We start from the raw sequence: 72,089 nt of genomic DNA, 5'->3' as shown, positions 1-72,089 counted from the left end.
AGAGAGAGCCAGAGTGCAAGTGGGGGAGGGGGAGAGAGAGAGGGAGACACAGAATATGAAGCAGGCTCCAGGCTCTGAGCTGTCAGCACAGAGCCCAACACGGGACCTGAACTCACAAACCATGAGATCATGACAGCCAAAGTCGTATGCTTAACTGACTGAGCCACCCCAGCGTCCCTATATTTTCAAATATTTTAAACTTACATTTTGAAATTATTAGCACATTTAGGTTGCATATAAAAATGTCCCTGTCCATTAAATTTACAATTTTACCTTCTGCCCCCAAATATCTTATGGGTGCTGGTCCTAATATTTATAAATTCTTTAAGGTAAAGTACCCACATCCACACACCCACATGTATTTTAAGACATATTTAATCTAAAACAGTAACCAGCTTGAATTTAAACATCATTTAGCATACTTTCTTTTTGGAATAATATTTTCTGTTAACTGAAAATGTGAATATTTAAACTCCCTGTAATATTTCACTGAGGGTCGTTTTCTTATTTCTCCTTGACAATTCCCATATCTTACATGCACCTGTATCAGAATAAGGAAAAAGAGAGAAAAAAAGAAGAAAGAAAGAAAGAGAGAAAGAAGAAATGATGGAAAGAAGCAGAAAAGGGGGAAAAGAGAAAGAAAGAAAGAAAAGAAATGCTTTATAATGAAGATTGAATCAAAACAGAACAGTTTTTCTACATTGATTCAGTTTGGATAAAAATAGCTTATGGTAAAATGTAGCTTTAAAGTAGCAAGAACTTTTATATTCTTCACTGAATACAATAAATGCCTTTGGGAAGAAGCATTCAACCACATACATTTATTAACCATTAAGTCCCTGATGAATTTGAGAAAAAAATCACTTTGTAGATGACAAACTAATGAAGCTAAGTCAGGTCAAGGGTTCTGGCCAGTGTTTCACAGCTAGTGAGTGGCAAGGTTTGGGGCTCAAGTCTTCTGTCTACCAGCCTCGGGTTTCCACACTCTAACATGCCACCTTGCACAAAGGAATAATAGTATCAAAGAGAGGAGCTTGACGTAGCACTTACAGTTCATCTCACTTGCTAAGTTCAGTCATTACTTTGATATTGTTGAGCACATTCATTCTCCCGGCTCTTATCTAATTGTAATCAAGACCCTTTCAGATTTTCTTTAGGAGCTTATTAGAATCATAGATCAATAAAGGAATTCATGCTCTTGGATTTTATATAAGGTAACCTTTCATGATTCCCTAATAAAAATTAAAGTAGTTGTGTTATTTAATTATGAAATATGTAACCTCATTTCAGCTTTCCTATCAGGGAAGTATTGAAGCTGACACTTCAATTGAGTTTACCCAAGGGTCCCTAAGCTTGGGGAGTTAAACACATGCAGCTATCAAAGCGCAGGCATCATCACGGACTCCCCATACCTAATTACTACAAGTGAAAAGTTTCCTCCTGAGAGAGACCACTTTCATTCCAAATCTGACAGGTAGAAATTAGTTGCCTAATGGAATGGAATAGTTCTGCAAATTGAAGGAATTAAGTGTGCTTTTTTAATTTAAGCTCCCTCTAAATTAGATTTTAATTTGGATCCAAATGTGAAGAGGTTGATGGCATGAAGCAGCTGAGGTTGGCCCGGAGCCAATTATTTTATACTGCCCTTCTCCAGATATATTGTGTCTCTTTTATAGTCAACAGACATTATGGGGCAGAAAAGCTGTCATGCCTTCATCAAGCAGAGTTTTCTGGAGAGCACTATGTCACTTTGGAATACTGCTAAGTGATGTGCTTCTCTCTTGGAGTCATTTCACTGTCATAAAGACATCAAAGGTTGAACAGAAGGTGTGTGTGTGTGTGTGTGTGTGTGTGTGTGTGTGTATTATTTTTAATAATTATTGTTAAAGGGAAGAGTAATAAAGAAAGTATTAGCCTATCAGAAGTGGAATGTGATAAAGAGAGACAATTTATATAGCCTTGGTTCAATTTTAGAATGATTCCTTCCTCAAGCAATAAAACAGCAAAACCAAAGAGATCTATAAGGAGATTATTTCTTATAATGGGAAATATACTGGTAGATCAAAGTGACTAGCGAAAGACTCTGCAGAACGTCTATTTCATTCTATAAACATAAATATACTAGGAGGGTGTCGATACTCAAGGGTATCTGTGGATGTTAGCAGCATGTGCATGAATTGAGAACAACAGCTTTTTACACCAAATGAATATGTAGATTAATTATATTTGAAAACATGTCACAGTTAACTCTATAAGAACAAACTTTTTCTTAATATTCTTTAAACTTTCAGATGAAAACTCCAGATAACCTTAAAAAAATAAAACCAAACACTGAATTATTCTCTAGTAAGTACAGTAAGAGTATACTAGGAATGCTATTATGATTCCAGTAATGGCGTATGGAGTCCAACTGATGACATGGCATGGTAGCTTGTGTTAGGTATAGGAGAACAGGTGAAGATATTGCTTAAGTAATGATAATAAAATAAGTGCTTTCTGGGCAATAGGGTTGCAAAAATATCATTTGGCATCCAAACTGGAAAATACTCCTCATTTCTCACCAAAAGCCAAGTCAGCCTAGTCCCTCTCTATCATCGATGGCCAAAGACTGTTTTGTTCCTAAGTAACAGATCATTTCCAGAGAACACAATTTAGAGGCAAGAATATTTTCCATAAGCTGGCATGAGCACTGGCTTGCTAAGGAGGTGGGTAAGAGGGACAGGCTGAGTGAAACTGAGATTTCAGCAAAAGGGCTCTACATAAGGTAGACTTCCAATAAAACCAGACAGATGAGGTGTGGCTCTAGTATTTCTCTGCAAGTAGTATTTGCTGGCACGAAGAAAAATAATACTGGAGGATACAGGTCTCCAGCTATGAAATGAATAAGTCACGAGAATAAAGGCACAACATAAGTAATAGAGTTAACAACAACAAAAATACTATATTTCAAATATAAATGAAATGGCAAGAGCTGAGGAAAAATAAGTTAAAAAAAAGATATATAAATAGATATCCTCTATTCATTTGAATCACAACTTTGTGTATAAAGATCTATTCAATTTTCTATTTTTGTAGGCAAACTTAATATAGAAACAAATGACAGAATTATTATAGTAGGCTGAGTCGATTAATCTAACTCTTCCCCCAAAAACAACTAAAAATGCTGAGAAAAATATTTTTCTTTAGATATCAAATTAATCGTGTTGAAGAGCTGACAAGCTATTAGGGAATTTCCGGGCCTGGGCTGGCCTAAATCCATCAACGTTAGTAAAATGTCAGGCACCTCCGTCACCTTTGCCCTGACAGTGTTCACTGGTAAAGGGCAAGTGTGTGTATACTTCACTAACTGAAAAGATAAAAATCAAGGCCCAGTGTTCATACAGAAGAGAAGTTTAACAGAAATTGTGGGCGTGTGATTCGAGAATCCTGAAGCTAGGATGTGCCATGAAGCTAGATTCACTTAGGGTAAGTATGAAGCTGATGTACACCTGCCACCATGCACTTTGGCTGCAACAGGAAGAATTTTTTGTCAATGCTGCTTTGCCTGCTGGTTTTCATGGGCATTAAGTGAACCAGAAAAACTAGAGTAAAGATAAAAAACAAAGTCCCTGAGCAGTTGTGACGACATCTGGCCCACCAGCCATCCAACAGATATCTATAGCCTGGATAATCCAGGTGTCTTAAAGCCATACTTGGGTTGAGGTGGCTCTCAATTGATTTTGTGCACAGTCACACAGAAGAATCAAACTCAAATCTTCTCTCGATGAAGATTCTTTATCTTAGTCCCAAAGATTTTCTACAAATAAGTTTGTACGGCAGTGACCATACCAGCACTCACCAAAAATATCATTAGTGAGATCCAGCAGGAGCAGGAGGTGTATACAGCAGATGTAAACGGTCTGTCATCATTTCTTCTAGCAGAAATTCACTAACACAATCTTAAAACAGTTCCAACAGGCAAGGAGAGAAATTATAAGGAAAAAAGATATTTGAGAGAGAAAATCTGATTCTAACACATATGTGAGATTCTATTTAAAGATACCTAACGGTTTACTGAAATAAATAAAATCAAACTTTAGATAGGAGTAGTGAAGCACAAGAAAACAAAGACAAGGCTGTTAAAAGAGAGAGAAAAAAAAAAAACAAAGGACTAAATCTAAAACATGCACAGAATTCCTAAAGCTCAATAACAAAATAAACTAGTAAAAGAATGGCCAATGTCAATTATATCTCAATAAAACTGGAAAAAGACAAAAGGAGAATGGTCAAAAGACTTGCATAGACATGCCATAAGAGAGAAAGTCTTCATGGTCAACCACATGGGGAATAAGAGAGAGAATTAAAGCCTTGATGATATACTACAAAATAGACAAAATTAAAATGTTAATAGAAATACTGTTGGCAAGCAACATTGCAATCGGAATGCTCAGAGCTGGTGAGAATGTAAATTGGTACACTATTTTAATAAATAGTTTGTCATTATCTAGTAAAGTTGGATATAAAGATACCGTAGCCCCATCAATTTCAATCTTAGATATATACGATAAAGATGTGTGTGCATAAGAATGCTGGGATAGATATAAAAGAATGTTCATAGCAATGTTGTTCTCAATACTCAAAACCAGACACCAGCCAAGTGTCCATCAACTGTGAAAGGGATAATGAACTGTAGTACATTCATATAATGGAAAATTAAAAATACTACAAATACAAATGCATTATAGTTAAACAAAATAAGAATAGGTGATTTTACAAACAACATTGAATGAAAAAAAGCAAGATGCAAAAATTATATCAAGTGTAATTCAATTTGTATAAAGTTAATTCAACTAACTTGCAGATGAATGGATGCCCATTTAGTAAAGAATAAAAAAAGAAAGGAAATTATTATTACGAATATTAGGATTACGATTATCTTTTGTGCCCTTTGTATTCACAACCATTATTTTTCTCTTCTTTTGTCTCTTCAGGAAAAGATAGCCAGGACTTCAAGTTTTGAGCCCTAAGATTCCTTGTCACAGGAGAGTAGACAATACTTTGTAGGTTTTACTGCTCAAAAATTGGGTCATCAAGAAACCTACAAATAGTTCTTGGGTGAGGAAGTAGTTTTTGTGTTTAAAGATGTGACAGTTAATTTTATGTGTCAACATGACTGGGCCAGGGGTGTTCAGTCAAACATTCTTCTGGGTTTTTCTGCTGGGGTGTTTTTAGATGTGGTTAACATTTGAATTGGAAGACCTTACTCTTAGATTAAATTTACATTTTAATCAGTAAGGTAGAATGCTTTCCATAATATGGTTGGACTTCGTCCAACCAATTGAAGGTCTGAATAAAATATAAAGACCAACTCTTACCTGAATAAGAGAGAGTTCTCCAGCCTTCTGATTTCATCTGCAGCACTAGCTGTTCATGCCTGGTAGCCTTTGACCTGGAACACTGGCTCTCAGTGGGTATCCCTGACCACCAGCACACTCTGCAGATTTCGAACTTACCAACCTCTATAAGTTTTAAGCCAATTCCTTATACTATCTTTCTCTCTCATCCATTATCTATCATCTCCTATTGGTTCTCTTACTCTGGAGAACTAATACATAACATATATTACATAATGCATAAGAGTAACAAAAGGACGACTATGTTCCATGGGTAAGGAATATGCCTGTTATCGGAAGGGATGAAAGAGAATGGATATTGGTATCTAATTTATATGTAGGTCCCTAGAGATAGCTCGGGCACTGAAGATGGTGATTGCACTGATGGCCATAAGTTTTTATAAGATTTTTTTAATGTTCATTTATTTTTGAGAGAGAAAGGAAGAGAGTGTGAATGGGGGAGGGGCAGAGAGATAAGGAGACACGGAATCTGAAGCAGGCTCCAGGCTCTGAGCTGTCAGCACGGAGCCTGACGTGGGCCTCGAATTCATGAACCGAGATCATGACTTGAGCCAAAGTCGGACGCTTGACTGACTGAGCCACCTAGGCATCCCTGATGGTCATAATTAATCTGTTAAATAACACTTCTTTAGAAATGGTAGTCAAGGTCTGGTAGCCTAGTTTGGGGAAGAGAGTAAAAACATGCTATCACCATGCTTCTAATAATAGAGCAAAAAGAGCATCCTAATGGAAATTATAATTGACAGATCCACAAAATGTGCCCGAGTACTACTTTCCCTCCCTCCTTCCTCACACCTCTATCCCACAATAAACAGACACCTTCTCACATGACTATAATGTTCAGTTACCTAGACAAATGAGGACTAATTCAGATTTAATTAAATTTAAGTAAAAAAAATAGAAAATAATCTTAACGGTTTATCCAACTGAAAGGGGGTACTTTATCTTAATACACAAAATAAGGAGGAAGATAAGCCACATTCTTTAACTTTTAGCTGTAAACCCTCTCTAAAAAGAAGACTTTCCTTTTTTTCCATTTATTCAACTCATGCAAAAGTATGTATTTTTAGTCATAAAAAGATAATTGTCAATGCAAATTATATGCAAGGCTAATAGAAGGGGTTACCTAGTCCTATTTACATATGAAACCATTTATATTACGTACATATAATATAGTCAATGAAATGGATAAGGTAAATAAAAAAATATATAGTTTCCTTACCAGTAAAACAGACACATCCAGTTGGATTACTCATGGCCAAACTGTAAACTATTAGTTGTACTAAAAATGCAGAGCTTTTAAGATAAGTAGATATCTAGAGGTTTCTTGCCCTGATTCTAGCTAGACTAGGAAATTTGGAAGTTTCATTAAAACTTACTATTCTTCTAGAATGCTATTGTCTCTTGTTCCCAAATGTCCCCTTTTCTTCCAGAGAAACCTTTGATTCAGCATTTAAGACTACAAACCAAATATCAAAGGAAAATGTTTAAATTTTAACCAGTCTTCCTAGCACACTTTCAAATTTTTAGGGATTCTTTCCTGTCTTTATTTATTTGTTAAAAGCATATTGACTAACTCAATGCAAACAAAAACAAAAACAAAATAAAAAAAACAAAACAAAACAAAACAAAAACAACAAAAACCCCCAAAATCCTATTCAAGAATGGGCAAAGGGCATGAATAGACATTTCTCCAAAGAAAATATAAACATGGCTAAGCACATTAAAAGATGCTCAATAATGCTAATCATTATGGAAATGCAAATCAAAACTATAATAAAATGCTACCTCACATCAATAGGATGGTTACCATTTTCCAAAGTTCATAAATAACAGAAGTAAAACCAATAAATTACTAAAGTAGTAATTGTTAAACATTTGTTATGCACACACCAAAAAGACACTTTTCATACTGGGAGCATTCAAACAAAACATGGAATGAGACTCAAGGATATATTGCTATAAAGCAGCTTATGCAGTGAAAGAGCTGTGACTGCTTATTCTTAACAGTGATTGGTTATAATATTAGGGTTTTCTTAAATGATAGGGAAATAGTTCATGGTTGCCTCATATCAATTTTGGAAAACAGCTTAAGTTTTGCTTATGATTTTCAGAGGCATAAGCAGGAAATGACCCAGGTCAAGTTAACCTTGCAAAATAAGGTAAATTAAGCTTTATTTGTATGACCAAACTAGTTTTGTCTGCTCAGGATATTTTCAAGATTGGCTTCCATTTATTTTCTTATTTTAACATTATCAAAAAACAGAAAATATCAAGGGTTGGTGAGAACCCTGATATACTGTTGGTGGGAACGTAAAGTGGTACAGCTACTGTGGAAGCCAGTCTGGCAGCTCCTCCAAAATTAAAAAATAAAATTACCATCTTATCCGGCAATTCTACTTCTGGGTATATACTCAAAAGAATTGAAAACAGAATCAGAAAGAGCTATACCTGGGTTCATAGCAGCAATAGTAGCATTATTTACAATTGGTAAAATGTGAAAGCTTTACAAGAACCGATGATTGAAGAAGTAAAATGTGTTACATACAGACAATGAAATATGATTCAGTCTTAGAAAGGAAGGGAATTCTGGGGCGCCTGGGTGGCTCAGCCAAATGAGTGTCTGACTCTTGATTTCTGCTCAATTTATGATCTCACGGTTGGTCAGATCGAGCCCCACATGGGGCTCGGCACTGACAGTGTGGAGCCTGCTTGGGATTTTCTCTCTCTCTCTCTCTCTGCTCCTCCCCAACTCATGCTCTTTGTCTCTTTCTTTCTTTCTTTCTTTCTTTCTTTCTTTCTTTCTTTCTCTCAAATAAATATTTTTTTTTTAAATAGGAAGGAACTTCTGATATATACTACCACAAGACTGAACCTTGAGGATATTATGCTAAGTGAATAAGGCAGTCACAAAAAGGTAAATATTGTATTACTCTACTTATATAAAGTACATGGTCAAAATCATATAGATAGAAAACAGAATTGTGGTTGCAAGGAGCTGTGAGAAAGTGGTAAAGAAAGAGTTACTGTTTAACAAATACAGTTTCATTTTTACAAGATATAAAACGTTCTGGAGATGGATGGCAGAGATGATCACACAACGTTATGAATGTATTTAATGCCACTGGACCATACACTTAAAAATGATTATGTTGGTAAATTTCCTGTTATGTATATTCAACCACAAGTTAAAAATTGGGGAAAAATGCATTCAGTAATTATGTTATATAGATATCCTCTTAGGCTTACAAAGATAAACAACAAAAAAATCCCTCAGAGTTTTACTGTCTAATGGAGGAGACGTTATAGACCAAAGTACTGGCGGGGGAACTACAGAGGTACTTCTCTCAGCTTTATAATGTGTTATGACCTGAGAACAGCATCTTCTCCAAGACAGAACTTTTGCCATCCTGTGCTGCCTGTTGCATAATATCTGAAGATAGTTCTTTCCTACATTTTGTTGGGTTTCCTTGTTCTTTAAGATGGGAAGTCACTCCCAGACACTGGTACTCATCTATGGCTGGGAATGGACACCCCTATCTTTCATTTTAACTTTCCCAGGTTGCTAAATCCAGTATCACCCAACTTTGGCTTTTCATTTTCCACATTATTTATACTTCTCATCTGCCATCTGCTCCCTTATTCATTTTGTCCTTTTGGTTTTATACTAATCCTTTTTCTTATTCCTTTACTATCATTTTACTTAGGTTTCAGAATTCAAAGATAAGGGCACAGGATGTATTTCCCATGGAAGCCACACTTCTCTGTATCCTCTAACTTGTATTCTTAGGACCTTCACAAACGAACCAACCTCTCCCTTTGCCACTGTCAAATGATATTTTACTTTTGAAATTGTTATAATATGCCGTGTCAGTTTCGTTTTGTTGCTGTAACAAATTACAACAAACTAAGTAGCTTAAAACAATATAAACGTATTCTTTTACTGTCATACAGTGAGAAGGTCTGAAATCATTTTCCCTAGGCTAATGTCAATGATTTTTCATGGCTGTTTCCATGTAGAGGCTTTGATAAAAGAATTTGTTTCCTTGCTTTCTATTGGCTACCTATATTCCTTGTCTTGTGACCCCTTCGTTCATATGAAAAACGCATCAGTCCAACCTCTGCTCCAATCATTACATCATCTTTGCCTCTTCTGTAAGAGGAAGAGTACTAAAAGGACCCTGTGATTACATCACTGGGCCCACTTAGATCATCCAGCATAATCTTTCCATCTCAAAATCCTTAACACATTCACATCTACAAAGTTCCTTTTGCCAAATAAATGAACACAGTCATAGGGTCCAAGGATTAGGATGTTGGCATCTTGGGAGGGTAATTTAGTCAAACTACCACATGTAAAACCAACTTCACTTTTTATGATATTTTAATGTATTTTTCAATAATTGTCAAAACATGCTTGGAAGATAGAAAGCGAGACTTCGGGTTTTATCTTGTTTTGTAATCCTTGGACGATAGTGGTTTACATATGAAAACTATAAGACAAATTCAGGGATCAGTATTGCAACATTTTTATTTTGTCATCTCTACGTTGAAGCAAATGTTCACAATCATACTTTCATAATTATGATGAAGTATTGGTAAGGAGGCAAATGAATCATTCTGTAAAGAGCATGAGAAGATGAGGGTCTGAGATGTGCTTAACCATGTGACTTTAGTCAGTTACTCAACATTATGTCCAAATTTCTCATTTTTGTATAATTATATCTCAAGATAACTCTGAACTTGCTCTGTGGATTTGTTTTTTATTCGCAACAGAAACAAAATAAATTTTAAGACTGATGCACTTGGAAATAAATCCCAGTCACTGAAATTGTAAGGCTATTTTGCTATCATATATCCATTACTGAGCTGTCAATGCAGATACGTGTTATGCCTCTTTCATAGCAATTACCCTTCTCTGATAATGTTTATCAGCATGAATTTGAATAAAGTCCGAAAGTGTCCTTAAGGAAGTAAAAATCAAGATCTTTTTAAACAGCAAATTCAAGACTGGAGATAATCCAGCATCTCTCCTGACATGTCTTTCCAAACTTTGCAAGAAATTACATGCCTTTACAAACTAAAGAGCTGAGTCAGCATTAGCTTTGTAACTCTGAGGATGTTCTTTAAAGCACAAATCTAAGACCCCAAATAAACTGTAACTTTGATGACTTCAAAACTCATTTTAAAAAAGGAAAAATCAAAATTCTTCAACACAGCGCATTCTAAATGAAGATCGCATCAAAATGTGAATCAATAGAACAACGAAAAACAAATCGAGAATTATCTCACATCATGAGGTCAAGACACTAAAATTGGCCCTAGGACAAATGTTTAAAAGACACATTTAGAAATAAGGAGACTCAATTAAAAGAAGTAACATCTAAGGAATAGTTTTTTGAAAGTTCCAAAACTCACTGAAAAGAAATATCGACTGACTACTCCTACCAAAATAATTCTAAAATTACTCACAAGGACAAATGCGCTCAGCCATGTGAAACTGTAAGGACAAGCTTTCCACTTCTGTTGCAAATCTTCAAAGGGTTCCCAGGTTTGGTCACCAGGGAAACTGATGCCTCTGTCCTTCTCAGTCTCCAGTGATGTCCCCCTCAAAGTGTTCACATTCTTTTATGCTAAATATGTGCTTCTGTCCCTCCTTTGAGAAAGCTTGATTTATTGCCCTCAAGGAGCTCAGATCTTTGAAAACAATGACCTGGTTAAGATAAAGATGTCTTTAAGCAAGATGTCTAGCATATACAACCCTCCTTATGTGGGTAGAAACTATTCACTTTTTATTCGTTCCTGTCCAACCTATGTCTGTAAAATAAAGCATATGTAGGGATTAAATAAATTAACAAGTGATGAGTTCTTAGACTGATGTTAGCTGCTAATACTCTTATTGTTGTTTTTAATGTTTTTAAATGAAATGGGAAAATAAAGATATCCAAAAATATAAAACAAATAAACAAAAATAATTCTGCAGCTGTGATTTCTTCATTGTTTTGGAAGCCCTCAATTCTAGTATTTCGTATCCCACTCCTTCAAGCCTTTATAGTAAAACATAGATAAAGTCAATTATAGATTAAGCTGTATTATCATTTATGTTTCAGTAACAATGAACAAGAATGAATTGCATATAGTCATTTATTTTATTTTATTTTATTAGTTTTTAATTTATTTTTTTTAATTTACATTCAAAGTACCATATAGTGCAACAATGATTTCAGGAGTAGATTCCTTAATGCCCTTTACCCATTTAGCTCATCACCACCCCTCCCAACCACTCCAGTAACCCTCAGTTTGTTCTCCATATTAAAGAGTCTCTTATGTTTCATCCCCCTCCATGTTTTTATATTATTTTTGTTTCCCTTTCCTTACGTTCATCTGTTTTGTATCTTAAAGTCCTCTTATGTGTGAAGTCATATGATATTTATCTTTCTCTAACTGTATATAGTCATTTTTTAAATTATACCATATATTCACAGAAAAAAATACTATATAAATGTTTTTTGACTCATTTTTCTGTTTTTATTATGAATAATATTGATGACTGAATTTTCAACAGTCCAGGAATTCAAAACTTACTAACTTCCAAACATACAAAAATTACAAATTAGTCTTTTAAAAATAGTTTAATATTATAGAAACTCAGGAAAAACGAAGCATCCAAAGAAAACAAACAACACATAGGCACAAAATTATGACTACTAATACACTTATTTCATCCATCAGATATATTGTGCGGTCTATTTTCAGAATTTCATTGTAAAATGATTAAAATGATTAATAGAAAATGGTAATTCTGAATTTAGGGTTGACTTCTTAGGGTTATGTTTCTAAATGATTATCAAAGCTGTTTCTTTCCTCTCTGCTTCTTTTCCAATTAAATGAGGTATATTAAAATATATAGTCTACGTTGTTGATATGTAAACATAATAAGATGAAGACTATTGAGTCCACCAAATGTTTGGGAGATCATTGGATTGCTTCAAAAGCAGTAGCTTGATTAAAGGCTTGAAATGAAAGTAAGATTCCCAGAACAGAAGCCCAAAATGGAATACCTGTGATATAATGTATTTTTCCTGCACTGTGTTTTAAAGTTTTTGAAAGGATTACAAACATTTAAAAATAGTTTTCTCTATAGAATCTTCACAAGGCTTCCTTGAGATATCACTTCCTTCTGGTTTAAAACTAAAAAATGCTTTTTTCTGATCTATCATCAGAAATATCACTTTATTCCAGCTCCTTATTCTGTAACACAATCTTCTACTTTATTTTTCTTTCTAGCACTTATCATTACCTGCCATCATATACGACATTTATCTGCTTATTATGTATTCCCCACTAGTATGTAATCTCTGTTGTTTTTCTTGCTCTGAATCCCCGTGCATACAACACTGATTCAGAGCACAGATTTTTAGAAACAAATATCTTAAGTTTGAAACCATCTCCACTACTAAAGTCATACAAATTAACACTATGCCCCAGTTTTCTAATGTTTGAAATGATGATTGTAATGGAACCTATCTAACAGGCTTATGCTGATGACTGATTTTATGATATCCTAGAATAACGCTTGGCACCTGTTTCACACTATATACATGATTTGAAGTTATTTTCCTTCCTTGCTCCCTTCCTGTGTATTTCTTTCTTCCTTATTTCCTTCCCTCCATGAGGTAGGTGGACACAAGATGTACCCATCATGCCCATGTTTCCTGTGTGTAACAGTTTCTAAGCCTTCCCTTTTCTTTCATGAAGTAAGGGCCAGTGCTCATGAAATTTATGCCCATGTTCTTCTAAAATTTTTGAAAAGTTATCCTTTTCTTCATATTTTTTAAACTTGATGTCAAAGTAATACATAATATTAGTAAATTTGAAATTAATTTATCTTTTAACTCTATCATACTTTTTTATAACAGTATGTTGAACATTGAAATAATCTCTATGCCTCTATGTTATTTTGGTTTGAATTTTCATTATAAAGTATATTAGTATACAACTGATCAAAACAATACAATATATTACAAAGTTTGATAAATGGTTATTAAACATAAGCAATAAATATTTCTGGGATTTGACCTTCTAATAAGATGTAAGAGGCTTTCTTCCTATTAGTTTAATTATATGAGAATGAACATTTTTCAATGCATAAATGAGAAATGGTTTTGCAACAATTCTAGTCCTTTTTCCCAAATGTGTAAGCTCTGAGAAAATCTGTTCACATAAACAAATAGATGGGAATGGAAGAAATTTTATTATAGAAATGTAACTTAATTATTTGAACTCCATCCAAAAATCATATAATGACCTACATGCCAAAAATCATATAATGATCTAACATAAAAAATTAATTTTAATAATTTATCAGCTGACAGCTAGATTAGATTTTTCTTCAATACCTTTGTTTCCAGAGAATTTTTAATTGCTTGTTGAAACATTTTAATGATGGGTGCTTTAAAATCCTTGTCAGTTAATTTCAACATCTGATTCATACTGATGTTAGCCTCTGTTGACCATCTTTTCTCATTCGTGTTGTGATTTTCCTGGTTCTTGGGTTGAAGAGTGATTTTTCCATTGTTTCCAGGGGGGTTTTGACATTATATTATGAGGCTAGATTCTACTCAATCCTTTTTTTCACAATGTGGTCCCACTTTAAAGTGTAGCATAATATCTGGATGGGCATGTATGTTCAGCTCACTGACTCATGCTGCCTTGTTGCAGAAGGGTGGCTTGGAAATTTAGGTCCTCTCTCTGACCTGTACCATCTCATTGTTTCCTGGGAGTGGCTCAAGATCAACTGATCCTCGAAGTGACAGGTAAGGATAAGCAAACAGGAAACTCTTATTGCTTTGTTGCTATGGGATGAACAGGAAGGGCTGGGGTCTGTTGACATCAGGTGAGAGGGAAGGTAGAAGCACGGTGCCACTCAGTCTCATCTCCTGCTTCCTCCACCTAGGTAATGCCAGGGGGATATGGAGGCCCATTGCCCTCATGGCCCTCACTGACATCAGGGTGGCAGGACAGGGAGTGCATACTAGCACCAGCTTGTAGCACCTTGCTCAGTCTCATGAACGCCAGGTAGAGTTGGAGGCTCCACCAAACCTGCTGACACTGGGGACATGGTGAAGCATATTGGTGACTAGCAGCCTTACTTGTGCCATCTTAGCAAGTTTTGTTTCTTCTGCTGATGGATGCCACTGATATACCCTGGGATGAAACTCTGAGCACTGCCTGTTTCTGTCAGAGAGAAGATGGAAGATCAGCTTTGTGCTCTGCCTCTCCCAATCTGTGGGAGAGGTGGGGTAAGGAGTCAGAGATGGGGGTGGAAAATCAACTCCCTGCATTGCCCAACTGAAAGCATGATTGTGGTGGTGGGGTTTTCCATTAATGGGGTAAGGTGAGTATTGCTAGAAATGTTTTGCTGTAAGTCTACCCTTTTCCTATTCCTCTGACAGGGGGAAATAGGAATAGGTTTTCCTTGGAGCTTTTTTGGTCTGGGCCTGGTGGTAGTGCTAGGCTGGAAGCTTCTGCGGTGCCCTAACACATACAGGAAGCAATGAGGAAACCCCAGGGACTCACAGGTGTCAGCTCAGGTTCCGAGGACCTTATGCAGTCCATCTACTTTTCACCTTCCAGGGGCTTCCTATGCTTGTTTGATGTATGATTTCCAGAGTTTTTTATTTTTCAGTAAGAGAACCTGGAAGAAATAGAAGTGCTCTATCTTGGTAGAACCATAAGTCTCCTACCTTCAATTTTTGGGAAGCAAAGAATTTGAAACCATTTGGTTTGCAAGAATATGTGTTATCTGGTCCTTAGATTCAGCCCCTTTCTCAATTTTATAAAAGTGTATTTGAAAGAATTTAATGAGCTCATTAAATAAGTTTTGATTTTATCTGCTATTCTTTCACCTAAAGCCACCTTCTTTAACCCAATAAAATAATTTTTGATATTTTTTATCTTATGCATTTTCTACAAATTGTCTCCAAAGTCTTGGGCTAAAGATAGAGTTTATGGATCCTTGATTAGGAATTCTCACTACTGTCAATTATTACAATGACTACTTGACACCCTAGGGGATCTTAAGCCCCAGGACAAAGCACTGCAATAAGATTTGTGATAATTTTTTGTTGCTGGGGTGAAGCTGAAGAGGAAAAGAAAACTAACCCGATGTCTAGACTATAAGCTATTCTAAGGCAGAGCCATTTTATGAAAGAGTGCTTGAGGAATTTGAGAATCTGATACTACTTGTGTCTATATGTCTGTTGGAAATTTGGGAAGCATGGGGTTAGGGATGTATAGACTGGTTCAAAGATCACAGGTTCAGGTGAATGCTCCTTGACTTTTGTTTGTTTAGTTTAGTTTAGTTTAGTTTAGTTTAGTTTAGTTGGCATTTATGAATTGTTTTGTTTCCCTGAGTACATTTGTTTGTGATGGTGGAAGAAAGGTATCAAGAGCTCAAATAGGGTCTTGGTTGGATGACCTGGCCTCTTTAATTGTGTGTCAAATGAAGTGGGCTCAACTTTACTTCTTTTGGGTGTATTGCGTGTTAATGTGGAAGATCCTTGGGCTTAAAAAAAGCCATCCCCAAGATGGCCTTCAATCCTGGAAACCATAATGTTTTTCTTTTTTCTTTATTGTTTCAAGTTTTATTTAAATTCTAGTTAGTTGGGGCGCCTGGGTGGCGCAGTCGGTTAAGCGTCCGACTTCAGCCAGGTCACGATCTCGTGGTCCGGGAGTACGAGCCCCGTGTCGGGCTCTGGGCTGATGGCTCAGAGCCTGGAGCCTGTTTCCGATTCTGTGTCTCCCTCTCTCTCTGACCCTCCCCCATTCATGCTCTGTCTCTCTCTGTCCCAAAAATAAATAAACGTTGAAAAAAAAAATTAAAAATAAATTCTAGTTAGTTAATATATAGTCTAATATTGGTTTTTGGAGTAGAATTTAGTGATTATGCTGAATCCAGTCTTCATCGCAAGTGCCCTCCTTGATACCCATCATCCATTTAGTTCATCCTCCACCCACCTCCCTCCAGCAACCCTTGGTTTGTCCTCTATAATTAAGGGTCTTTTATGGTTTCCCTTCCTCTCTTTTACCCCTCGTTCCCTATGTTCATCTGACTTGTTTCTTAAATTCCACATATGGGTGAAATCATATGATATTTGTCTTTCTCTGACTGATTGGTTTTGCTTAGCATGATACACTCTAGTTCCATCCATGTCATTGCAAATGGCAAGATGTCATTCTTTGTGATGACTAATATTCCATTATATTAGTCATTATTATTATTATTAATTCATTCATCCCCATGAATGGGAGCCATGGGAGAATTTTGAGCAATGGTGTAATGTGATCTGATATATGTTTTATCAAATTAAAACAAATCTAAACTTAGGTAGCAGACTTTATTTGAAAGAATTAGTGTAATAAGAAGAAGGGGATCATTGCAATGAGGGGAGGGGAACTCAAAGTTTGGGTAGAAAGGAATGTTCTTTTATAGAGGGGAATAAACAAGTCTGGAAAGAGTCAGCTATAAAAGAGTGGGACAGATGATCAGGAAATGTTTCTCCTGGAGCCAATCAATTCTCAGGAGGCTACCTAAAGGAGGGGCTTTATCTTGGCACAGGTTGAGGGTGGTAGAATGATCAGGGGCCAGGTGGAAGAGAGGTAAGACTAAATTTTGTAAAGCCTGATATTTTGTCCAGATTGGTCAGCATGTGTAAATAGTTCTGCTAGTCGTTTCTGAGGCAAAGAATGGGAATCTGGCAGATCCGTGTCTGATTTTGTCACAACATAAGCAAGGAGGGCAACTGGGAGTCTTATCTCAGTCATATAAGGAATATTTTCAAATATCTTCCTCCATTCTCTCGTCTGTATAGGAATGTGGTTTTGGTATACGTTTTACAATAGAAGTCCCTAATTTTGATGGAAACTAAACAAAAAACATTTTCTTTAACAAAGTGCTCCTAAATTCCAGAGCACGGAGGGCTTCAATGAGATGGTTATTTTATATATGCAGAGACTGATGTGAAAATTTAAGATCTGTCTATTGGATCTATGGTTTTACTGCTTTACTATGTTGAAAAACTGCGGGTCAATCATTCTGTCAGTATTGTTACGTCCTAAGACCACATATAACGCTAAGTGGTTTGCAGACAGTTTAGGGTTGAGTTCTAGATTTAGGGCTCAGAATGCAAACCCTGACGTTGATTTAAGCCATATCCATATTCTTCTGAAAGCACTTGAGTGGGTGGCAAGATCTGCAATTTTGAAGAAATGAAGGATTTAATTAATACTGAGGTATCATAGAATTGATTTCGTGAGGGTCTGTTTCTGAGGTAATGTTCATCAGAGCCGTTTAATAAATCCCCAAAGCACTATACAAACTACAATTTACTGAGCCAGAGACACTCGGTGAGAGAAATTATGAGGGAGGATGAGAAGTAGATCCTTCAGTGTTGAACTGGCAGTTTGTTATGTGTCTGAGCTTTGTGTTGTTTGACTTTTGTTTGACTTTTTTCTCCACTCTTTCTACTTTTCTGTCATATGCAATGACAGAATCACATCTGATTGGGGCAAATGTCTCATTGCTGACTTGAGAAAACCTTGGCTGCTCTAATCTCCAGCAGTGGCTTGAAGAAATGAAAGAATTTTTCCTTGTCTCCTTAGTTCCATAGTTCCATAGTTAGCTACCCTAGCTACCAAAAAATAGAGGATCCCCCTACTACCTCCGGGCAAAACCATGTTTTATCCTCTGCTAATAATGAAACAGATCACAATACAATAAATTTCATTTATCATATATTAAATTTTCCAATGTACTTTTACCTACGCTGTCCCCTGTCCTTCTGCCTAAAGTAGGGAGTTTTCAAATATTTTGGCAACTCGATTCCTGAGATGCTGTGAAGTCATCACATTTGGCAAAACATGAAAATGGAAGAGGGTGTCACCCATATCATGCAATACAACTTCTATAGATACATTCTCACATTCACCCTGTGATCCCAGGGCCACTCTGACATCTAGTCAGAACTCTTCCTCTACCGTATTTGGAACGCTGGGGAAAAAATACTTCTTAATTTAGTAAATTAATCTCATACCTTAGTAACCCATTAATTAATGATGAATTTATAATCATGTATTAAGAGATTTATTGCATAGAATCTTTAAGCACAGCATAGCTGCATCAGAGAACTTCAACAAAGTCGCCCGAGCCGTTGTATGATATATTTTCCACACTGATGATAGAAAAAATACATCTTGGGGTGCCTGGGTGGCTCAGTCAGTTAAGCATCCAAATTTGGCTCACATCATGATCTCACGATTCGTGGGTTCGAGCCCCACGTCGGGCTCTGTGCTGACAGCTCAGAGCCTGCAGCCTGCTTCAGATTCTGTGTCTCCCTCTCTCTCTCTGTACCCACCCCCCCTTAGTGTGCTGTATCTTTCTGTCTCTCAAAAATGAATCAAAAAAACATTTTAAAAAATTAAAAAAGGGAAAGAAAAAAGACATCTTGCAAAGGGTCATGGTTCATGGCATAATTTGCCCAAGTATAATCCCTGCCTGTAGACTCCATCACTCTCCAAAGAGAGAAAAAAATCTGACATGCTGATGCCAGTGAGTTCTCATGCACCATTCCAGAAAATCTCCCTATGCTTTCAGAAATTTGGCACACCTTGGATATTTGTGATGCAAGGGATTTTATTATTAAGATTATTAAGAAGTCAAACCTTTCGTTAGCATATTTGAATGCTCCATTTTAGTTTTCACGACATAGTTAAGTATAAGGAATTATAATATCTTGAAAGATGAATAAAAATGTTCCTTTTTTATAGACACTTAAGTTACATCATTGTAAATGCACAGGATGCTTTGCAATGTACTATGATGGATTGGCTGTGCAGAATATCAAGAAGTAACTATGGAGACTGTATTTTTATAAAAGAGGGTAAATGTATGGGGAAGAAGAAAATGGGACTTTCTATTATATGTTTTGATTAAAAACATTGCTATGTTAGGGGCTTACTAAGAGGGAATTTTTGAATTATAATTTCATCATATCTATTCTTTATTTACATGTTAATTGCCCAAATTCATCCTTCTTTCAGCATAAATAAAGCCCAGGTTTAGTCCCCTCTGTTATCTTATTTTATATCTTTTTTAAAAAGTGGTATTGAAAATCTGAAAAGTGGGAGTTGCTGATATAGTTTTCATTTGGGGGAATGATTAAGTTTGACAATATGTGATAATATTAGAGTTCTAAGCATAATCTTTTAAAGATATTTCCGTGTTATAGGGGCACCTGGGTAGCTCAATCAGTCATGCAACCAACTTCAACTCAGGTCATGATCTCATGGTTCGTGAGTTCAAGCCCCCCATCAGGGTATGTGCTGAAAACTCCGAGCCTGGAGCCTACTTTGGATTCTGTGTCTCCCTCTCTCTCTGCCCCTCCCCCTCTCGTGCTCTGTCTCTGTATCTGTCTCTCTCTCTCTCACAAAAATAAATAAATATTAAAATTAAAAAAAATTTTTCCATGTTCTAGAAACTGTGGGGTATATCTAATAAAAACAAGAAGTTGCAAGTTATTTGGATTTTACTCAATGACTATCTTTGAATCTATTTAAGTCATTGGACATTTTATTGTAAAATGTAGCATTTTGTAATAGACAATTGTGATTCTATTAACATTTTAACACAATTTAACTTTGCCTATCTTGAGAAAAATTTAATACTTTGAGAAAATAGCTATTTATCATAAATATGTATGTGAAATGAAATATATGCAGTTTTATGTATGAAGTTTTATTTATAATTTTATGTTCCTCAAATTTTATTCCTTTTCTATTATCATTATTGCCACCATGAAATTATTATTTAAATGTAACAGGAAGAAAATCTAATGAAAATTCATAGATATGAAACTTAGCAGTGTCTTAATATACACTGTCTCAGAGGACTGACTATTTTTTCAACTGTCAAATACAATTAATGACAATATTGAATTTTTCTAAATAGACAGAATGTTAAATGAGACATTATATCTGCAGAATTCTAATTTGTTGTTTTATAAAAAATAAATATCACTGAGAAAATTTTATCATCTTATTTTTTTCACTTTTTTTGAGTAAGTATTCGTATGGAACAAGGAAGCCATTCATTCACTTAACTTGCAGAGAATTCTTAGATTTAATTAAGACTGCTTTAAAAAAGATATAAAGTACTGAGGTTAAATGCAAAGAGAAGGAATTTTATTCTATTCTGTTTAATAACAGAGGATAACACCTGATAAATGAAATGTCAACCACTGCCCCCCTTTCACTTGGGGTGTGTGGGGTACAGAACATGTTATCCAATTACATATTGGGAAATTTAAGTGATAAATATAATAACTCTGTAATTTTCCAGAACATACTGGCCACTTCAGTAACAAGTGGTTCTTTTAAGATGTGTAGAATAAACAAGCATACTTTTTTAAATCACATAGAAATGATTAAAAAATGTAATTATGTCCAAATAAAGATTTGAAAAAGTCAGTAATTATGCTGCAGAAAGCAAAGACATAACAAAAAGGCCAGGGAACAGTGGGTTAACCTGTGCAAAATTCAGTCATCAGAGAAAAGGTTAGGGACGGATAGTACCAAAATTTGATTAGACTCAGGATCCATATACAAGGACTCTGTTTTCTTGGTTTGTGCATTTGTCCTCTGGAGTATATCATTCTCCTGTAACCTCTCTTGTAATAGGAGGGTATAGCAGTGTTACATCCTCTCCTGAGCACAAAGCCAGCAAAAAATTAGAAAGGATTTGCAGGTCGAAACAGACACGGATTGTAATTCCTACAGCTGAGGGACTTGGGAGGCAGAAAGGGGAAAAAATAGGTGTGACTGAAGCTTAAGAATTGTCATGTTGGCCAATGCCCACAGGAGGGATAAAACTCGTTCTGGGATCTCGCAGCATTTTGCAGTCTTCCCAGTATAATCTGGTCAAATTAGAATAAATCCACACAGGACCTTGCACATAAAATTGCTGCAAAGTGGTTGTAGAACAGGCGATTACAAAAATAATCGGATGTAAAAAAGTAAAAAGAGAAAAAACAAGGAACACCAAAATAAGTAAATAAACATAAATCCCTTTCACAGATTCTCTATGACCACATATTTTCACTGATTCTCTTTGGTTCCTGCCCTATTCCATCCCAGTCTGTCATCTCTTTTGATTTCTTTCTTTCTTTCTTTGGTAGTTGCTCTTTATTTTCTGCTCTAACATCCTCTGCTCATTTACACCTCTCCTCCCAACAGACACACACACCTTATGCTACCTGGTCTCCTTCTTTGCATTTCTGATCGTGAAGATTTTTGCACCTAGGCTTCTCTTCATCATTCAAATTTCAGCTCAAATGTCACTTTCTCAAGGGACTTTCCTTTCCTTTTTTTTTTTTTTTTGTTTGTTTGTTTGTTTTAATTTTGAGAGGGGTAAACAAGGAGAAAGGGAGAAAGAGAATCCCAAGCAGGCTCCACACTGTCAGTGCAGAGCCCAATATGTGGCTCGATCTCATGAACCGGGAGATCATGACCTGAGCTGAAATAAAGAGTTGGACGCTTGACTGACTGAGCCACCCAGGCACCCATAGGAGACTTTCTTTGACCATCCAATCTACATTAGTTCTCTAGGTCTCCGCTACATCATCATGTTTTATTTTCTTCACAGGATTACTAATACCTTATGCTGTTTGTTTTTATCTGCTTACTAGAATGTAAGATCTATGAGATTATTTTATCCCCAAAAAGAACAGTTCATGTGGCAAACTAACAAATATTTTGGGATAAACACATGGTCTGTTCAAAGCTTGTAGGTGAGCTTGTAGGTGAAGCAAGGTAAATAACATTTTTTTTCAAAATTGAAATAAATAAATAAGTCAGTATGTAAACTCATACATCATCTTTAGGCTACTGGAAGATTTTGGTCCCTATCTCTGTGGGTACTTATTTTTGTTCTGTTTTCTTTCTAGATGGTATTTGAGTGAGTTTTCTTACACTGTAAGTGCAAGAACTTCTAACTCTCAGGAGAAAATATTTGGACGTTCAAGGCAGTTTTTACACCAGTAGGGAAAAATAACTGAAGTTAAGCAGGATATGAAGTGGAAACTTTGTGGGTTTCCCTTCAGTTCGTTTCACTGGAATCCAATTCTTAATAGCCCTAAAGTGTTTGTACATTTTAGAACTGCAGGCAACCATGCTTTCCTGTGGACATTCTTTTGAAGGTTGCAACCTTACATGCATAGAAATGTAATACCAGGAAAAAAATGTCGTATTATGGAATGATCTTATTTACTCACCTCCTCTGAAAATGATGCTGGTCGTGCATTCTTCTAAGTATTCTACTTATGCTATAGGCATGTTGTGTGTATTTATGCCCAGGACATTGCATGTGGTGTTGAAGTCATTACGAAAATGAACAGCATCACCTTCATCTTTCATGGAATTCACATCCCATTGGCTTGTCTGGGGAGCACTTAATGCCATTTCTCAAGTCCTTAATGCATTTCTTGCAAGGCAGAGAAACTTGTTTTAGGTAGTGATTACCTTACATGTCCTGCATGCAGGTAATTATGTGTGAAAATGGAATGTCTTGGGGTCAACATCCAAAATGGCAAAGAAAACCTGGCACTTAATCCAAGTGGTAAGAAAAACCTAGGATATTGAAGGTAGCAGAAGCTTGTGGAAGAATAGGGCAATAAAAGCGAACTCAGTTTGCTCCAGAGATGTGAATGACGTCTCATGAAGCTGACATCACAGGTACCCGTGAAGGAGAGGGACAGCAGGGGCTGATAAATGGTGGACTGGTTAAAAACTTTACGGTGGATGTCAAGATGCCTCTCGCTATTTAAATCTTGCTTACTCGTGCTCTTTCATCCAAACGGAAATTGGGAGGTTTATTTGGAAAGATTAAAGCGCTACTATGTCAGGGGAGCCTGGGTGGCTTAGTAGGTTGAGCGTCCAATTCTTGCTCTTGGTTCAGGTCATGGTCTTGAGGTTGTGATATTGAGCCCCAAGTTGTGCTCCATGCTGAATGTGGAGACTCTTTGGGATTCTCTCTCTGCCTCTCCCCATTTTCTTTCACACACATGCTCTCTCTCTCTCTCTCAAAATAAATAAACTTTAAAAAAATAAAAATAAATAACACACAATGTCAGTACTGGAAGACACCGGGCCCAGTTGAGAGGCTGGAACCCAGCACCTGTGAGTTCATGAGTGGAACCTAAGTGAGTGGCTCAACTGACTGAGCCACCCAGGTGCCCCAGAAAATGTTTCTGAGTAGAAAATAAAGCAGGCGATAACTGAAGTTTAAAAATAAAATTTCAACTTTGCCAGAGAGTTTGGAAAATAATTGGCAAGTGATCTATGGAAACAAAAAATGATGCAATTAGGCATACATAAACTCCAGAGAATATTAAAAACTATTTTAAAGAAGAAATACATCTTTATGTACTTCATGGGGCTCCATTGTGAATAAAAGTTACATTGAAAACACTAAATATTCGTTTATCAAAAATGATGGTAAGAAATGTGCTGAAGGGAGATTTCTTAGTTTCCCTTCTAGGAAGTCAATTGATTTCTAGTAAGAAAAAAAAAAAAAAGAGAGAAAGAGAGAGTGAGAGAGACAGAGTGAGTATGAGAAGGAAAAATTATTTAGAATATGGTACCAATAGGTATAAACATAATTGCCAATGGTTTTAAGAACTAAGAACTGAGAACAGCAGAAATAAGACATAAGCTTGTTATTTTATAATAAAAATATTACTTATATTTCTATTATTAGTAATTTTTAGTAACAACATAAGCCTGCAATAACATATGTCTTTTAAAGCTGTGTGTATAACTTCTTTTTTAAATTAAAAAAATCTTGGAGTGCCCAGGTGGCTTAGTCCCTTAAGCATCTGACTTCGGCCCACGTCATGATCTTAAGGTTCATGAGTTCAAGCCCCCATTGGGCTCTCTGCTGTTGGCATGGAGCCAGCTTTGGATGCTCTGTCCCCTTCTCTCTCTGCTCCTCCTCTGCTGATTCTCTCTCTCTCTCTCTCTCAAAATAAATAATTTTTTAAAAATCTGAAACTATAAGCAAATAAGCTTCATGTATGCAAATATGTATCTATTAGGGTGTTCTTCGAAGCAAGGATTTAATAGTGAAAAGGACAATCTAAATGCCCAAGAAAATAGGATGGGTGAAAATACAATCATATATAATGGAATATGCTGAAGCTATTAAAATAACCTTGTAGAATAATATTTAATGGCACAAAAGTGTTTATTATATATTGTTAAGTGAATATGAAATAGATTATAAAACAGTAGGATTTCAATAGTAGTTAACATTTGTTGATTTCTTTTTATGTGCTAGGCACCGTATTAAGTGCCATACATGCATTTTTCTCATTTCCTCCCCATAATAACCCCATGAAATGGGTAATGTTGATGAGGTTAAGCAACTTTAAGTAAGGTTATAAAATATGTGCAATAATGGTTCTGTGTTTTTAAAAATAAATAAAACTAAAATACACTTGTTGGGGCGCCTGGGTGGCGCAGTCGGTTAAGCGTCCGACTTCAGCCAGGTCACGATCTCGCGGTCCGTGAGTTCGAGCCCCGCGTCGGGCTCTGGGCTGATGGCTCAGAGCCTGGAGCCTGCTTCCGATTCTGTGTCTCCCTCTCTCTCTGCCCCTCCCCCGTTCATGCTCTGTCTCTCTCTGTCCCAAAAATAAATAAACGTTGAAAAAAAAATTAAAAAAAAAATACACTTGCATGTGTATGTGTATTGTATGTGTAAGCATATATGTAAACATAGATACACAAGTATTAGCAGTTATCTCTGGCTGTAAAGTGATACTTGTTTTACTCTTTTTGTTAATTTGTATTTTTAATCCTCTGCAATAGACATATATGATATGTTCGATAAGAAAACAAGTAAGTAAGGGGCGCCTGGGTGGCTCAGTCGGTTGGGCGTCCGACTTCAGCTCAAGTCACAATCTCAAGGTCGGTGAGTTCGAGCCCCGCGTCGGGCTCTGGGCTGATGGCTCAGAGCCTGGAGCCTTTTTCCATTCTGTGTCTCCCCCTCTCTCTGCCCCTCCCCCATTCGTGCTCTGTCTCTCTCAGTCTCAAATATAAACATTAAAAAAAAATTTTTTTTAAAAAGAAAAAAGAAAAAAAAAAAGAAAACAAGTAAGTAAAAGATTAGTCTTGCATATTTGAAGTATTTATTTAGTCCTTATTGTGTGACAGTCACATTGCTGGGTTCGGAGGATAGTAAAATAAATAAGATAATGTTTTTGCCTCTTTATAAATATATTTTATTTTTCTCAAGACAATCCCTTGATTATCCTGTATGATCACATGTGGAGTCTCTGAGGTTGATTATGTCATCACAAAAGAGCTTGTATTTTTCAAATATCATATTGTCATCACAGTTGGTAATGAATTCTGCTTTTATTTAGTAGAATGAAATCAATATGTTATAAAGTTTTTCATAGAAGAACACATAAAACAGAAAAAAAACATATAAAACACTTTGACTTGATGAATGTAAAGAGAGTTTTTAGGCTGATTTTTGCTATTTTAATATTTTAGTTATCTTACTTGGTTGTTTTGTTCATTCAACAAATATTATTTCTGCGCTAACTATATACCTGATAGCTTTGTCGTGATTGGAGACACAGCAGTGAACAAGAATCATAAAGTCTCTACCTCAGTGAAACTTATATTCTGACGACAGAGACACATGGGAGAAACAGACAAATAGACACACGCGCGTGCACTCACACACACACACACACACAAGCAAATCCATTTATTTCTATTAACTATCTTTGGTGTTTTAGACGTTAATATCTTCCCTAATGTTTATATTTTCTCTTGTATTTCATGATTTCCCTCGTAACATTAAAGTGCACCACAATCTAATTCAGGTCTTTATTATTCCATAGCTAATCTTCCTAGGTTAGCTTCTCTTCAAGTTAATCTTTCCTATATATCAACAATAGTTGCTATTGCTACGGCAATATTTTTCAAACTCCAGAGACACATTATGAAATAGATGTAATGAAGGCAGACTAACATTTATGCAGTGTAAGTGAACAGAATAGAAAATATCAGAGTGCTTTGTAGATAGGATAGGTAGCATTTCGTAAAATAACTTTTTCAGAAATAAGGGGATTATTTATGAAAAGGGCTTATATAAGGGATTTAAAGTAAAATACTTTTATTAATAAATATCATGATCAAATTTATGGAGAGCCACACTACACTCCTAGGTTATAATACCCCCCATATTATCATTCTGCTCCAAAGCATACTATAACAATCTATTTTCTACCTAAATATATGTGAAATTATCAACTCTTGTCAATGTCATGGAATATTCCCTATAGTTCCCTCTAATATCAGATTTATTTCTCTCTTTAACTCAATAGAAGGATAGATAGAGCTACATGCATATGTAGATTTATAGATATACAGATAAATAGATAAAATCAAACGACATGCTGCTTCGTGTGCAGTCTACCCGGAAAGCTCTCATCCTCTCCTCCACATTGCCCTTCAAAATGTTCTCCATTTTACATGACATCATTCAAAACTGCTTCAAAGCATTTATTTATGAAAGAGGATCTTTACTTGAATTAAGAGCTCTCATTTATCTTAACTATATGATGCTTTATTAATAATTTCTCAAAATGTAGAGAAATAGGGAAGAGATCATTTTTTATCATATTCCTTTCAACAGCATAATTATTTCCTTATAGCCCTTGCTCAAAAAACTAAGTTCATTGAAATTGAATTTAGTAGAGATGCTAGATTTGAATCCATAAAATAATCATAAAAATATCCAAGACTTTTTCAAGTACTAGAATGCAAATATGTAGAGATTTTAATTTTATAGCAAAAGAACATGAGTTTCATTACTTTTGTTGGTCGGTGTCTAGCATGTCATAGGTATTCAGTAAATAGCTTTTCTCAAAATAAGTTGTAATGCTTAAGAAATTTAATACTCTGATCTACTTAAAAATTTCTAACTGCTTAAATGGAAAATGCCTATGGAAAAAAGAAATAAGGCAGGAGGCTTTCAACTCTCAGCTTGTTCTGGTTTATAGTGTATTTTTTTGCACTTTTGCTACTCCAGTATGTCAGAAAGCTATCCGAAGAGCTTGGCTTTCCTATGACTATTTATAATAAATTATCTTAAGTAATTGTTGGTTTCCTGACTGCAATATACATTTTGATAAACACAAAGAAAAAGAAAGTAAACTTGAGTGGAATGATTGTATTCAGCATTTGTTTATTACACTTGAGTTTCATTTAGTCTGCCTTTGATTGCTCTTTCCCTCTGCTCTCTACTTACCCAAAATAGTCTTTATTCATTTTAGAATAAATCCTCACTAAATATTATAGAAACCACGAAGGAATTACAACCGAAATTTGTAATATTGATTTTCAGCACAGTATTAGCTCTGTGCAGATTCTGTATCAAGTGGGATTTCTAATTGTGGTGTACTCAAAACCAAACCCCATCAGATGGTCTTACATTTAATGATGGTAACATAACGTCAAAAAGCATGAACAGAAGATAGTATTTAGCATATTAACAGTAAATAATAACTTATTTGGCATCTTTGAGCCACATTAAATATACAGCAAAATACACAGAACTAGCTCTCACCAATTCATCTTAATACCAAGAGATTGGCTGCTTGTTTGATCACACGACTCTAACACACAAATAATAAAGCATGCCAAACAGAGCCATATTTTCTCATCCTGAGCTGGAAATCATTAGAAATTAGAAATCTCCTCTCCCTGTCAAATACCTTCATTTAGTTACATTACTAGCCATCATGTGAGAACTATAGGACAATTTTTCAATTTAACAGTGGGGAAGTTTGATATTCTAAGTGTTTAAGTTAATTAAAAATCAAAAGGAATGCTCCGTAAGTTATAATATGATTCTAACGATTTAATTTGTGAAATATGGCTGAAAATAGAAGGGCACACATTATTAATTGATGCAAAGGTAGATTATGTGTAACCATATAATGAACATTAGTAGACACGGGGAAAGGCTCAGAATACCTAAACAAATGTCCTCACTACCAATTGCTCTACCCATGCTACAATCCCATTGACTCAAGTAACTCTGCAGATTTTCGTAAGTTTAGAGCATCTGAGGAGTCAAGATGTCTATGCCATAGGGAGGAAGAGTAGACACAGAATGTTTTAATACAATTTGGGGAAGATTCATTTTGAGTCAAGTGTGGTAGCACAGAGAGAACTGCCCATTGACACGTGGATTAAAAAATTATCAAGTTTACAGTTGAATAGGAGATGAGAAGTGAGTAGAAAGAGGATGGTTGGTAAGCAAGATAAAGGGAATATAAATTTACAATGTTGACCTACACAAATTTTTGCAATTTAATATTTTCTCAACTTTTTTTGGTTCATGAATATTTGGGAAAAAATAAATTTATAGAAATAAGGGTATGTATTTTGCCAGACAGATAATGCCCTCACTGAATATAACAGCCATAGAATGGAATATTACGTCCAATTTATGAGAGTATATAAATAAATCCTGCTACATGCAAAGAACATATTGTTATGCATTTAAAAAAGGTTATTGCATAATTTTAATAATGGTTAATTTTAAGATTATAAAAATAATCTATAAGTATGTATGCAATATGATCCTAAATATATATTGGAAACTACTATAAAGCGATGCAAAAATGTGTTTATGATGATTATATCTGTGTTGGTATTATGGATACGTTTAATTCCATTTTTACTACTGTCTCAATTTTCCAAATTTTTAAACTATAATTATGAATTCCTTTTAGAATATGAAAACATATATATGAAAGAAAAAATTGGAAAAATTGTTCAGTAATCACAGGCATTTTATTTATTCATTTTGTTTGATACCAGTGTTGTGGGAAATGTTCTGGTTTTGTTTATTCTGTTTTGTTTTGCTTTTTTCTGGAATGTCAGCACTTTGTAAAGATACTTCTGGTTATCTTCTTTATTTCTTCATAACCCAGTTAACCTGGAAACACATATTTTTACAAGTCTTTCTCTATTCTGTATAGAATGATAGCATATATCAAATAAATTTCAGGTTTAAAGGGAGAAGGTAGGAGTCCAACTGTAATGTTCAGATATGGACAGTACTATAGTAGCTTTATATTATGAAAAATTTTCTGGTCTTCCTCATTAGCTCCTACCTGTTTGATAGTGGAAAAAAATTCAATTATTTCTGATAACTTCAACTTAATTTAATCAGGTATGTTTTCTTTAGGACACTCAGGTTTTGCCAGGATGAACCAAGTAAGTGAGTTGGTGCCCTCCCCTTTCCTTCCACATCTACCCCTGCTGTGTCCTCTGAACAGGGACAGGAGCCACTATGAGATCACACAGCCTCCTCCGCCCCTTTCAACCCCATTTCTTTCCTCTGGGCACTGCTTGCTTTCCTACATGTAAGACTAAAGCTACCTGGATGGTAGAACTTACTATCTAGTCTGGCTGAGAGACTTCCCTAGCTGGCTAATAGAAGCATCTATAACTTAGGGCTTCTTTTTCCCCTGCCATACATCTCCACCAGGTTCAATTGGGCATGACTGCTTGACTGAGTTCCAGGTTTATGGAATGGCAACCCCCAAATTAGATTCCTTTACAGAGTCTTCTGTCCAGGATTGCCTAAAGAGACACAGATACATTTAAAGATCACCTTAATTAATATACCAAGAACAGATTAATATTTTCAAATCATTGCCATTTCACATGGAGTGATGACATTACTGTTAAGCATATATATATACCATGAAATGCCTAGGGGATTAAAATGAAAAACACCACTTGGGTTTGAAAGATACAAACACAATTACTATGCTGCTTGATTTTAATGGAAAACATACCTGGATTCCACGTTTACTTGGCTATATAAATACTTCCTGTAATAGCTGCTCTACAAGAAGTATTCAACTTAACTCTCTAAAAATGTTATTTAAAACATACGAGTACAAAGGTGAAGATAACAAAGTCCTCTAACGGTGTAATTTCAGAGGTACCTAGTGGGATTTCTTTTCTTCTAGCTGTAATTATTGCTTTGAAATCTGTGATAACAGATCATGAGTTTTCTACTTTATATTCCTGAATTCGCACTTAACATCACATTAAGTCAGTCTGTTACTTCCTGAATAGCTGTGCAGCAACACTTTTACCAGGTGTACAAATCTTATTCTGTCACTGCCATCCTTTGACTAGTCTCTTGATGTTCATTGCAACACACATGATTGTTTCAGCTTTGCGGATTTTTCCTGAGTCTAATTTAGCTATTCTTCATGACTCATTATCTAGCAGTCACCACGACAATAAGTTATTGACCATTCACTCTGTGCAAAATCCTGTCCTATATAGTGAAAGACAGGGGGTTACAAGGGGAATAAAATACCTGTTCCCTCCTGTCAATGACATTACAATCTAATGGATTTTAAAAATCTCTGCTGTCTTAGTGTTTAGCCTGGTGCCATATCAGTTTCTGTTTCAGTACTGAGCACATCAGAAGCTCACTATAATACCTTTTACTACACAGCAGAATTCGCTTTAAAGAAAATTAATTTTGACATTCTTCTCAGCTAATGATAATTCCAAAAGACTATTTAAGATTTCATGGATATAATTAGGACAATGCTTTGTGTCACTTTAGCATAATTTACCTGATAATATTTTACATTTACACTATTAAATATATAGTATATGTATTATCTATACTGTATAAAATACGTATAAGATATATTTAATATATAAATATTTGTTTACATTTATATTTTATTTATTTTTACATAAGTATATATAAACTTGGTTTATATAGTTGATATGATTTTAATTTTTTAATTTTTTAATTTTTATTTTTTAACATTTATTTATTTTTGAGAGACAGAGATAGATAGAGTGTGAGCGGGGGAAGGGCAGAGAGAGAGGGAGACACAGAATCTGAAGCAGGCTCCAGGCTCTGAGCTGTCAGCACAGAGCCTGATGCGGGGTTCAAATCCACAAACTGTGAGATCATGACCTGAGCTGAAGTCCTACCCCCAACCGACTGAGCCACCCAGCCACTCCATGTTTGTTTTTAATTTTTTAAATGTTCATTTATTTTTGAGGGAGAGAGAGAGAGAGAGAGAGGCAGAGAGAGAGAGAGGGTGACACAGAATCTGAGGCAGGCTCCAGGCTCTGAGCTGTCAGCACAGAGTCCAACGCAGGGCTTGAATTCATGAACCATGAGGTCATGACCTGAGCCAAAGTCAGATGCTCAACTGACTAAGCCACCCAAGAGCCCTAATTTTTATTTTTTTATGATGCTTTTAAAATTGAGGAAATCTAGGCTCACAGTAGATTCTTTGTTACTGTGTAATAAAAATTATTTTGGATGTATAGTAAGAATTTAGAGCTAGCCCCTTTTATTTTCCGTTTTTTTAAAGAATTGACTTTATTAATGATAGTCTAATCTAGTGAAGAAAATTAAGTAAAGAGTAAAGCACCGTGGACCAGTCAAATAGGGATGCATGTCCCTTGTTGGGGAGTTTTCCATGTAGGATATTATAGCTGTCACATTTCTAGATACCATGACTTTTAGAAGACTTATGGCTTAGTTTAAAAATATGTATTGCATGCCTACTATGTTCCAGGCACTATTCTTTGCCTGAGATATCAGAGATGGATGTTTTCTAATTGGATAGCAAAGAAAGACAAATAAGCACGTATATATGAAATTCCAAGCATGTTGGTAGCTACAAAGAAGACATGCCTGGTGTTATGAGTGAAATCTTTCAGTTAAAGGATACTGAATTGATATCTGAGCATTGAATAGAAGTTAACAAGACAAAGGAGGAGCAAGAATACACCAGGCAGGGGCACCTGGGTGGCTCAGTTTGTTATGCCTCCCACTTCAGCTCAGGTCCTAATTTCAAGGTTTGAGAGTTGGAGCCCCACATAGGGCTCTGTACTAATAGCTCAGAGCCTGGAGCCTGCTTTGGATTCCTTCCCCTGCTCACACTCTGTCTCTCTCTCTCTAAAAAATAAATGAACATTAAAAAATAATAATAAAAAAAGAAGAACACATGAGGCCGAAGTGACAGCATATGTACAAACCTTGATGGGGATGGAAAACGGTGTGAGAAAGGGTCCCTTGGGCTGGTGTCTACAGGGTGAGGGTGGTATGGTGAGTGGCGAGACAGAAGTGTTCAGGTGCTGGACTGTAAGACATTGCAGGATTCTGCCCTAAGCCTTTATCCCAATAAATAGCCCTAAGCCTTTATCCCACATGGTCCTGAAGCTAAAAACCTGTATCCTAAATTCAAGGATCAAATTCAAATATGAAGATGCTTGTTATAAGGGTCTTCAGGCCCTAAATGTGTCAATTAGGATATTAGAGCTATAAATAGACAACATATAGGGATGGGTAACTAATAATATATGACTTGATGTTCTATAAAAGTTTAGAGATTAGCATTTGGTACACTTCATCTGAAACTGCAGAAATGGCTTAATGCAACAGGTGGGGTTTGAGGTAGATCCATTTGTAGATAAGTGATTGTTGGCTACAGAAGGGTAAGGTGGGGACTCACAGTCTGAAAACGGATAGTTAGCATGCCTTTTCTAAAAGATGCTTTCTGCAGAGACATTGATGCAGAAGAGGGACCTATACAGACTAGTGAAAAAACTAAAACCTTTAATTAAGTGGAGAAACAACAATATAGTCTCCTCAGTATTAGGGAGCTATGGTATGGTATTTTGTAAAGTTTTTCTATACATTTTTCTGAATGAAATGAAGTGGAAAGAATCAGAGACAGAAGACTTAAAAGAATATTAATAAAACACAGACATGAAGTAATGCAGATTTGCACTGTGCTGACAGCAGTGGTGAAGAAAATTCAGAGTAATTTCAAAAATTATGACAAAGAACGGCTATATAAAATTTCACAAATCTCTATACATTATTAATATTTACCAATTGTTTTTTTCATTGGTATCTTCATTTATAAATCTTCTCAGGAATGCTTAAAAGCCACCAGGCCTAAATGACTGTGTGTAAAATCAATCACAAATAATATTTATATTATGTTTACTGTGAAGAGTTTCATTAGTGTGAAAATAAATAAAATGTAATAATGTGACCAGAAATGTCATAAATATCTAGTAATAAAATGTTAAAATGTGAATTTTAAAATGTAATTAGTATGGTGTAACTTTAGCTCAAATATATTATAAAAACGTAAAAATATAAATACACTTCAGACTGTAGTAAATCTTTTTTTTTTAAGACAATAATAAAATAGAGCTTCAAACATCTTAGCATGAGATCTGGAACATGTGACATGCTCTATTAATTCTGAGAATAAAATAATGATGATGATGAAGATGATGATAATTCCATAGTTTCTAAAATGCCAAACACTTTTCAAGTTATTTTAGGGTTACCTATTATTTAACAGTTCCGATTTTTTTCTTTGTCTAGGTTGTTTCTGATTGTCCACATTTTTGATATACAGAAATGTATGTAGAATTCAAAACTGGGATATACTTATTTTTTCAGCTAGAGGATAAATATGTACTGAAGAGAATAGTAAGTGTATTTGAATTTATTACATTGCACTTTAGAGACTAAATGGATTTTAGAAATCATCTAGCTAGCTCAGTGTCCTTTTTCCCCGATGAGGAAAATGAGGCAAAAAAACAAAACAAAACAATGAGAGTTTTTGCCTTTTTTTTTTTTTTTTCAAGAGCACATAGCTCACAGCATGTGAGTAGAATCAATGTCTTGTTTTTAAGACAAGTGTTTAGGATGATCCTCTGCTTTAAGCAAAGCAAAATGATGGTGCTCCTGGGTGGCTTAGTCAGTTGAGCATCCAATTCTTGATTTCATCTCAGGTCCTGATCTCAGTTTGTGGGATCGAGCCCTGTGTTGGGCTCCATGCTGACAATGCAGAGCCTGCTTGGCATTCTCTCTTCCTCCCTCCCTCTCTGCTCCTGCCCTGTTTGCACACATGTGTAGGCTCTCTCTCTCTCAAAATAAAGAAATAAACTTTAAAAAAAAATAAAAGTGATAAAAATTTGCAAAGAACATACTTAGTTAAAGGGTCAATGAATATTTCCAGTACTTGCTGTCTACCTTGGTTAAAACACTGTCAATGTATTCCTGCCATTTCGACTTTTATTCTCATGTGACAAAGTTCCAATCACTTTTGAGGAAAGGTAGATATAAATGGTAATGCTAACTAACCAACTATACTGGAAATGTAGGGGGTCAACTTAGATAATGGCTATTCAAAGCAATTATTTGTAACAAAAAGGTAACATCACAAAGACTTTATTGATAAGTACATACCAAATCCTTAAACAGGAAAATAAAATTTATTCTAACTATTAAAATATATCTCTTATATATGGGTTTATCCAGAATTTTCGTATGTGAAGAAAAGTAATGGACTTTTGCAAGTAATGGACTTGCAAAATATGTGGCAAATATATGTGGATAACAAAGTTTTCTGAACCCTTCAATGTAGAGTGCACTATCTATATTTTTTTTAATTGCAAACATTCTCTTTGTAAGATGTTATTCTGTCTTTTACATTTAAAAAGTTAAATGGTGCATAATACATTATTTGTTTCTCATGCAAAAATGATCGTAAAAATCCAACAAATTAGCATACATATTTGCAATAATATTTAGAGCTCTTTGTTTTACTTAGAAAATAGACCATACTGTCTTTCAGAACTATAGCTTTTATTTAATATGGAACTATAGACCTTATTCAATTGAGACACATTTGATATTTTCTAATTATATCATATGAAGGTACAGCTGTCTATAGGCACGGGTTGTGTGTTAAACCTTGAAGAATGTACAATAGCTTAACACTATGCTGAAAGAACATCCAGTTACTTAATATCTCATCTTTATACTTCGAATACTATTATTGCTGTGGCTTGCTCACTAGCATTCAATCTTAAAAAGATAAAGGGTGTCCAGGCTGAGTTATTCCTTGGTTTAACCATTTTTGAAGCATTTTAGAATGCCCTCTGATCATTATAGTTCATATCCTTGCAGAGATCAAAATCGGTTCAGAGAACACCTTTGCAGTTCTTTTTTTTTCCCCACAAGGTAATTTCAAACAGTATGTCTTTAGGCTGTGAAGTATTGAGGGTTTTTTCTTTTTTTGGCCCCACATTGAAAAATAATTTTTAGAAGCAAGAAAAATAAGTTAACTTCGAGGTAGCAATATTTTACTCTGTAACAAACTGACAACTTATGACCATTGTTAGTTTTTCAGGAGTAGATATTCTTGAAGATTGTTGTTACTATTCCTATTTTTGTTTTCAAATGCTCGATCGACATTTTAATTTGTCAATGCAACAATTCTGGGTAACTTAAAATCACACTAGTTATTCTTTTCCTGATGTTATCAGAAACTCAACTCTTTCTTTATACTTTATAATTACTTTTATGACATTTTCTATATTCTCAAAACCAAAACAATGCCTTTTAAAAATAGAACATTTTACATTACTTTATTATGAAAATGCCAAGAGGGTATAGATTGCTTAACAAAGGGCAAAATAAGTGGAATGTGTAAAATTATTTATTATAAGAATCTTAGAGAAAATTGAGTCTTTCAAACTCATATTAAAGTGTGGTCAGGATATTATGTAATCTAGCTATTTCATTACCTGTGTGTTCTACTTATAAATAAGTGAATCTACTTAAAATAGATTGATATTATTCCCAGGGATCAAATTTGTCATAACTTTAAGAAGTTGTTACTACATTTGTAACTGATGCATCAGTACATTTTAATGCCAATTTGCATTTCTTCACTAAGCCTCTATTATCTACATGATTTATTTCAAGGTTTATTGTCCTATCATTAACTATAAGTATACTTCAACGTTAGTCAGCATGAATCACATCTATACAGTTTATGTTAGACTTGATCAGATTCAGTAGAAGTCTTCTCAGTGACATTAGACTAGAGACAAATCATTGACGTCAACATTTTCCAGAAATGCAGAATATATTGGTTTTGGCTTCTGGTGGGAGAATGTATGTCACACTCTTAATTTCAATTACCATCCAGATAAGAGTGCCTTACACCAGCCTGAATTAAAGAGCAAGATAAGCCAGATTTCTAGGTTGATAGAAGAAAATTATTTATATAAAATCTGGAAATAATTAGTGTGTTCCAACATCATGAGTATGACCAGGTAATACTGGGATGACAGTTACATCAGTGTGTATGTCTGAATTCAGCAGTAGTGGGAGGGTCCACCTACCATCTTTGGATTCATGCTCTTCACTGAACAATCATTCAAATCAATAAAATGATTGATTTGATGGCATGGAAAGGGATGAAAAAATAGCCAGTAGCTTTCTATATATTCCCAACATTGAGGGTGTGTGTGTGTGTGTGTGTGTGTGTGTGGTCTAAAGGGAAAAAAAGTAGTTGGGAACAAGGAGAGGATAGAGAAAACATGTTGGGTCAGTGATCCTACCATGTCATATACAAGATTTCAGTGATATTTTCTAATACCTTAATGTCAGTGAGACTCTAAATGGCACAGTGATAGAAAATGGAATTGCTCATCTACTAAAAACAAACTTCAATATTATATTCTGTTTAAAAGAAAAGTATCCATTTCAGTTACCAAAAGACGAGTTTAGTGTCAATAAGAATCCTCTTCTGTAAGAGAGAATGGAGTACCTTCTGTGCTTGAATGCACATTCAAGAATGGAGAATCCCTCCTCAAATGCCAGTTTACCTTAGGCAGAAGTTGGAAAGACTCTAAAGCAAGAGTGGAATAAAGACTCAACCATTCACTAGGCATGAACTCTGAAAAACATTAATTATTCAGAAGAAGGAACTGACATTGCATAGAAAATGGTTTAAGCTTCTCTTTGTGTATTCCAGCCTTATAAAAGCAAACTGAATTGTGTCTTATTAAAACATTAATAGAACGGGGTGTCTAAGGACTTTTAAACATGTTTTATTTATTCAAAAGATATATTAAAAATCTTCCAACAATTTCTATTTTACTCAGAGCAAAAGCCAAAGTACATACAAAGGCCTACCGAGCCCTGTATCATGTGGTCCCCGTCACTTTTAAGACTTCATCTTTTCGTATTTGTCCCTTCAACTCACTTGACTTCAAGCATGCATGGCCTTCTTGTTGTTTATTGATACACACAACATGTTACTGCTCAGGACCTTGTTCTCATTCCCTCTTTCTGGAATGCTATTTGTGGGCCTATTATTTTCCTCATTCCCTATATTCTTCAAAGTTTTTTGAACTCATTAAGGCCTACTCTGACCAACTGCAGAGTAATTGCAACTCATCTCCTCATCTTGACCATGTTATATTTCTCAACATGTGCCAGCTTATAACAAGCAATGTGCTTTTTTATTCATCATGTTTTGGTTGATAATTTCTTAGTTTTTTAATATATTTTTACTATCTGACGACTAGAATATCAGTTCTACAAAGGTACAGCTTTTTCTCTTTTTAATTATTTTAACTTATATATCTCAAGCACTTACAAAAGTGCCTAGCACAGGGGCAACTGGGTGTATCAGTCAGTTGAGCACCTGACTTCAGCTCAGGTCATGATCTCGTGGTTCGTGTGTTCAAGCCCCTCATTGGGCTATCTGCTGTTGGTGTGGACCCTGCTTCAGATCCTCTGTCTCCCTCTCTTTGCCCTTCCCCCACTTGCAGTCTCTCTCTCTCTCTCTCTCTCAAAAATAAACATATTTTAAAAAAGTGCTTAGCACATAGTAAGCACTCAATAGTCATTGAATGAATTAATTCTAATACATATTATATATATATATATATATATATATATATATATGAGTATAGTTGACACACAATGTTACATTGGTTTTGGTTGTACAATACAAGGATACAATAAGTTTACACCTTATGCTATGTTCATAAGTATAGCTTATGTCCCCATTCATCACCATTACAGTATCATTGACTATATTACTTATGCTGTGACTTTTATTTCTATGACTTATTCATTCCACAACTAAAAGTTAATATATACCATTCCCCTTTATTCATTTTGCCCAACCCTCCCTCCTCTTCCCATCTGGCAACCATCAGTTTGTTCTCTGTATTTATAGGTCTGATTCTGCTCGCCGTTGGTTTAAACATTTATTTTGTTTTGTGCCTTCAGATTCCACATATGAGTGAAATCATGAGGTATTTGTCTTTCTCAGTCTGACTTATCTCACTTAGCACAATACCTTCTAGGCCCATCCATATTGTCTCAAATGGCATAATCTCATTCTTTTTATGGCTGCATAATATTCCATTGTGTGTGTGTGTGTGTGTGTGTGTGTGTGTGTGTGTGCATACCACATCTTCCTTATTTATTTTTCTATTGATGGAAACTGAAGTCGTTTCCATATGTTGGCTATTTACAAATTATATTGTTAAAAAAAAGCCCTAGAAAGATTTCAAATGAGGGTTTAAGAATTAAATGATTCGAACAGAACTCTTTTGTCTGTGTGGGAGAATGAGTGTTCTTTCCTCCCTCATTCTTTGGTGCATCATTCAGGAGAAGGCAATGATCACCGTGACCCCTTCCACAAACTTCCTCGATGGTCTGTGCTCCTAACTCTTGCCATTGTTAAATGCCCCTAAGAATGCTCTGTGAAAGGCAAACTTTAATTGACCCAGTCAAGATCCCTGTGATATTTTCTTTCTGGCCTCATTCATGTCTGGGCTTCTTGTGTCAACATTTCAGACAAAGCTAGACTTTTTCAATAGTTTCCCCCCAGAATCATGACCTATCTCTACTGGACAACATAGAACCCCTCTTGCCCTCTCTGCATTTGATAAAATGCCTAACAAACAAAGAAACAAATGCACATGCATTAAAATCTGATCAGAATGCACTTTTATGTTCTGCCAGTTCTCTCCTCCCTTTGCTCTTTTAAAAGCCATGAAAACCTCATATTTCTAAGGCACAGTGTTTCCGGCAAACAGCAAACATGGGTTGCAGGATGACTGAGATGGAAGCACAATCTACGTCATAAAACACACTAACTGATGCCAAGTAGAATTAAGATGCCCATTATTCAGGCACCTGCATAATACTTGAGAGGGTGACTCTTCTACATACAAGATTCGGTGGTAAAATAAGTTCACGGAAGCCCACAAGCACTATTTGTTAGAAACCCACAAGGCTGTTACAGTGGTAAAGAGTACTCTAGAACCTTATATTTGTATTTAAAACACAAAATTTATACATATCTTTGTCATTTGGGGGCAAACAGGTGAGAGCTTACCTTTCTTCAGAGGATGATCCTCATTGTAACTAGATCTATTTCCAAAATCTGTGATAATAACCCTTCACCATATTATTCCCACACAGGCTTTCTAGGCTTCTTTTCTTTTCTTTTAAATATTTTTTAATGTTCATTTATGTTTGAGAGAGAGAGAGATAGAGAGAGAGAAACAGCATGAGTGAGGGAGGGGCAGAGAGTGAGGGAGACACAGAATCCGAAGCAGGTCACAGGCTCTGAGCTGTCCGTGCAGAGCCCTACGCGGGGCTCGAACTCATGAACCGTGAGATCATGACCTGAGCTGAAGTTGGACGCTTAACCAACTGAGCCACCCAGGTGCCCCTCTAAGCTTCTTGTATGGATCTAATTCTGTCTCTTTATGCTAAAAGTAAAGCATGTGAAGAAGATGAAGATTATTTTTCCCATGTGGAGCTTCAGAGGCTAAGCTAGAATGATCATCTGAGTTGATACTGGAGAATATTCCCAATGTGTCCACTATTTCAGTCATGAAAAGTCTTTTGGAAATTTAATCACCTTTAATATATTTCTTTTGAACCTGTTACTCCATATGTGGGAGTCTATCCTACATCCACACACCCAAGACACGCACATAATATTAGCAATTGTTTTCCTATTTAGGTTCCTGGTTCCTCTTATAAAAGTCAATGTAAAGAAGAGAGATGACTGTCTTATGCAAGCAGGGCATGAATATTTATTCATTTATTATTTGTTTGTTTATTTATTTTGAGAGAGAGAGAGAGAATGCAATTGAGGATAAGGGTGGAGGAAGAGAGAGAAAAAATCTTAAGCAGGCTCCAGCCTCAGCACAGAAAGCTATGCAAGGCTTGATACACAACCATGGGATCATGACCTGAGCTGAAATCAAGAAGAGTTGGACGCTCAACTGATTGAGCCATCCAGGTGTCCCAGAGTAGGAATATTTTAAAGGCCCTATCTGTATGAGAATACATTTCCTAAGACTATACTTTATGTCCTATAGTGCTTGTTTTTCAGTGAGGAGGAAAGAGATAGAAATGTTACCACTTAGATATAATTTACTAGAATAATAGAAATAGAAATAGAAGCTTACTGGGTAGAGTAAAGTAAATAAAGAAAACTTAATCAAAAAGCAGTCAGGAAAGAAGAAAAAAAGAAACAAAGTGTTGTAAGTGTAAATTCCAAAATAAAATGGCATAATAAACTTTAATCTATCAGCAACCAGTTTAAATTTTTAAAAATAAAACTTACTTCTCCTGTTAGAATAAAAAGACTTAGATTGGATTTTTAAGAACTCAGCTTTTCACTGATTATAAGTGATATACTTAGTAAAATAATGCATAATGTTTGAAGATAAAGGGATTTAAAAGATATATTTGTAAAATATAAATAAGTTAGAGATAGGTAGTATGATGAGATTCTATGGAATTTCATATTAAATAAATGAGTATATGAAAATATAATATTAATTGAAATGTAGCATAAAGCAAGATGATTTTATTATATTTATATATGCAGTTTTTGTTCTTATGTGTCCTTTCTGTTAATATATATATATATGTATATATATATATATATGTATATATATATATATATGTATATATATATATATATACACACACACACATACTTTGTGGCACATAGTAATATAAACTCATGAATGGAAAATGTACATACATTTATGGTAGTGATTGTTTGGGGGGAGGGAGGGTTGAGTATTTGCAAAGTGGAATGAAGTGTATTTCAAATCTATCTGATAACTTATATTGACAAAATAGTAACACCTAGTAATTTTGGCAGATGGATAAATGGATATATACAAGATTTTCTTCATGAATTTCTCTGTTTTAAACATTAAAATAGGGATATCTGGGTTTGCTCAGTTCGTTGAGCTTCTGACTTCAGCTCAGGTCATGAGTTCAAGCCCCACATCAGGCTTGATAGCATCACCCTGTCAACACAGAGCCTGCATCGGATCCTCTGTCCTCATCTCTCTCTGCCCCTCTCCCACTCATGCTCTCTCTTTCAAAAAATGAATAAAACACTAAAACATTAATAAAAATAAATACTTGAATTCATCATGGTAAGTCTGATATGGTTATACCTCTTCACGTTCTGCAATTCTTTAATGCACTCTTCGAAACCTGTAAAAGTCAGAGCAAACTATTCAGTTAACTCCCGTATATCCTTTAAAATGCTTTTCTGGAATCACTTCTTTTTAGAATTCTTTTTGTCCCTGTATCAGTTTTCACTATTTTGTGAAATGACCAAAACCCCAATTCAACTGGCTTGAACAAAGAAAAAGAAGGTAAGAAAAGAATTTATCAGTCTGAGTAACTTGGAGTAATTGAAGCATTAAGGAAGAATCTGGCTTTAGGCAAAGCTGCATTCAGGGTTATGCATTCATAGGGTTGCTTCTTTCTGTCTTTTGGCTCTACCTTCTGCTCTTTTGAGTTGATTTCTAAATATCTCCACTATGCTCATAGATGTTTGAGGAAAACTGATATTCGCTAAGCTTCAAATCAATTGCAAAAGAAATAACAAGAGTCTGCATTGGGTGCCAGCCAATGAAGCCACTGAGAAACTGGGGAAAAGCCCAGCTCACTGGTTTCAGTAGGGGCAATCTGTGGCCTAACGGCAGGAACATTCTGAAGGTACCATCCTCAGGACTTTGAGCTACTTCTTTGTGTCTTATTTTCCCCACCCATTTAACAACCTCCATGATAGTCCTCCATAGTAAATAACTTACAAGACCTTGACTCAGGGTTGGCTTCTTGGGAATCACACTTAACACAGGGATGTGCACATAATCGTAAGGCATTTTGCTGAAGCAGGAGTGAGATCAACCAACCTGAGCCACACCAATGAAGAGTATGATTGGGGTTATCTCTTAAGCAAAACTTGGGAGTCCAGTTTCAACAGACTTATTATAGCTATATTAATAGGACTTGAAATTGGGTAATGTGAATCCTTCACCAATGTGCTTATTTAAAATGTTGACTCTGGTTTCTTAGCCGTTCCACATAAAGTTTGTGTATGGGAATATGATTGACTTTTGTAAGTTGACCTTGAATTCTGCCATCCAACTTGATTCATGTATTAATTCTAGGAGATTTTTTGTAGATTCTGTGTAGATATCTACACAGACACTTGTCACCCATGGATAAAAACACTTCTCCCACTCAAAGCAATATGTTTACTTATTTTTCTTGCATTCATGTGCTACCTAGTACTTCTAACCTTTAAGGTAAGTCTAATATCCTTGGCATAGTTCAAAAGATCCTGCTTAGGTTTCCAATTCTACTTTGCATTCTGTCTCTCTTAAATGAAATGAAGCTCTTAGTGCCTCAAAGGTTCCAGATTCATCTCACCTCCAAACTGTCTTTTCAGCAGTTTCTTCTTCCTGCAACTCCCCTTTCCTTGCCCAACTGTCACCTAGTTAACTACTACTCATCCTTGGGCCTTAGCTTCCTTCAGATGACGTTCTTTGAGTGTCTCACTGTAGGGAGGACCTTCTCCTATTGCTACCTAATGACCATGTTCATAGCACTTAACATAGTTGTCATTACTTGTTCAATATCCATTTATTCATGATACTATTTTCATTTGGGCAGAGACTACATCTATCTGCTTTACTCCTCCATTTCTAATACCTAACACAGCTAGCAGCTAGAAAATGGACGCTTTTTAAATATTTCTTGAATAATTGAATGAATACTATGTAATTTAATAATAATAATACATATATAAGTTGATTACTGCATTAATTAAACTCTGAGATATAAAAATATACTTCTTCTTCTTTATAAATGTACATATCTGGGATATCAGATTAATAAAATCCAGCCAAAGCAGCTTGAATAATCATTGTCATTACCAGCAACAGCACAATTTTGCCAACTACTATTTATTGAGTACATTCCATATAATAGGCATAATAATAGGTATTTTACAAGCACTTTATTATTTATCAGTTATAACAATCCAATTTTAGTTACTGTAATCTCCTCTTGCCATTTACTTAGCAAAAATGTCCACATATTGGGAAATTTGAAGTGGCTCTTTGAATTTTACAAATGAGATAAAACGCACATCACTGGTGAAATACAGCTATTTCAGTATGAACATGCAAATTTATAAATCCAGAGACATTCAAAGTTAAGACAATTCTATATTCAACAATTATTTACAGTTGGTCTCTTAGCCATTAAGACATTGTCCTTTTCCCAATTAAAGCTGTGTGTCAACAAATATGTCAATGATTCTAAAATAAATCAAACAATTATAAACAACGGTGTAGGCAAATGTGTCTGGGGGTTTGGGAGAGAGAAAGATTAGTTCTAAAGTCTTTTAAGAGGGGACAAATTTCAGGAATATCCTTAACTGACTGTGAAAGGAAAATACTTGCTAAGCATAATATAAAATAAAGAATAAAAATAATGATATTAATAAGTTTTTCAAACCCTATTCTCCTACCTCTTTGATAATTAAATGATAGGAAGTGGAGCTTCTCTTGTTCTTTGTTGGAAAGAGGTGAAAACTCACCCTTAGTGAATTTTTCTTATTTTATTTTATTTAAAAAATATTTTTTAAATGTTTCTTTATTTTTGAGACAGAGAGAGAGAGATGGAAAGAGAGAGAGAAAGAGTGTGTGTGTGTGTGTGTGTGTGTGTGTGTGAGCAGGAGAGGGGCAAAGAGAGAGAGAGACACAGAATCTGAAGCAGTCTCCAGTCTCTGAGCTGAGCCTAGCACAGAGCCCAATGTGGGGCTTAAACTCATGAACCATAAGATCATGACCTGAGCCAAAGTCAAAACTTAACCAACTGAACCACCCAGGTGCCTTGAATTCTTATTTTAGATTAGCACTTCCTATATTAATACCATGCAGATATTCCCTTTATATTTCCCAGAAAATGCAGGTAGTCAAAAGAAAGATATTTCTAGTAATTTTGAGATATGGTCCTATATTCCTATCTTTATCTTTATTTTTAATATACTTTAAATGTTACAATTTCACCATTGGATGGCAATATTGCTTATTATTTCCCCTTTGGTATTCTTATAAGCATTTAACTGCAGAGGAAAACCTGACATTGCCTAAGAATTAAGATTTTTTAGTCAATTTTATTTCTTTTTTTTTGCATTATTTTATTTCATATGTTATAATGAAAATATATGCAAATGATGTTGCCTTCTAGACTGTTAATGTAGACGCAGTTAAGAAGTTAATAAGTACAACATTCGCCTTTCTGGGTGGAAGATGAAATTATATGTCTTATGCTGAGCCTGATTCTACTCCTAATTTGATATTATGGTGGAATAATCTGTGCCCCAGTCCTCTCAGAGGCAAAAATTCCTACAACTAAGGGCCATATGAAAAGATGGTCAATGATCATTTCCTATGAATCATTAGGATCTCACACTCCTGAAAAGTACATTTGCTCAATAAGTATTGTTAAAATGGTTTGAATTAGTGGACATAAATTTCAAAGAAGAAAAGGTATGATATGTTTCTCTAAAGCTGTAATTTATGTTCTGATTTGTAAATCACCTATCACATTTTACCTGGTCTTCAAAATAGTCCAAATGTAGCTAACCATGCAGATGTTAAACACTTCTCAGAGGAAAAACGTGATTTCATAGAATATTATGGTAGCCTACCATTCATAAGAAAGGGAAGAATAAGAATTGTTACAAAATATCTCTGAGTGATGCCTGGGTGGCTCAGTCTGTTAAGCATCCAACTCTTGATTTTGGCTCAGGTCCTGATCTCACTGTTCATGAGATCAAGCCCTGTGTCAGGCTCTGCACTGACAGAGCAGAGCCTGTTTGGGATTCTCTCTCTCCCTTTCTCTCTGCCCCTTCCCTGCTCATGCTCTCTCTCTCTCTCTCTCTCTCTCAAAATAAATAAATCAACATTTTTTAAAAATATCACCAAATACATAGAAGGCTAATATGACACTTTCAACAATTTAGCAATAATTTATATTACAAGTAGATTAGAATAGAAAGTTATGATCTTATCCATAGTCCATGACAAAAACATATTCTTTCTATGCATTTCCATTTGTGGAGTATAGTTATTTATAATTAGAATTCATTAAGGAATTTTAACTAGTTGTGTTTCATTGTGACTCCCGGTTGCAGACTACTTACAGACTGCATAGAGATGTTTATCTATATAAAAACTATTTTTTTCAAAGTAATATCTATTATTTATCTTAATTTAGTAATGTAGTCATGCATGTTCAATGTGTCTAAGCCTTCTAAGTAAATTGTGTAAATTTGTATAATTTTATCTTTTAAAATTAAACATTGAGACTAAGATCATTTCCTCAATTGATAAATCACCTGATCTGATATGTTCATAGTTTACTTTTATTTATAATAGTATTTCATAAAGTTCAAAGCATATTTTAATAAATATAAAATTAGTTCATTTTTCTTCCCATTCTGCTTACTAAAATTTGTTTATGTTGGAATACATGTCAGTCTCCATGTAAACCATTTCAGTCTAGAGAAGACAGTAGATTGGGATAGATCAGACAAGGCCCAGTCTAGGACTTGAGTACTCTTTTATCATTACATGCTGAAGAGTCCACATACTATGATCACCATATTAACTGTATGTCTATTGAAAGACCTGATGCTGTGTAACATAAAATTTCACCATTGTTTTATAAAAATTTGTCACATAAGCACTTATTATTATTATTTGTAAATCATGAGTAAAGGATCTCTATATCTAGTAGCACTAGGAAAATCATCCCGGTATATTTATATGGAATCACATTGCTTTATAATATTTAACACTTTAGAGCATCAATACTTCTAGTACTAGGTGAGTACTCTGAATACATTCAGAACAAATGAGAATCCATAGCTTCGATGGTCCCAGAGTCAAACATTATGAAATATTCATGGTCCAGAGTTTGTGCTTGGAAAGTAAAATATAAGTTGGGCCCATTTTCCAGGGTGAAGTTTTCATAAAATTAGAGATAATCATGTTCTGTAAATAGTTTTACATTTGTTGTATTTTAGAAACACAGGCTTTAGCTTTCTATATAAGCCCATAAAGTCTTTAAGTTTTGCAATTTTTTTGTCTTGACAATTCAAGAGCAAAGCACCATAACTTCACCACTGCCTCCATTTTATCATCTAATTCTTCCTACTGAAATATATTCTTTTAATTCTTCTTTATCTCAAATAATGTTAAATAATGAGACAGTGTTTTTAACATAATCCACATATCTTCATGTGAAAATTTCTGTTTTCTATTTGATGAATAATACACTCATCTTTTAGTAAAAATAATAGGATTCTAAATGAAAATTCAGTCATTTAAAAATATATAGCTTTGCCAATTCTGCTAAAACTAAAGGCAGATTTTTATGAAAACTGTGACTCATGCAGTAATAATTAAAATAAAAATATTACATATTTTATAAAGCTCATCTCTGATTCAGCAAATGGCAAATAACTTCCTTAGGTAGTAAAATGGGTACAGAGAACTTTGTAGTATTCACTTTTTAAAGAAAAACTAATTCTTCCAGGACATCATTTAACAAATGGCATTGCAGTTATTTAAATTCTATTTTCATGTGCATGAACTGAAAGCGACAAGAGAAATAGCAAGAGTAGCCTATTTTTATGAGTGGGAAGAATAATTAGATTTCCATGCAGAGATCAGTGCAGTGTTTTGAATTGAAACAGATTCTAGGGAAAATAATTATTGGATACATTGCTATGGTAAGGATATATGCAAAGTTCTATTTGCCCTCTGTGACTCATGGTGACCTGAAATGTTCTCCTGTTCTTTTTGAGTTGTGATGACCTTGCTGGCACCAAGCTCCTTGGATCTCATTTCAATGAAAATGCACAAGTTGATTACCTAATGTCAATGATAATAAAAAAAAAGATTTCGCCAGTTGGCTATTTATGGCTCAGGAAACTATCTGCAAACACAATTAAACACTTCATTTAAAACTTTATATCAATTATTAAAAACCAACAGAGTTGCTGTGATAGCATCATACCACACAGAATCAAAGACTTTGTTAGGATTAATTTCTTGAATCATAAATAAGTGAGTAAAAAGAGATGACAGGACTACTCGAAATGTTTAAACTTTCCAAAACTAAATAAAATCTTTTACCTGCTTGATGATTACAGCACAGACCAAATGTCTTCATTTAGAAGCCATCAACATTTACTTGCAGAATTTCACCATAGAAATTTCAGGGGAAAGTAATTATAGAGGTAATTTCAATTTAAAGCCACATAGGGAAGTAATTAAGGGTAATAATATCTGTAGCCTCTAAACAAAGATATAGAAAATAGACCCTGTATCTTATTTAAATGAAAGAGGTTACAAAGAAAATAGCAGTGAATGCGGCTTTAAGGTAAGGAAAACCACAGTATTAATAAAACATCTATTTCCAGATATACGTCACACAATTATGTGTGGCAAGATTGTGCTGTGGTGTTTTCTAGAAATATTTTTCAGATATGCTACAGATACACATAAATAGGTTACATATCTTGTTTCATATATTGTGCTCAATGTTAGTTTTGGTCTGATGGCTCCAGTCCTCTGATTTCACATTTCAAGGACTCTTTTCTAGCTTTCAAGTTAAGTTTGCAGACCTTAGTCTGGTGTTCAAAGAAGAGAAGGCATGGGGATAGAAAGAGAGTTTAAGGAGGAAGAAATAGTAATAAAGACAGTTCAGTAGTAACAATAGTATGATTCATGGTTATTTGGATTGGGAGGCAGCATTACTGGAATGCTTAAGAAGTCATCTTAGCAACCAGAGAATGTTGGGTTCAGATGCCAGCTTCACAATTTATAGGGAGCATGATTTCAGTGAATAATTTAAATCTTTCTTCATTTTTAATTTGTAATAATAATTTCAAATAGTTTCTTAATCCTTAATTTGATATAATAAAATCAAATTTCACTTCAAGTTACTATAATGATAACGGAGATATTATATTTACAGTTTTTTGCACGATGCTTGATTTGTACTTGGTAAACTTTTAATGATTATTTATTAGTATTATCCAAAGCTCCCTAACAATCTTTCCTTAGGAAATCTTCTTTTCCCACTTCTAGTTTTCCCTATTCCTATTCATTATGATCCAATGATTCTGCACAAATGAGAGATTGATGGGTCTACTGGCTGTGTTATGTCTTTCTCACTCTTTTTATTTCCATCATGGTCTCCCTACCTATATATTTCTATTTTTATCTTTCTGCTCCTTCTTATTCTTAGAAACATTGCTTTGCCTCCATTTTCACACACTGCATCCTCCAGATACTTCAAGATGTTGTATTCTCATGTTTGCATGTGTCTTCATGTGCCAAGTATCATGGGCGTACAGGTTCACAATTAAGTATCCTTCACTCTCAGGGAAAGAAGTCCAGAGAAGACCATTCAGAGAGGTTCATAGGACAGCTTTTAGCTAGATTATGGGAGATAGGCAGCATTGCAGGTTATGCAAGGAAGATTAAAAGGGGATTAATACTGTCTTCAGATCTGCAAAGGGATTTTTTATAAGAAGAGAGTTGATCTATGTTATAACAGAGAACTAATGTGTCACCTGTAAATCTGTAGAGGGACAGTCAGGAAGCAGATTTCAGCTTGGTGAAAAGACTATGCTGATGATTAAGCCAGGTAGTACTAGAAAATCCTCTTTCGTTACCTAGAGGTCAGCTTATACTTGAACCAGTCAAGGGGAAACTGGACATCCATTTGTCAAAAAAAAATCCCTCCCTTGAAGATACACAAGACTGCAATAGATGGTGTATTAGTTTCATGTAGTTGCTGTAATAAATTACCACAAAATTGGTAGCTTAAAAGAAGAAACTGATTTCTTCCTGTTCTAAAGGACAGAAGTCTGAAATCAAGGTGTCAGCTGCTTCATTTTCTCTAGAGTTTCTTGGGGAAGAGACATCCTATGCCTCTCTCTCAGCTGCTGGTGGCTGTTGGTAGTCCTCAACATTCAGCGATCGGCAGTCCTATCACTCCACCCTCAGCCTCCACTTCACATGGCCTTGTCCTCTGTAGTCTGTCTCAGAACTTCTGCCTCTCTCTTATAAGGAAACTTATGACTTACGGCCCCTCTAGATGATCCCCGATAAGATCCTCCCCTCCAGAGCCTTATCATAAACCTCTCTTTTGCCACATAAGGTAATATCCACAGGTACAAATTTAGGACATGCACATATAGTTTTGGGGGCCACCCTTTAGAACATTAGAGGAGGCCTCAACAGTTCTACGTCTCAGATTCTATTGCTCTATGATTCAGTAACTGACTTCAGTTTTGAGTAAGTGCTAGAGGAGGCAAACACTAAAGGAAACTCCAAGGAGAGTTAGCAATTTATAGGGTCACTGCCCCCAGCTAAAAAAAAGTTACATAAACCAAAAACAGCTCAGGTTTAACTCATCAGTAGAATGGGTAGATCCTGATTGTCCTGGCCACTCTATCTCTGTCATGTTATGGATTTGTTTACATAGGAGCGTTGGGATATGAATACAAATATAATACTAAGCCTATGAATATTTGTCATTATACAGAGGGAGACAGACAAAAAAGGCCCTGTTTCTGAAAGGTAATAGGGAAATAGACATAGATTTTTAAATTTTCAAAGTAATGAACTACTTTAAGGTCTGACTGTATTAACAAAAATTAACATATGGGAGAAAAATTATATGTACTTGCTTTGTAAAGAGTAGTATGTAGATAAAGAGTGAGGGAAGGTGATTTCATTAATTCTCCTTTTAATAATTGTCATGTATACAGCATCTTTTTTCCATATTCACTTAGGTTGGTAAGAAGTACTAAACCATAAAACTTGGATCAACAGATAACTGCTTCTCTGCAGTTTTAACAACTTTAATAGCTATTTTTAAAATGATTTGAATGCTTATATAATTTAGCATTGTTTCGCTAAATGATTCCTCTGTACTTTTACAGAAAAGAAGACAGATAAAAGCAGTTTTGTATGACTGCACTCATTTTTCAATGCTAAGTTTGATAGTTTAGTCTGATGATTATGATCTTCTACTTTTAGTTCCTAGTCGAATAAACATTCAATAACTTCTTGTTGGGTAATGGAGCAAACCAAATATAGAAACTGGCAAAATAATAGCTATTATTTTTATTTGACATAAAACAAATATTGACCATTTTATTCATTTAAATGCTGTTTACATGTGAACAATTTTTTGCATTTAATAATGGTTGGAATGTTTTTTGAAAAATAAGATTTCTTTTCAGTTTCACAAGTGGTGACTACCAAGTTTGAGTTAGTTATAAGAGATTTTTTATTTTAAGGGTGCATTTGAATGTTGAATGCTCAGAAGAAACGTTAGTTTATAAAATAGAGTTTCACATATAGACTATTACAATGTGTTTGTTATATTCATTAACAATGGGCAATGCTGTCATAGATTGATTAATTTAGCATGCTAGCTAGAATTTTGTGAATCACAGTTTGGTTTTTTTTTTGTCTACCTAAAGTCCTAGAGTTAAGAGATTCACTAACGTCCTAAACATAATTATCTTGCCTAATAAACAGACTGTGTTATCCATAAATACGCGATCTTCAGTCCAAATTCATAAGTTTTTTCTTTAGAATATTTTAATTCAATTTAAATCATGCATTAGCTAAGATGGTAGGTATGCAGGTATTAAAGGATTATAGAAGAATTTTTCAGACTTTAGAATACTTTTTCTCTTACCAAAAAAAATTCTACATCAAAAAGAATGTGAGAGAATGTTAAGATATGCTAAGTGCAAATGATTAATGTCCGTGTGTAAGTCTAATTACCTCTATTTTTTTTACCAGGATGATACCGATCTACCATCTGTAGAATTGGTACCTTATTTTACTTTTTTATGTTAGGGATGAAAGTTCAAGTCTCCTCCTGGCACCTTCTAACCATTTATAATTTGGTCTTCAGTAGAACCTGCAGAAGAAAGAAAGGTAATTGATTCACAAAGCTATTTCATTTTCTTGAACACTTAACCAAACATAAAATGTACAGCTGAATCAACCTATGTGTGTTGCCTTCTTTGCTCTTAAACTCAGGTTGCTTTGCACTGCTAGAGAGAATCAAACAGAAACAGTGCAGACTAGTGTCACTAAAAATGAATGGGCCACAGTCTCAAGTAATTCTTCCATGGTGTCCGGTGTTTTATTGGAAATCCATACTTTCTAACACTTCCTGTGCAATTCCTCCCCCAAGTATCTCATGGATCCCCCTGACTGTCTTATATATTTCCAGTAATAAATCCAAACTTGTGCACTCTCACTGTCTGTTGGTCACCTGCCACAACTGAGAATAAGCAGACTTGAGATGCTGAAGATTCATCTAGTACTAAGCATTGGATGCAGAATCCCTCTCTTCTTTATGTATGTTATATATTCCAGAGACATCTAATCTAGTATTTGAACCCAAATGTCATTCAGGTTTTTTGAAAGAAGCTGGTGGGGTTTTTTTGTTTTTGTTTTTCTTATATATTCTTTTCTTGAACTTTGTAAATTTGCTAACCTATTTCTTTACTTTTAAAATTCACGTAATAGGAATATTGATCTTATTGAGTTCCTATGAGATTTAATTGAGATAGTTCACATAAAGCACTAAGTACCCTATTCTTGGCATGTAAAAAGTATTAAAACAATGCTAGAAGTTATCAAGATCATCAGTATCACCATGATCATCCAATTTCCCCAAACAGAGAGTGACTCTCTGTTGATGCCAGGAAAAAAATCTAAAATCTTTAAATAGCTTACAATAATCTTGATTATTTGGGACCTGTTTCTCCTTTCAGTTCTCCAGACACGCTACTTATGCTCTCTGAACAGTGCTGCTAATTGTCTCTTGCCTCTCTCTGGGCCTTTGTACATGTTGTTTTCGTCTTACTTGAATATCTCTCCATTGCCCTTTCTACCAATAAGGTGAGGACTATCTTGAACAAAGGGAAGGGAATTCAGATGCTATTCAGCCAAAATGAATAATAAAGGTCCACTACAATATTCCTTATTGAAATTTATCCATTTTATTTAGATTTTTGCAGTTTTGGGCATGTATATATTTTTATAATATTATTATATTATTTTTTTAATATTGTATCTATAGATATCTCTCCTTTTTCATAGTGCATTTTTCCACCTTCACCCCCCACCCCCACCCTTGGTCAGTCTTCCCAAGTCTTTTCTAACTTATCAGTCTTTTCACAGAACCAGGTATTGGTTCATTATCCTCATTAATGCTTAGTTTCCATTTTGCTGATTTCTATTCTTATTTCATTAATTCCTTTCATCTTCTTTATATGGATTTTGCAATAGTAATATGGATTTAAAAATTAACTTGTTCACTAATTTATTGCTAGTTCTTAGAATAGTGTCTGGTCCATAGTAGGCTTCCAACCAGTATGTAACTAATGCATCAAGGTATAGATATCAGCTTCTTCATGAAGTTTCATTATTATTACTACCCATCCAAGATTAGATTCTGTGCTCATCTTACATTTTTTTTAGTGTATTCTGTGTTACTGAAAATGCATTATGACTTTTTTTACCCAACAGACACTAAGAAAGTCTTTTCTAAAATTCTTATGCCAGCACATTACCTAGCATTTAATAGAAAATCAAATAAATTATTGTTGGATAAAGAAATGAATTTTCATGAATTCAAAATGCAAAGTGGATCTCTTTAAACTATAATCTTGGAGTCATCAAATTTCTTGATTACCAGGATAGTGTTTGATAATCTTTTACAAATATATGACATTGTATCTCTGAATGATAATAAAAATTCTCTTCTAAGAAAATGTCCATATTTTATTTATGTCACCCTCAAAAAGTCAGGAGGCATGCCGTGTAAATAGGTGTTACCCCATTTTTTTTTCTAATCATTTCTGTAATGTCATTACACAGCACATCAGAAATTAGGATTCATCCTGACTTACTATCTAATATAAAAACAACAATGCATGTTTTTATAAATGTATCTGTATCAGGAATCAATGGATTTTAGTAATTTTATGTTCATATTCTCCACAGCTTTCAAGATTAATAAAAATAATCATTTGCCGTTTCAACTTTTATCTTTACACCTCTTTTCTTCCCCTTTCCTCCTTCTCTTTCCTCTTCACATGGCCTGCTATGACAGAGACTGACTGCACAACAGAAGGAAAGAACATATAGAGGCATTCAAATCTAGGCTTTGGCATTTCTTAACTCGTGTGATTTTCAGTAAAGTACTTCACCTCTCTGAACCTCTGTTTACTTACCTTTAAATAGCAATGACAATAAAATTAATACCTGTCTGATAGGATTACCATGGAAACTAAATGACATAATATAAATAACATTCCTGGTACATATTAGCAGATCCTCTGTTAGGTGTTCTCTAAAAAGAAGTAATATTCAAAAATTGTACCCAATATTAAGTGCAAACTCACAAATATCTGTAAGGCTAAATGAATGGGTCTGGTTCTTCCTGATAGTTTTTCTAGCTATTGTTCATCATCTAAATGGTCTCTTATGCAGCACCATAATGTCGGGCTCCTCTCTTAGGAAAGCAATCTGGCCTGATTTCCTTGCTATTGACTGAGGGTTCAGGCCACCAGTCCTAAACAGTGACATTTCATTTATACTAGATCACTGACATTCTCCTCAAGGGACCAGTACTGATAATTTCATGAATCTTTAAAACCCCCAATACTATTATAGAATGTAATTTCTGTCATAAAATTCAGTAAGTGAAGTAAATTCATGAAGCTCATAAGTGACCCTTTTGGATTTTTAATGATTCTATAAATGCATTACTAAAATAATTTATAAAGCTAAATGAGTCATTCCACACATCAATATGGGTAATTCAAACAGGTGCTTCAGCAAAATTCTGAACTGCCAGAAGTCGTGGACCTTACCCCTTTACTCTGCTTATTGCTAAATATATCTAAACTACATCACTAACCTCACTCCATAAATTTTGTAAACCTGATAATTCCACATTGACTTTGACAGATCTTTAAACTATTTTAAAACGACTTCCTGATTTCGGGTTTGCTTTTCTTTATTAGAACCTGTGTATCAATTTTTTTTCAAGATTTTGTTTGTTTGTGTCTATACATTTTGATGAAATGATATCTTGTGGTTTTTCAATCAAAAAACAGTGACAACTTCAAGGCTATTATGTGCTGTGCCCGGTGAACTAAGAGTCTAGCTATTTTTGCAAGCAATACTTGATTTTCCTTTCATAGACTTACTTGACACCAAAGTGGAACTTTCAGAGTAAAGAGTATCTGGATTTTAATCCAGCTACATTTTTTTTTAAAAAGAGCACTGCGATGAGACAAGTTATATAGACTCACTCTTCCTGTCCATAAAATATTGATCTACTGTGAGACTGTCGGGAGGATTAAAAAGAATAAAATATGTCACCATTTATTATGGGAAAGGTGTTCAATAAATATTGGTTCTCTTCTCATTTCCTTCTAATCACACTGGTTTCTTTTATGCTTTCTTACAGGATAAACGTGACATTTTAAAAATAGAGACCAAGATGAGAAATGTATTTGCAAACCCTTTCTTATCATTTTCTATTCAAATAAATACTACACATCCTCCTATTGTCCTGTCTCACTTAGCATTTTAGGTTCATGTTTTCTTTTAAAAAAAGTTCTTTTATACTTTCCTCCTGGCAGTGCTATTTCTTTGTTCACTCTTAAATAACTGTCATGATTTCTATTTTTGGAAGACTTACTATTTGGCTTGGGTGCAACTTTGTTTCTTTATTCTTTTTGGTGACTTTTACCACTACTGGGCTAATTTATTAAGGAAGGTATTTTGTTACCAGTTTCTTCAGATGTATATTGTGATAAGGAAGTCAGTGACATCTAATGACAGGAAAGATCTAGACTGAGGTGAAGAGTCCATTTACTGCCAGTAACTAGCCATCATCAGATGTTAAATAAGCTTTTTAAAATATCAAGATATTGAAAAAAATCATAATTGACTTCATAGTCACAACTTAAATATTTATGAATTTGCAAGGTCTCTTTCAATATTCAAATCTCAGGGTAAGCCAGTTTCACAATGCTCTTTCTGAAAAGTATAGAGAATTAACACTTTTATATGGCTTCTCCCTACACTTGTCCCTTTGATCTATACATGTGCTCATTCCACATTTATGGAAAAGTCAGATTTTCATATTCCTTTCTAATTCTTTAATTATTTTTATTAGCATTATCATTATTTAGTTCTCTCAATGCGGACATTACTTTTACATGGCAACTTGGGTTTAAAATGCACATTCATCTCCTTTCTTGAATAAATAAGTAAATGAATTAATGATGTGTGTAAGATGGATGAACTGATCCCATACTCTTCAGTGAATAAAAGAGATGCTGATAGGGTATAGTTTTGGCCAAGTTCCCAGAGCTGTGACTCCAAGTCTGATTTTCTGAGTCCTAGTCCTTTATTTCTTAAATTACATTCTTCTTTTCAATTTCCCATTTCTCTTTGTATCTTCCTGAAGTCATGAGCAGTGATCTTCCTTAAAGATTTTATTTGATTTACTAAGCGTTCTTTTTTGCTTTCGTCTATATAGAAAGATAACAAGATTAATGAACAAATGCAAGAAGACTTAGATATACCATCTGTATTGATCTTTAGAGAAACAAAATCAATACAGAATCAATTCATATTCAACCACCATGAATATAGATGTATATGATTGATATGAGTATGAATGTATGTTCATATTACATATTATGGAGGCTGAGACGTCTCAAGATCTCTGAATACATATTACGGAGGCTGAGATGTTCCAAGGTCTGCAGGTGGGAACTGGAGGCTCAGGAGAGCCAGTGGTGTAAGTTTAAGTCTGAAAGTGATCAGACTCAAGATTCAGGAAGAGCTGTTGTTTATATCCCAAATTTGAAGGCAGGAAAATACCTATGTCCTAGGTCAAAGCAGTCAGACAGAAAACGTTACTCACAGAAGGGTTAGCTTTTTTGTTCTATTTAGGCCTTCAGCTGATTGGATGATGACAGCACACATTTGGGAAGGCAATCTGCTTTACTCAGTCTACTGATTAAAATATTACTTGCATCCAAAAACACCTTTACAGACACACCCAGAATAATGTTTGACCAGTTATCTGGGCATTCTGCGACCCAATCAAGTTGACACATAAAATTAACCATCACATCATCTCTTTTTTTTTCATGTTGTTTGGCAGACATTTTTAATGCTTCGCATTTATGTGGGAAGCAAAACAAATAATTAAAGCAATGTGCATCTCTTAGGCTCTGCAAAGCCAATAAATAAGAAAGTGACAAAGCTTGGAGAAACACTTAATTTTTTATTTATTAAAAAATTTTTTTTAATGTTTATTTATTTTTGAGAGAGACAGAGACAGAATGCGAGTGGGTTAGGGGCAGAGAGAGAGGAAGACACAGAAGCGGAAGCAGGCTCCAGGCTCTGAGCTGTCAGCACAGAGCCTGGCGCAGGGCTCGAACTCACCAGCCGTGAGATCATGACCTGAGCCGAAGTCGGATGCTCAACTGACTGAACCACCCAGGAGCCCCTAGCACTTAATTTTTTAAATCTTTAATACTTTCTAAGCATTTTCTCAATGTGGTCACAGAAAGAATCAATTGAGAATTATTTCAGAAGAAAATTTAATTACTCTGCAGGATTAAAATTTTAATTATGAGTATTCAATTAAATGTTAATATTGAGATTTACTCTTCAGATTTTTACACAAATATGTCCTCTCATATGCATAAAGATAAAGGAGGTTCATAGTAAATTTTGTTTTTGTTTTTTTTTTTTTGCAGTTCACTAAATCACTGATAATTGACTTTGTGCTTATGACCTGAAAAGTAATAATAAGACTATTCTTACATGATCTACTGGAAAAAAATTTAGTTGGTTGATTTGGATGTCACTACCTAGACAATTTAGAAAGGGACTACCTTTGTGGACAATTGGAAGTGATCAGCATTGTAGAAAAGAAACAAATGAAAACAAATAAAATGAATTTTGATATTTTTCTTTTGTCACTCTAACTCTTAGTAATACAGAAAGTCATTTCCGTTTCATACAGTTTTAAGGTTGAAAGGGAATTGTATTTAATTTAGCTTTCTTAATATTACAAATGAAAACTGTGAGGCTAGAGGAGTTACAAGAATGTTGGTGAAAAAATATTTCCCTGCTCTAAACACTGGGCCACCACACCTTCCCACATCACTTATAGAAGGAACACCAGCTCAGGTGACTTGAGTTTTACTTCCAAATCTGCAACACTAGCATGTGATGTTGACCATGTCAATCTCTGTACTTTTGATTCCTCCTCTCTGAAATGAGGTTGTTGGAAGATATGATTTCTGTGATACCTCCCAACTATAAAGAAGGAGAAGGGACATAGGTACTTAGAAAGAAAGAAAAACACACAGAATAAAATATGATGGGCTTTACATTGATGAATGATGGTGGTATGCAATAAACAACTTATTTTAATTTCTTTCTCTAGAGATTTCTTCTCAAAATAGGAAGATAATTTATTAAGGTATATCATTTACCTAGATGATACTACACTTAACTATATGTTATGATAAAGTTAACATTAATAGTTCAAATAGCCTTGATTAAAACTTCAAATTATCGGGGCATCTGGGTGGCTCAGTTGGTTGAGCGTCCAACTGTGGCTCAGGTCATGATCTCATGGTTTGTGGGTTTGAGCCCTGCCTCGGGCTCTGTGTTGACAGCTCAGAGCCTGGAGCCTGCTTTGGATTCTGTCTCCTTCTCTCTCTGCCCCTCTTCATTTGTGCTCTGTCTCTCTGTCTCTCAAAAATAAATAAATGTAAAAAAAATTTTTAAAAGAAACTTCAAATTATCAACAGTCTTGCTAGTCAAATAATAAAGTTAATATTTTAATTTAATTTTATAAAATGTGGATTATTATTGGCTGCATTTACTTTCCTTTTGAAATTTGAAATGAATGGAATTCGTTGGCTAATATGTAATGTCATATCTTATGAGGGCTTCTGAGAAAAAAAAAGAAAACTCCACCAAACTAAGTACTCCCAAGTAAAATTTTCTTCTGGATCTAATTGTTTCATTTGTGAAATGATTCTATCTAAAATTCAACAAATTGAAAATAATGATTGGAAAATCTGGAAAAAGAGTGTATGATATGGTGTGATGTCATCTTTGTGAATAATACCATGGGCTAAACTTTTTAAATAAAAGTTGAAGGAATTCATTGTCAGAGTATATGAGAATATCAACAATTGGCAGATGTACTTCTCATTTCAGCACACCTCTAATATATCATGGAACTACATTCTGATTGCTGCGAAGTGTGTAATATAGGAAATCTTTAAAAATTGAATCTACTTGTAACCACTGAGGTAAGTTTTTCCCACTATTTTCTTTGTTGCTTATAAAATATATACTCTCTTTTATTGATCACACTTTATTAATACAAATGTATATTATTTACACATACAGACACAAGATTTCAGTCTCTTTGAATGTTTTTGACATAATACTTTGGATAATTTTTGTTATATTGAACTAGTAAGTCTGATTGGAAATCAAAATCTGTGCATTTAGGATAATATTTTTAAAGAAAATCCCATATGAGTGCATTATTTACTATGGTCAATTTAATTGTACTTTTCCCGATAGAAATAGCATAAGTAATTTCATATGCAATCTATAGTCTTACCCTACACTTCCTTAAAACAAAGTCTGAGGCAAGGGTTAACTGCCAGTAGGTGATTTGGTAGATGTAATGCCAGGCCAGCAAGGTGAGGGGGAAAAGAAATGAAGAAGGCAGAATGGAAAACAATAGTCTTTTTTCTGATGTGGTGCCTGGGTGGCTCAGTTGGTTAAGCATCCGACTTCAGCTCAGGTCATGATCTCACAGTTCATGAATTCGATCCCCGCGTAGCTCTGCATGGACAGCTCAGAGCCTGTGACCTGCTTTGGATTCTGTGTCTCCCTCACTCCCTGCCCATCCCTCACTCACGCTCTGTCTCTCTTTTCAAAATAAGTGAACATTTAAAAACCTTTTTAAGAAGACCAAATTATCTAGTAAGAATTAGCAAACATAAATATTTTGAGTAATTGGTGCCATATTTAAAACCACATCCATTGTATTTTGGTCCGATCAATTGTGCCACTGTCATTTTTTCCCCCTTTAAAACAGCAAAGTATATAGAGTGCAATGATTTACCAATTTTCCCAGATCATCAGACTAATAACAGCATCTAATTTGTACAACTGTCTTATAAAATAAATGCAATAAATTTTCAATAAATGATTTTAAATCTGTAAAAACTTTGGGGTGTGTGGGTGGTTCAGTCGGTTGAGTGTCCAACTTCGGCTTAGGTCATGATCTCACGGTTTGTGAGTTTGAGTTCCATGTTGGGCTCACCGATGTCAGTGCAGAGGCCACTTCCGATCTTCTGTCCCCCTCTTTCTGCCCCTCACCCGCTCATACTGTCTCTCAAAAATAAAAAATGAAAAAAAAAACATTAAGTATGTAAAAACCTTGACATATCACCAATTTCTACATCTAAACTTTAGTTTCTAGATGCATAATTTAAGTGAGTATATTTTTCATAACTTATCCCTTTGATTTTTTCCACTTAAGCATAAAATATATTAATTCTTTCGTGTAAGCTTGTGGAGTGAAGCTAATTATTTCCTGTTATCATTGAGTGAGGAGGTAACCCCAGAATAGATGCAGAGAAAATTTATCCCAAAGATTTACAAAGTCAGAATTATAATTTGTTCACAGGCCTGCAAGTGAAACCACTTTTATAAATTGCCTCAGGAAAATCATGATCAAATGAGTTTCAAACAAGCCAGGATCAGAAAGAACTCTGTGTTGTTTCTGAAACAATCAATGCCATAATACACATTTTTACACATTTTACTGCATTTAAATGTTGCTATATATAGTTTTCTTAAACGTCCACTAGTTTTTTAAGATTTATTCCAATTATGCAATTAAATGGAATCAGAAAAAAAAATTATTCCTGAAATATAACACATACTTTGTTTCCAAATTATGATATGTGAAGATATCCTAAAACTTTGACATACACTTTTGTCATAGTAAGAACCTCAGATTATTTGTGGAAAGTCTGTTCTCGAGTAAAAAATTAGAATTACATTATTAGGTACTATGGTTATCGGATTAAAAAACTAAATGCATCTCATATAGGAAAAGATTCAATAAAACGTGGTGTGCCTAAGAATTTATTAGATTCATGTTGCAATATCCCTTGTAATGTACTGGTTTTATGCAGTTTAGCATTTTAAATGTATGCCAATGAAATATGTAGAACACATAGAATTTTAGATTTGAAATTTAAATTACTGAGTGTATTACTGTTTATGGCTTTAAAAAAACAAATTTTATTTTAAATTAGTTGTTTAAAAATATATTTTAAATTAGTTGTTTAAGTAGTATTCTTAACTAATGCTTTATCTTTTTTTTTCAATATATGAAGTTTATTGTCAAATTGGTTTCCATACAACACCCAGTGCTCATCCCAAAAGGTGCCCTCCTCAATACCCCTCACCCACCCCCATCAACCCTCCCACCCCCATCAACCCTCAGTTTGTTCTCAGCTTTTAAGAGTCTCTTATGCTTTGGCTCTCTCCCACTCTAACCTCTTTTTTTTTTCCTTCCCCTCCCCCATTTAACATCCATATTTTCCACTAGTGATAATATTGTCTTTACAGTCAGGTATTGGAAATACCAAAGATGGGTGTCCAAAACTAGTATGGGCATAGATACGTGTGCTCTTTCATGAGTAAAAACCAGTAAGCTTTGATTTGTTTTCTAGTCATGTTTATATGTGTGTATTGAGTGAATGCATGATTCCATTTCTATTACATTCTATTTTTTCACCTATCACAAGTAAGTGCTTATCTGTGTTGGCTGTTGTGTTGTGCATGGAAGAATAATGCCTAAATGAGATTATTGTCCCTGCCTTTAAGGTTTTCAGTTTTACTTTTTTTTGCTTTATGAATTATGCATTTGTGAATATCTTTTTTAATGTTTTATTTATTTATTTTGAGAGAGAGAGAGAGAGAGAGTGTACACACAAGCAGGGGGTGGGCAGAAAGACAGAGGGAGAGAGAATCTTAAGCATGGTCCATGCTGTCAGTGCAGAGCCCCATGTGAGGCTCGATCTCACAAACCCTGAGATCATGACCTGAGCTGTGAAATCAAGGTGTCTGACACTTAAGTGACTGAACCACCCAGGTAATCTCTGAATATCTTTGAATAATCTTAAGATTTCAGTGTCTGGCCATAGAATATAGAAAACTAATTCATATATATCATTGAAACTATGATCTGTAATAAGTATTTTCCACAAACTGAATGCTTAAAAGTTGAGAAGTATAGATTCATCACACATTCCCAAAATTTCAATAATTTTTTGAAAATCTGAACCAAAGAAGTTTTATGTCTTCTGTGATTGATATCTGTACCAACACAGTTTTTCTTTTTATTTTTAATGTTCTATTTGTTTTTGAGGGAGAGATAGAGCACAAGTCGGGGAGGGGCAGAGAGAGAGGGGGACACAGAATCTGAAGCAGGCTCCGGGCTCCGAGCTCTCAGCATAGTGCCCCACACGGGGCTCGAACCCACGAACCTTGAGATCATGATCTGAGCTGAAGTCAGATGTTTATCCGAATGAACCACCCAGGTGCCCCTGTACCGATGCAGCTTTATAATTAGCACTGTTTGGAGTGCATACTGAAGCAAAATCAAATGAATAATTTCATGATTTTTGTTTCATTGTGTATGTTAGTTATGTTACAGATGTATACCATACACAGGTAGTTTGGGGAACAATGTCTAAAATATCTATAACATTTTACACCTCACATTTCCTTAAGTTTAATTTTAGTACGTTCAATGGAATAGTAACATGTATTCAATTATTCTTTGAATTTATATAGAATGAAATGATGTAGCATTATATAACTGAATAAAAATGCCTTTTAGAATCATCTGGTTTTCAGTATGATTTTTTCAGCGTCAATCTAGTCTAGTTTCAATAATTTCTCACGACAACTCTTTTTAAATTTTCTATAATAAGCACCAATTCTATCAAGAAAATACTATGCATAGATTAATCCTATTTTCCTGAGAAAGAATTGTTGATAATTGCAAGTGGACTTTAGTTAAGCTAATATCTAAAGAGAATTATTTATGTGACTGGATAAAAATGTGGCTGAATGAAAATCTTCCAGCAGAACTGCAGATGGACAGAACAAATCAGGTAATAACGAGGACAAGAAACTTGGCTATGTTTCTGAGTAATTTAATTACAATTCCTTGGAATAAATACTTGCAGAGTTATAAAGTATGATGGACCAGAGTTCAGGAGATAACTCTCTTAGGATCAAGGACAGAAGATGCCAAAACAGAGCAAAAACTAAATCAAAAAGCTTTTTTTGAATTTAAACAAGTGTATATGGCTTTTTAAAAAAGCGTGTGTGTGTGTGTGTGTGTGTGTGTGTGTGTGTGTTTAATCTGGAACCAAGGAATTTCATGCTGTTGTTCAGACTAAAGATCTTCCTTTCTCTATAGCAGGCAGTGTTACAGTTTGTTGACCTGATTCTCACTGCGTTCTGCAATCAAATTATTTAATTAACAACGTAACTGTGTTTTAGCTTCATCAACAAATAACTGGAGTTTCTCAAATTTCTATCCTTCCATGTTTTTTCTTTAAGAAAATGATAAAAAAAATTTTATCAGCGCTCTAAGAAGGCCATACTTTGACCTACGAGTTCTGAGGGGGGCCCTTCATTGCTGTCTACATTGCTGGATTCCTCTACTGGTCCTCCCATCCCCATCGCTTTGGCTTCTCAGCTCAGTCTGGGCCGTGTCTTTCTCTTATATCTTATTATTTGCAACATTAATTTCTGACATGATGATTTATGTACATATTATATATTAACAGATACAGCACTAGATCTCGGAATTTTTTATTACAATTCAATAGCTTAAAGGAAAATATTTTGTGTTTACTTCCTCTGAGTTCAACATTTAAGAACCACCAGTGTCCTGATCAGCATTTCTAGGCCATCATTATGAGAAAGGCTTTTATAAAGTATAACACATTATTTTACTTCTAATTTTTTTCCTTGAAGTATTTTCAACATAATTTTTAGGTCTGCCTCTTTCTTCCTTCATATGTCTATGACAAACATCTTAGGCGAATTGCAGTTGTAACTATTTGTTCTAAATTTATTTCTATACTAACTAAAAAATATGAAAGTGTGGAAGATAAATCTAGAATGAAATGAGTGAATAAGGATAAAATATGGATTTCAATAGTTCATCTGATTCAGAATAAAAATTGAATTGGAAAGGAAATAGAGGTAAGGAAATTTCCTATGTTCTCCTTTGCAAATTAATGATGACCTTACTTATGTATAGCAAATCCTGCTTTCATCTTGTTCATTAAATGAAATTATACATTACAATGCAAAATATGAAATAGTTTAATTTATTAAAAAAATAGTCTCTATGAAACCCAATATGCATGTATTTCTAACATCAAAATAAAACAAATAGCAACTCAGCATCAAAAATAATAGAGACTAAAGTAAATTTTCCTGCAATACCAAGGGGAGAGTAAATTAGTAATACACAGAAGAGCTTTTTAAAACGTAAGGGAAAAGATGCCTTGTCCCTCTTCCCTTGTCCCTCACTTTCATTCTAATCTCCATCAAATCATGTAGAGAGAAGACTGAGGAAATTCTCTTGTGTCTCCCCCCAGATATTTGTGGCTTAGCTGTTTTTTACACAGATCAACTTAATTCATTCTATTTTATTCAATTTTCCTCTTCCTCTTCCATCTTGGCTCAAAATTGCAAGCCATGCACAACCTCCTGCCGGAAGGGGAATGGGTGTTTGTACAAATTGCTGAATCTGAACATTTTACTCCTCATATGAATCTTAACAATGCTTTGTCCTTCTGCGTGTCCCTTCTAGGTCAGTGATCAATGGGGTCTCTCGTGGTTTTGCGTCCATGAAAAATGTCAATGGCACAGCCTGCTGAACCCTTACATAGCTGATGGCATTTCTCTGCATTTGAAGTATATTATCCACCTTTGTTTCTATAATGTGTTCTAAAAATGTTTCTCTGTCCTTCAGGCTATACAATGGTAAATGTTGAAATTTTCCATTTTTTGTGTGTTTGTGTTGGTAACATGTTCCAAAAACTTTACATGTCCAGTATCGTATCAGGAGCTGAATGCCTGTAGATTTTGGACCAAAGGCTCCCAGGTCAATGAATGTCTAACATCATGGTCCACATTGTCCAAAAAGGCTCATTTCTGAAGAATTTGTGGAGATGGTGTTAAAATTTGTTTTGAATCTCAGTATTACAGGGGAATTTTTAGGCTTTTTCAATAACTAATAGAGGTGTATTTGGTCCTCAGAATAGCGCATCCAGTTGCATTTTGCACACTAATCCCAAAATTATACTGTTGATCTCAGAGTGATTTCCATCATTGTCTTCAATTTTGTGGCATTATTCTACAATCAACAGAGTTCATGTTATCTCAGTCAGCTAAAGACAAATGTTTCATAACAAACACCTCAAGAATCTAGCATGAAACATAATGAGCATTTCTCACTTACATGTCTGTATTGTGGTTGAGGACTGGCTGCTCTAGATCGAGTTTCAGTAAACTTGGTCTATATCTGCTTCACATGACTTTCATTTTCCTGGGATCACAGGATACCATGGCATGTCCTCATGGTGCTTGCAAAAGCTCAAGAAAGCAAAGAGAAACATATTGTTGCTTGAGATCACAGCTGATAACACATGCCACTGGCCAGAACTAGTTACTAGGCCAGAGGTAGAATAGTACGCCCCACCTAATGTGGGAGGGGAGGAGGAGGAGTTGCTGAACAATCATCCAAATTTTATAATGTCCAGTGAAACTGTACTCTTTTGGATTATAATTCTAACAATGGCAATTTAGCTTCAAACACTAAATTATAGCTCCCAACATGTGAACTATAGATTCAATTAGGAAACTTTGGGCTACAACCAATGGGATCTTTTATTTACACAATAAAAACATTTTTAGGAAATCTAGATGTAGTGCTGATTTTAAAGCTGGCTATTTAGCCCCCAGCCTGGCCCGACATATCCCCTGATTCCATCATTTCCTTGTCTCTGCTATTTTTGATGTTCTCTTTACCCTCAGGTTTGTTGTGGTGGGAATACTCTTATTTCAGGATTTACAGTAAAAGATGACAACACAAGAGGAAGAAGAAAAAATACAACCTCTTATATGGTCTCTATTGGCAGATGTAAAAGTTTTCCAGGAAACCTCTGCAAATTTTCCCAGGTATCTCATAGAGTAAAAAATGAGTAAAAATACTCATTTTTGAACTACTCACTTGCACGGGAATGACCTCCTCTTTAGGTCAATCTTTCCTACTTCTGGAGTGGACAGAGCTGGCAGTCCAATCATTTTTTTTTAGATGAACATGTTTTTATTTTTGTTGTGTTTTGTTTGGGGGCAGGGTTTGAGGGAGATGCATCAGACAGTCGTGTCAGACAATCATTTGAGTATGGTTAAAACATTTATTTCATGGGTCTGTCATTATTTGTTTAAGATAATTTCTTAAATGTTAATTGCTGGAAAAACACTTTAAAATTTACATAGGATGTCCTGTTTCCAATTCTGTGTCTCCCTCTCTCTCTGCCCCTCCCCCGTTCATGCTCTGTCTCTCTCTGTCCCAAAAATAAATAAACGTTGAAAAAAAAATTAAAAAAAAAAAAGGGGGCGCCTGGGTGGCGCAGTCGGTTAAGCGTCCGACTTCAGCCAGGTCACAATCTCGCGGTCCGTGAGTTCGAGCCCCGCGTCAGGCTCTGGGCTGATGGCTCAGAGCCTGGAGCCTGTTTCCGATTCTGTGTCTCCCTCTCTCTCTGCCCCTCCCCCGTTCATGCTCTGTCTCTCTCTGTCCCAAAAATAAATAAATGTTGAAAAAAAATTTTTTTTAAATAAAATAAAATAAAATTTACATAGGATGTCACCATTGGGGCCCCCACAGTAACAGTACCAGTTCTCGAATCACTTCAGGGTAGCAATATGCTACTACCGCTTGTGGCCATTTTTTGAAAACCCAACACTGTTTTAGTCAGAGATAAATAATTTATCTGGACAAAGTTTCCATTTTTGCTAACATTTATTTCTAATGCATTTATATGATGAATTGCTTCTTTGTGTCCTTTGTCTTCTTAAATACTTTTCTCACTGATCACGTATAGGTAATATGTATATTAAACAACTGACACTTGGTCACTTATTTACAATATTTCTACTTCAGTTCTGTCCTTAGAGTTTCTAAAATGTTTATGAGGTCAAATTTATTTGTATTTTCCTTTATGGTTTCTTCCTTTGAAATAATTTCTTACTGAAAGAGATCTCTCAAAACAAACTTCCAATGGTTACTGGTATTCTACTTTTTTATTATTTCTTTAAAAATAATAATGCTGGGGGCACCCGGGTGGCTCAGTCGGTTGAGCCTCAGACTCTGGCTTAGGGCATGATCTCACAGTTCCTGAGTTTGGACCCCCACATGGGGCTCAGGCTTACTGCTGTCAGCGCAGAGCCTGATCCTCTGTCGGCCTCTATCTTCTCCCTCCCCTGCTTGTGCTCTCTCAAAAATAATTAAACATTTAAAAAAAGAATAATAATTCTGTTAGCTGTATAGAAATTAGCTGTGTGTGTGTGTGTGTGTGTGTGTGTGTGCATGCATGGGGTGTGTATGTTGCCATAAAGACTTAATTTGATTTGATTTTGATTCAAATATTCAACTCATTTTCCTTGAGCTATTTTTCCCACTGATTTGAAAGGATCTGATTCTCTGGCTTTCTTTTGATAGCTCTGTCTATTCTCATATAAGTACCAATCTTTTTCTTCGAAGCTTTATATTTTATATTAACATTTGACAGCCAAGTCCCTCCTAATTTTCTCTTTTTCAAGATAGACTTATATTTCAACTGTTTATCATTCAGATAAACTTTTGCAATTTGTCTGATGAATTAAACTTATATATTAGTTTGGGAAAAGTTAACCGGAGTGTTTATCTAGCAGACTCTAGAAGAGTCTCCTTTTAATTATCTTATTGGCGGAATTCTGAATTAAACTTAAATTATTTTTTAAGGTGAAACTCACCTCCATTTCTTATTTTATGCATTTTCTGTAGATTATCTCATCTGACTTCATGGTTATGTCTGCAATTTCTGTGTTAAATTTCCAAAATGTGTATTTCAATTTCATACTCCTCATGGTAGCTTCCTTAGGTAATGATCATTAAGCACTTACTAGGTAAAGATACTGAATGAAGTGCTTTATGTGGATTATCTCATTTTTTCTGGAGAACAACTCCTTAAGGGATGTATAATCAGTACCTGAATTTTACAGATGATGAAACTAAGGTCCTAAATGATTGAAAAATCTGCCCGAGGTCACAGAAGTATAAAAAAGACATAGAAGTTTAACCCAATTCTACCCCAATGTCCATGTTCTTAATAATTAAAGTCTTCTATCTCTAAGTGTTTGTTTCCTGTATACACTGTTGCCAGTTGGCACTTCAAATTTAGGATGCCAAAATGCTTCCTGATCATCTTTACCTCAACTGCTTTTTTCCCAGTTTTGTCTTCTTTTTAAATTGGTGATACTGTAATATTCCAACTCGCCTAAAAGAAAGAAATGGGAGTCATTTTTGTAACTTGCTTTTCCTTCTCACATTACATTTAACAGTCAAATCTTGTTAATTGTGTGTGTGTGTGTGTGTGTGTGTGTGTGTGCGTGTGTGTATTCTTTTCTCAAACTAGACCCTATCTATGTTACATACTTTTGTTACTGCTCTTGGTTTAAGGGCTCAGTTTTGAGGCGCCTGGGTGGCTCAGTCGGTTAAGTGGCTGACTTCGGCTCAGGTCATGATCTCTTGGTCAGTGAGTTTGAGCCCCGTGTCGGGCTCCGTGCTGACAGCTCAGAGCCTGGAGCCTGTTTCAGATTCTGTGTCTCCCTCTCTCTGACCCTCCCCCATTCATGCTTTGTGTCTCTCTGTCTCAAAAATAAATAAACGTTAAAAAAATTTTTTTTAAAAGGAGCTCAGTTTTTTCCTTTACATATGTATCATAGTGGTCCTTCAAGACCCAAATATAACAAAGTACCCAGCGAAATTTCTCATATGTCTTTCCGAAGCTTTAAAATTGGACGAATTAATTGCTGCCTTTTTAATCCTCCAGTAACTAGATTCAAAATTGTACTTACAGAAAAATCCAATGTGTTTTTAGTTTGATGAAAATGAGATAGTGCCAAACACAACAAAAACACTACTTTTTAATTTTGTATTGTCTTCATATTAAATATAACACTTTTTGCTTAGTGTGGCAAAAAAGAAACAATAATACCTTTATATATCAAATTCAGAATATTTCATTTGTGAAATATTAAATTCTAGAGATGAAACAGAGAGGGGAAGCTGGTACAAAGTAAAATACTTGTATTTTTTAGGAGTTGAACTATAGAATTTCAGAACTACAGTGTATTAAACTTTCTTATCAGTAAATAACAAACATATTCAATAACTAATAATAGCAGATGGGTTTCACCTAACGCTATGGGTATCATTGCTCTGGTTTTTGGGAAAACTTATAAGTTTATAATTTTAAATATTATCAAATTGGATTCTTAGGCTTCCCATTTATCTTACCATTACAATTATTAAGATGATTAAGTTTATCTTTAGAAATAGTGAAAATTTGGAATTGAACCTCCAAATGGCACCTTAGGTAGATACTAGTATTTCAAGAGAGAACATGTAACTTTGTGGATAGCACAACTTTGGTTAGATATAAGAGAAAACAAAAGAAAAAGAAGAAAAACATATGCAAAAATTGGAGAGAATAGACTACTAAAAAATGTTTATGACTGACTTTTCCCCACATATAAGATTTGGTAGAATTAAACTTTAGTGTGCTATTCCAAATGAGATACTTTCTAGGAAAATGACAAAGGGTGATAAGAAGTAATGACAAGAAGATTTTATATGGTGCATCCTTTATCAAGTACCAGAATAAATTAATGGCTTAGCATAAATTCAAGTAGACAGTAAGCTCTTTTAGGGGCTGTTTGATTTTTTTTTTTTTTTAATTATTCTAAGAAGTACAAATCTTAATACTAAATAAAGCTTTATTATCCTTGAGTTTCCAGAACACATTCTGGAGAGTAAATTTTAATCAAGATATCCTGTAGCATTTAGAAAATGCAAGGCAACTTAAGCATCAATTTAAAACATAAGTGGGCATATTTTTTTATTTTTTGTAAATTCTTCTGTTTATCATTATTTTAAATTTTTTGCTGGCCTCTTTTTCTCTTTTCTTGCATGAGTGGTTATTCTGGAAAAACCAGTTTTATTTTGCATCCATATAAAGGGGGATTTTTCACAGGAATGAAGTAACTTCTGGGTTCTGGTAACTAGCTTTTATTTTTTTTTCAACACACATTTTATTGAAAAGGCTTTAGTAATATGTTGTTTAAATATAGTTTTGAATGTTTGAAAACTGCATTGTATTTGGTTTCAAATGAGTGCTTTTATAGAGAACAATAAATGCATGCATTGATTGTACATACAGTAAGATAAATACTTTTTTATTTTGTGATATTAAAACCTATTTTTCTCTTAGAAAACACAAAGGATGGAAAATACAACTTTGGGGAATTCTAAACATGGTGTGTAAAGGTTTCTGTGGAAATCCCACAGATTATGTTTCTGTAATACTGATATATACAGTATTAAACTAGAAAGTAGATGATTCTGAATGTAAGGGGTGGGGACATAACAGATGAATGAAAAAAAATGCTGATATATTCTAACTCTCCACTTCAGCAGATACAATTTATGGTATAAGTTGGTATAAGGGTTTTGGTAAGTTCTTATTTTCTTTGGTTAAAAGTCACTGTGTAGATTTGGAAAAACTCCAAAAACTCATGTCTTCAATATGTGAGAATAATAATACATAAATATGTGAATGAATGCATGGATATTCATTCTGTGGTTCATCATTGTGTCTTATTTGAAATAACATTTGGGTACTTCCTACTGATTTCAAATGGAGATACAGATCATTAGATAAACAGGATAGAATGGTATTTAATGGCATGGCTTTAAAGACAAATTACTATATTCAGTTACTGATTCTGCCTCTTAGTAGTATTAGGAACTTGTACAACTTATCTCTATGTGTTCCAGTTTTCTCATTTGAGAAATAGAGTTAAAAATTGGATAAATATACTTACACACTTTAAAAAGTACCTGGCATATATTGCAGGCAAAATAAATCTTACTTTTATAAACAGTAAAGAGCTTAGTCAGTGGCTGGTGAATTTAATTAATGTCTAGAAGGCCTTAGAAAGAACTGCTTGATTTTGTTCATGTTTCTAATAACTTAGAATTTACAAAGTATCCTTATTTTTAATACTGCACCTATAAAGAGGGGAAAGTTTAATTGAATTTGCAGCTTGTTAATGAAACAAAATTATCCTGAATTAAGGACCATCAGACCAAGATTAGATATATGATTTGTATACCTTGTGTACTCAGATATAGAGCACTTCTTCCTCTAGCAAGTTTTGTTTCTAACCTAAAAAGGGAGGAGGAAAAAGCAGTGATAAGTGTAAGGGAAGAAGATGGGGTCATTAGTCAAAGGCTTTAAGTCAATTTTCACTTTTTTTTTCTTTTAATCTGTGCCTTTTTTAAAAAATATGAAATTTATTGTCAAATTGGTTTCCATACAAAACCCAGTGCTCATCCCAACAGGTGCCCTCCTCAATGCCTATCACCCACTTTCCCCTCCCTCCCATCCCCATCAACCCTCAGTTTATTCTGTTTTTAAGAGTCTCTTATGGTTTGCCTCCCTCCCTCTCTAACATTTTTTCCTTCCCCTCCTCCATCCTCTTCTGTTAAGTTTCTCAGGATCCACATAAGAGTGAAAACATATGGTATCTGTCTTTCTTTGTATGACTTATTTCACTTAGCATAACACTCTCCAGTTCTATCCACGTTGCTACAAAAGGCCATATTTCATTCTTTCTCATTGCCAAGTAGTATTCCATTGTGTATATAAACCACAATTTCTTTATCCATTCATCAGTTGATGGACATTTAGGCTCTTTCCATAGTTTGGCTATTGCTGAAAGTGCTGTTATAAACATTGGGGTACAAGT

At 34.8% G+C, this 72,089-nt stretch overlaps 1 long non-coding RNA gene across 1 annotated transcript; it reads right to left on the bottom strand.

Annotated features, from left to right (window-relative positions):
• Window positions 1-47,216: 47,216 nt before the first annotated feature.
• LOC123587966 lies at window positions 47,217-65,624 on the bottom strand. Its single transcript, XR_006707634.1, has 3 exons — window positions 65,476-65,624; window positions 51,600-51,738; window positions 47,217-47,657 (listed from the first exon to the last, which is right to left on the bottom strand). It is a non-coding gene; the product is annotated as an uncharacterized LOC123587966 (long non-coding RNA).
• Between the last annotated feature and the right edge of the window lie 6,465 nt (window positions 65,625-72,089).

Source organism: Leopardus geoffroyi, chromosome D3 (assembly GCF_018350155.1).
Source record: "Leopardus geoffroyi isolate Oge1 chromosome D3, O.geoffroyi_Oge1_pat1.0, whole genome shotgun sequence".
Taxonomy (NCBI): Eukaryota; Metazoa; Chordata; class Mammalia; order Carnivora; family Felidae; genus Leopardus; species Leopardus geoffroyi.
The sequence above is the reverse complement of the archived record's forward strand: the minus strand, read 5'-3'. Positions and strand labels throughout refer to the sequence as shown.